Source organism: Diadema antillarum, unplaced genomic scaffold, assembly GCF_040938485.1.
Source record: "Diadema antillarum isolate AM-2024a unplaced genomic scaffold, OU_Dant_1.0 scf00000074, whole genome shotgun sequence".
NCBI lineage: Eukaryota > Metazoa > Echinodermata > Echinoidea > Diadematoida > Diadematidae > Diadema > Diadema antillarum.
The window spans coordinates 1,242,015-1,302,962 of record NW_027270963.1 but is presented as its reverse complement, the minus strand read 5'-3'; the positions used below and the strand labels follow the sequence as shown (position 1 = coordinate 1,302,962).

The 60,948-nt window shown below is 38.3% G+C and overlaps 1 protein-coding gene and 1 pseudogene across 1 annotated transcript; both read left to right on the top strand.

Moving 5' to 3' along the window:
* The first annotated feature begins 1,565 nt into the window (after positions 1-1,565).
* LOC139717341 (serum response factor-like) lies at positions 1,566-35,705 on the top strand. Its single transcript, XM_071628846.1, has 9 exons — positions 1,566-1,969; positions 4,924-5,190; positions 26,276-26,357; positions 27,446-27,613; positions 28,354-28,486; positions 29,981-30,135; positions 31,087-31,227; positions 32,613-32,695; positions 35,547-35,705. The coding sequence occupies exons 1-9, from the start codon at positions 1,664-1,666 to the stop codon at positions 35,703-35,705; spliced, it is 1,494 nt and encodes a 497-aa protein (XP_071484947.1). The 5' UTR covers positions 1,566-1,663.
* A 12,945-nt stretch (positions 35,706-48,650) lies between these two features.
* LOC139717280 (sushi domain-containing protein 4-like) overlaps positions 48,651-60,948 on the top strand; it is a 460,844-nt pseudogene continuing 448,546 nt past the window's right edge.

Genomic DNA, 60,948 nt, shown 5'->3' with positions numbered 1-60,948 from the left:
TAATCCGCCTAATTCTTATACGATTCTAATTTCTAACTGGTCACTAGTTTCCCTTAATCCTGACATTGCATTTAAAGCCAAGGTGCCCTATAGTTGGCACAACAGATCTTGTTGTTGTTGTTGTTTTCTTTTCAACTTACGTGACACGTTATACGTGACCAACGCGGGAGCTTGGTCTATAATCTCAATTAGAGCCAATAATGTTCTGACGATTTTGTCTTTAATCATCGATAAAGGGTGAATATCTGAAAATCAAAGATGTAAAAGTGCAACTCCGCCACAAATGCAAAGCACTTCGATCATGTTAGCACAAATAGCAGGTAGAGAAAACAGAACAAAAGCAAAAACTTGGTGTCATGTGGCATCGGGATTTGATTCCAAATTGAGTGAATTACTAGAAAGTTTCTCATGAGGTATCACTTACGAAACGGAAATGTCAGTCGAGCGCAATCTTTTATGAAGTGTACAGTCATGTTGTGAGAGGATGACGTCATCGCCTCATTATTAAAGCTCCCTTATGATATGTCTTATTGAAATGTAAGAAAAACATCTTTGACATCACATTATTCTGGGAATTAATAGGCCTATACTATGCAGTGGTTACTTCAAAGCACAGGATATGTTCTTATGTGCTAAATAATTTCGATGAAATGATTTTGTACAAATAGGGAGTGAGTTGTGAGAAGGTGATGCCCTCAGCCTAGTGCACGCAGTTGCGACCGAAACAAAGAGTCTAGGTCGCTAAAAGTGTTACACGATATTATAATTGGGAACTTAAACATTGTAACTTCCCTCTGCGAAAAAAAAAAGCTATCCCTGCTATTCGCCGACCTGATTCTAACTGGACAAGTCCGCTATAAAGCAGCGACGCGATCTACAGTTTTGAGTGTTTGTGTACCGCATGAAATGCACATACGATGTACAAAAATAGACTGACGTATGCCGAAGTCTGTGTGTGATATATGTACTAGCACCCATACTCTCCATATTGATATAAATGCATTGACGATTTGTGTGCAATCCGTTCGTGAAGAGCTTCAAACCCTATATGAATTAAATGCAAATCATCCTTATATACCGGGTATGTATTCCACATTTGTATTGCCTCGAGCTTGGTCTGTATTTTGAACTGACAAACAAACGCACATGGACTTTGTGTTGTCATATGTGCATACATTACAGAAGTCACCACCCCTTCTGTACAAATGCAGCGCACTTTCGTTACCAAAGAAGGAAACCGCTCCCCTTATTTGGAGGCCATCGGAGGCCATATCCGCCATATTTGGTAGACCCATTTCCTTTACGGTGACATGGGTCGTTCTACATATCTCTCCGCGTAATATTAATACGCAGAACATGTAATCATGAGTTTTGCTCCCAAATCTAAGCACTGACATTAATTAAATAGTTTGAGTCATCATTCTCGTATCCTCAAATAGAGTGAGTTTGAATAAAATTATTAGGAAGATCAATAAATTTTCTGCACTATTTTATTTTGGCGTACGTTTCTTCAGCTGGAAAGGCATCCTGTTTCCTTATGAGGAAGACATCATACTCTGCTTTTGGGCATAGGATTCGTACCGCGAAATAAAAATCGTGAAGATCATTTAATGTTTGAAAATTGATTGGACTTGTATTGCTGGTCGATTAGGAAGAAGTAGCAATGACTACGATTTCGTTTTCGCCACTTCAAAAACTGAAAAATGGCAGCGGCGATCATGGAGCGTGCCTGGCTGACAGTGATAGTAGCTCCGTTGGAACAGGCTCCGAACTGGCCGAGCGGGATCATGACTTGGATGAGCCCGGATTGGGCCCGGGCTTGACTCATCTCACCCCCGCTGATCTGGAAAAGGCAGCAGGGAAGCACAAGAAGACCAAAGGGAGGGTAAAAATTAAAATGGAATTTATTGACAATAAGTTGAGACGATACACAACTTTCAGCAAAAGGAAGACGGGCATCATGAAAAAGGTACGTATTACATCCACAGTGAACATCACATTCACAAACAAATTTGTCACTCTCTTAAAAGGCACTTTTTTCTGACCATTTATTCTAACAATAACAGTTTAACTTTGTTAGTGGGTAGACCTTCTATTGATTTTTGTGCTTATCATGTGGATGTGATTGTGACTGTGAGCATGGTGTGACACACAACTCAAAAGTTTGTGATTATTATTAGATTACATTGTCTTTGGTAACAGGTTTGTGAGTCTTTAAATTGTGAGTGGTTATGTGAGTCATTCATATTTACATTTTAATATGTCAAGGTCACAAGTAACTATACGCAGGCCCTACAGCCCAGTCGCTGTACGTAGGTACGTCGCGACAGCCTCTGGTCGGGCTAGGTCACAAGGAGAATATCCTGCTTATATTAAAATGAAAGATTAATTTACATTTTTTAACAGACCCACTGCACTAGACAAGATATTCAAATGTTATAAGATGGGTAGCAAAAATCCTGCAATCTCTTTGGTTGAGAGCTGTACGTAAACCTGATTTTTACTGGCAGCATGCTACCTCACAGCAGAGGACAGCCAGCGCGGCGCCAGCCGCTATAAACATGTTGTCAGAAACTTGCAGCAAGAGTTTGCACTTTTGTAGCAAAGGTTTGTGCAGTAAGCAAGCCTTTGCGCACTCAAACTCAGTAAGTTAAGAGATGCTTATTGGCTAGAAAACCATGCGACCAGTAATTACTGGATGCATGGTTTGAAGTACTGGATATGGATGCATGGTTTTCGTTCATGGCAAGCCAAAAGGAAATGCATCCAGTTAATTTGCCTTCAGCTTCAGGTGAACATGATCAAGAAATGGATTTCTGGCAAGTGCAATCCATGTGCTGTCATCACTGCATAGGAAAATTACAACAATGATACAACAATGATGAAAAGACAATGCACAGAGAATTCCACAAATATAATATCATATGTATTTTTGAAATGAAAAGTACATGTACACATTCTTTAGACTTATTACTGACATATCATATTAAGAGTAATATTATTCCCCAGCATTCTGAAAGAGGTAAGTCTAGTTCTTCTTCGTCATGCTAGAAATTTGAATAATACTACGTTGAACTCATATCTTTTTTTAACTCTATTTTTTTTAGATATATTGTTGCCATGTACATTGTACTTTGATTCCACAATTTGTTGTGGATAGTCTTCGTATTAAGCAATGAGAGCACATGGATTTACATGTAACTAAAGAATTCACAACTTTTAAACTGATTTTCCAATTTTCCTCAAGCTTCACCAATGTGTACTACTAGTGTTTTTGCATTCACTGAATCCATGTATGTATCACTTTGAATCAAGGTAAAGTCAAGGAATAAACTGATTTTGTTTTTAAATGCACTTTTCTTTTGTATCCAACAATGACAGTTACATTTGTATTTTCCTTAAACTGTGTTTCGAGTTAACGTTTTGTAATTGTATGTCCTGGATATAAATAGTAAGCAGATTTGTACAATTCTAGCTGTACATTATTTATCTAATTATTTATTTATTTATTTATTCCTTATTTATTCCTTCATTTTCTTTAAAGGAAACAAGTGAGTGATAAGGCTCTATAATATTTTATTTTTATTGTATTTTATTTGTTTATTTGTTACAAAGCAAAGCAGGCATTGATCATGCAAGTACAATTGTAATATCACAAAGGATGTCATGGCACAGTCTTCAGGTAATTGTGACTGTACAATACATCTGCTTCTCAAAGTATGTGTAGTATATTGCAATACCCAAATGGTTTTCCAATCTCTTTATTTTGTTGCATGTTACCCCACCCCCAAGTGATTAGTTTTACAGTGATGCTCCTCCTTTCAATATGAAAACAACAGGAAATGGCAAGTAGAGTTGCTGAGTACATGTACACGTATGTAGCTCTTAACAATTTTACATTTCACTCAATGTACACAATGTATTGTATTCGACACTTTTATGATTTACCCAGAAGATGTGTATTACTACCCTACCTCCCACATACGTCTATGATGAATGAACTGACATTTGATATTGTGGCTTGATAGTTTGCCTTTAGAATACAAAATGAAGATGTAGTATTTATCATAAAGAAAATGTTGTGATGCAGACTAACTTCAAATTACTCTTTTTTTAATGTTTCTGATTAGTTTTGTGTCATATACCTCTCTGTACTGGCTATATTTTTTATGCATTCCCTGTAAGCTGCCAGTTCACCTTCACAGACATGTGAATTGAGTGAATGCAGCAATATTAGTAGAATACATCAGTGAGTGTTTGAGGAAAATCGGACAATATGTTCAAAAGTTATGATATTTTAAAGTTTATGCTCAGTCACTGCTGGATGAGAAGACTACTACAACTTGCATAATTAAAGAATACTCAACTTCCCTCTTTCAGAAGGCAGGGGGAATGATATTATCCTTAACGTACATCAGTGACAAGTCGAGGAAGTGTGCACTTTTTTCAAAAAATAAAATTTTGTGAAATTCTCTGTTTATTTGAAAATCCTGATATCGCTCTACGTATGTGACATCACACACTGTAGTAGTCTTCTCATCCAGCAGTGACTGTGCAGATACTGTAAAAATTCATAACTTTTGAACGGATTGTCTGATTTTCCCCAAACTTTCACTGATGTGGCAGTTTTACTAATATTGACTGCATTCTCTCAATCCACATGTATGTGAAGGGTGGACTTGTCCTTTAATCTTAAGACCCTTTTCATTTCCACCCATGCATTGTACTGTAGGCACTGCTAGCAGGCTGACTTCAGTCTCACACTCTGCTTTAGAAAGATTAATTAATCACCAGTCACACTGATTTCATTCCTGTAATGACACTGGTACATTGTATCATCTCCTGCCATGTCACAAGTAAAAACCTGGCTGCTCCGGAGAGATTGATTACGTATGAAACCGGGCTGTTCACTTGTTCTTATAGGCATATGAACTCTCCACGCTGACTGGTACCCAAGTAATGCTCCTAGTGGCCAGTGAAACAGGGCATGTCTACACGTTTGCCACACGCAAGCTGCAGCCGATGATCACGAGCGAGAGCGGGAAAGCGTTGATTCAAACCTGCCTGAACTCTCCCGACATCCCTTCGGATAATCACCACCACAACCCAGACCAACGCATGAGTGCGACAGGCTTCGAGGAGACAGAGCTTTCCTATCAAGTCAGTGACGAAGAAGCCTTAAATGCAAAGGTTTGTTCTGTTTCAATATGACCCAGTACAGTCATTTATGCTCTATGCAAAACCGGCAAGTAAAAACAAACCAATATGTATGATGTATCCAGTGGTTTCTATGATGCAGACGAGGTATATGTTATGACTTTTATTTTCAGTATCAGAATTACTTAAGTATAATTATTATCATTATATCTTCATCATCATTGTTACTTTGATTATCATACATGTATTATTAATGCATCTGTCATGCAATTGTAAGACAAATCTTTTTGTTGTTTCGGTGATGAGTTGATTTTAAGTTCAACATGACCCACTTGGTTGCATTCTGTCACTTTTGTGGGAGTTTGAATGCCCAGCAAATGTGTCCTATGAATATTTCCAGACTCTTAATCCTTGATTCATCTTCTCTAAATGGGGGGAATCTCATCCTGTACAGAAGAACAGTTACAGAGAAAAATGTTGAAAAACAGGCAAAGCATTTCTCGGACATTTGATGGGATAACTTCCCTTAAATTGGTCCAATCTGCAGATATTATTGCTGCCCATCGCAGTGTAAAACCCATAATTAGCGCAGGCCTGTTAGATTTGCCAATCTGCAAATACAGTATGTGCACCAAAACATATTACAATATGAATCCTACTGTACATGTTGTATTGTTAATGAGGAGGTTAGGTCAAAAGAAGTCTGTAAGTGTAACCCTTTTTTGATTGTTAACTAATGAAATTCGCTTTTTATCAGAGATTTACCAGTCAGATGAACCTCTTCAAAGATTTATTGAAGTCTGTAACCCTTCGATAGTTCTTCTGTGAATTGGGCAGCTTACAAGAGCCTGCTGTGAGTGCGTTTCCCCAAACTTTACAGATACCTGAATATGTCCTGAGTTTGGCTAACCTTCACAATACAATCATATTGTAACCTCCCCACAAAGCAGTCCCTCAAAGTTGCTTAGCAACTGTCCATATGCTCCACAAAAACCAAGATGAAAGTCCCATCTCAGAAGTGCTTCTCTTTCAAACTTAACCAGTCTTTTGCCCCCCCCCCTTTTTTTTCTTTTTGATTTGTAAATTGAAATGCCAGCTTACTGTGCACAGGTGAAAATCCTGTATTCTTGATTGATTGCTTGTTAGTTTTCATGTAACTCCGCCTACTTTGTGTATGTGGGCAAGCATCTATTGTTTGTTCATAAAACTGTTGTCTGAAAATAAGTAAAAGAGAATAAGGGAAAACAAAGCAAAGTTCTAGTATATTTTAAAAGAGATTTATCATTTTTGTTTCAGGCAGCTGGAGAATACACGTGCCATGAATGCTTAGGGATTTTTTTTCCCCAGTATTTGTTGATAAAAACTGAAAATCTCCTCTATGAACCACAACAGTGAATATCACTCAGTGAATGGTGGCTGTTGAGATTTACAACATGAATGCTGTTCACCTTTGTCAGGGGGGTCAGTTAACTCCATTCATTTTGTCAACTGTTACAAGCAGGCAAGACTAACTGTCAAAGCTGGGCAGGCATATCAGTGTAACCCAAACAGGCACTCACTGTGGGGTAGACTGTAGTCTGCTAATTCAGGCCCAAAGCGCTTTTTTTTGAAACCTCACCTACTGCAACTCGGCTTTTGTGTATGTGTGTGTGTGTGTGGGGGGGGGGGTGGTGAGGGAATAGCATAGCATGGATTGAAATATTCATTTTTTTGTGTGTGTGGATGTAAGATATAAAAACAAATTTACTGACTTATAATTGATTCCTTCATGATGGCAGTGCTGACTGCTGAGAAGGGATACTACTATGTCAAAGGGGATTTTCAAGGGACTGTACAGTACTTGTTGAGGTGAGGATTCAGGTTTATAACATTATTTGGTGAGATATTGAGAAACCTCTTATGAAATATGAAAGAGCATGTAATTTCAAGAAGGATTCAACGTTTATTTGATGAAAATTTGCCTTGAGTTGAAATGGCTGAGATATCCTAAAAAGCGATCCTAATAAAATTGATTAGGCCACGACTTTTATTGGGATCTCTTTGTTTTACCTTGTTTTTAGATATCTCGGTCATTTCAAAACTGATTTTTATCAAATAAACTTTTGATTCCCCTTAGAATTGTATGCTCTTTAATATTTCATAGAGTGGTTTCTAAATATCTCGCAGAACGTTACAAGCTGAATCGTCACCTCGATCATGTGTGTACATGTATACAAGACTTTTTTTTTTAGAAATGTTCATGCATGTGTACAAATATGTGGCTTGTTCTTTCCCTTGTGCACTTCCTGATCATAGGCTTCCATTTTTTTTCTCTTCTTCCCCCAAGTGGAAAGAATGGACATAGACTAATTGAAACAAGGATCTCACTTTTTGCTCGACGCCATCCTGTCTCAGTCTCACAGAGAATACAGCAACAATTTTAACAGATCGAATGGGTGACCCATCCTTCACCTGTCATAACAGAATAATTAGAAGAAATTATGAGTAGCAAAGAAATCATCAACAGAGTGGGCGAAGCTCACCCATAATGCTCAGGTTACCACATAATGCTTTAACCCAGGTAGTTCTCATACCGTGGATAAAGTCATGTAGAAAATAATAATTATCTTTTAGCAATACAATGGATATGTGCATTTCTAATTATTTGAATAGTGTACATTACTTAAAGACGCACAAAATGCAGAGTTTAACAATGAAAATGAGGATGTTTTGAGGTTCCCTTAGAAATTTGAGAGAAATGCTGATTAATAGGGTTCAAATGTGATGAGTTCCACCATAGATAGCCCTGTGCTCCCTAGAGAGCTCTACTTCCTTATATTAGTATTTACTTTTGTTATTAATTTTTTTTACTGATCCTCAAAATTCCTTTTTTTAAAATTGGTGTTCAGTCCATTCTGTAATGTGTTATTCAAAAAGAGTACAAGCTATTTCTCGTCCAAACACTCCTTATTACTAAAATTTTGCTGTGTTATAATCCCAGCCCAATCTTTACAAAAGCTATCTGTTATATTCATGGACTGTACAGTTGTAGTTCCATGGATCTCCTATCAGCAGAATCCTCAATGTACATGTAGGCCTACATGTAGGAATCTTCATTGAAACCAAGATATAATGATAGACGGAAACATGTGACCTTTTTGCTGTATTACATGCTTTGATGACAAGAATCGAACGATGAAACAGAATGTTATACTTGCAAAGTGAATATAACAGAATTAAAATTGTTCCTGGCACAATGGATACACTGTTGAGGAAGTGCACCAGTTCAAGACTGCCTGCCAAGCCAAGACTAGATGATAGACACTAGGCCCGCCCTTAGCCAGCCCTGAGATTCACTCCTCCAAGACCCATTGAGAGGGATGTGCTTGCCTGGCGTGTGCCATAAAAGGGCCATGGCCTCTTGACCCCGCCTGGCCTTGTTTGGGTAGCCCCATGCCTTATAGGCCTGCTCCCCCAATTATGGCAGCCCTGGCATGTGCCTGGCAGCAGGTCATGTCCATCACCCTGCTGTAGGCACAAGCCTTCTCTGCCATATTTGGCATAATGGCATGCAGGCACGTTGCATATGTAATTGAGAACACATGACCCTAGAGTAGCTGTATTTTTGCCCTCTTTTTATAGCATTTTTTTTTCTTCTTCTTCTTGTGGGAGATTCAGCTTCTGTTTTTTGTCTTCTTTTGATGGCATTTTTTGAAAAGTGAACTTGAGGGAGCCATGTCTCGCATAGCTCCAGTGTTCCATAGGATGGTTGTCAGGTGATGATTTATTTTTCTGCACTTTTCTTTTGTTATTTCTTCATATTTGCTATGAAGTCATGAACTTCCTTCTCTTACCTTACCTGTTTTTTTTTTCCTCCTAAGTCCTAGTGAATTACATGTACATGTGTAGATATCTCTTCTTTTCTTTAAAGGGAATGCAAACCCAAAGAGCAATGTGGATTGACTAAAAGCATTAACATTAGTAGAACACATCAGTGAAAGTTTGAGAAAAATCGGACAATCGATGCAAAAGTTATGAATTTTTAAAGTTTTGGTGTTGGAACCGCTGGATGATGAGACTGCTAGAGGTTATGACTAATGAGTGGACAACAATATAAAGAAAATATAAAAGGAATTCCACAAGTACGAGTACTTGACTAACCGCTTTCAGAAAGCAGGGGGAATAAGTGCTACCCCTAACATATGTCAGTATCAAGTTAATGGAATGTGCCATTTTCATGAATAATGAATTTTCGTTGAATTCCCTTTATATTTTCTTTATATTGTAGTCCACTCATACGTCATAACCTCCAGTAGTCTCCTTACCCAGCAGTTCCAACACCAAAACTTTAAAAATTCATAACTTTCGCATCGACTGCCCGATGTTCCTCAAATTTTCACTGATGTGTTCTACTAATGTTACTGCTTTCACTCAATTCACATTGCTCTTTGGGTTTGCGTTCCCTTTAAGTAGAAGTCTCATTAAAAGCCCCAGTATGAAAGAAAGAGAAGACATGAGTGTAATAATGCTTCTCGTAATGATGTCATACTTCAAAATTCATGGTATTATGTCTGGTATAAAGTGTTGCTAGGGTAGGCCTGTGTTGGTAGAACCAGTATCACAGAAGCATGATAATCAACCTGGGGGGCATTTCATGAAGGAACTTGTCAGATAAAATGTCCGACAAGTCAATTATATCCGACAAGTTTAGAGAAATCAGCCAATCAGGGGGGCATTTCATGAAGCATTTTGGTCAGATATTTTTCTTACAAACTGTTACAAGCTATTGAAATCCCTGCATCTGATTGGCTGAGAGCCCAATTTGTCCGACAACTTGTCAGACAAAATGCTTCATGAAATGCCCCCCAGACTAAAGAATTTCTAAAAACTTGTCGGATATAATTGACTTGTCAGATATTTTATCCGACAAGTTCCTTCATGAAACGCCCCCCTGAATTTGTCTTTAAAAAGTGTATGCAAGGGTACATGTAAAAATGTGTGCAAGTAATTCCCATCGGTATTAATTTTTTTTTCTCTCCGTTCATTTGCTGAAAATTTCTAGGTGCTCACAGGGTCAGGCTTAAAGTGAGCTTGATGACAACTGCTATTTGATAGGCTGTTAAAACTATGATGCTGAGTGCATCCCTCATTGGCTTATCATGAGGCATCCATGATATAGCTGCAAGAAATCTTGTGGTCAAGAGCATTGAGTAAACTTTAAGATTAGAATATTAAAGGTAAACTCTGAGAGTAGGCCTATTAGGCGTGTCTTCATCAGCCTGAAGTTTCAAAATAACGCGCTATCTTGCGGTTACCAAACTAGTCCGATGTCAAAATAGCGCGCTATCTGTGTAGTGAAGACGCAGATAGCGCGCTATTTGATCGGGAAAATTTCCCCCAAAATCTTGGTCTAGTTCGTCAACTAGAGCGCTAATTCGTGAAATAGCGCGGTATCTTGAGTGCGTCTCCATCAGCCCGAAATTTTCTCGGTCCCCCCACGCTTCTGGTTAGCCAGCTGGCAATGGAAAGCGCATGTACAAGCAGCTAGTGATTGTGTATAGTACATTACACGCACGGTGTATTCAAGGATCACATGTGTGTACTATAGGCCTACTGTTGTTGTCATCTTTAAAACCAGGGAGGTGATTCTCTCACCTCCCTATTAAAACTCAGTGCCGTGCATGCTAGCTGTTCTTTTGTAAACTTCTTCTTCTGGTCCACTCTACCTTAGCTGAAGATTCTTGCAGATTGTGTGCATTTTGGATTTGTTTAAACATTGCAATTCGTTAATTTCATATAAGATGCCTCACTGGACAGAAGAAAGAGCAGCGTTATTAATATCCCTTTGGAGAGAATTTGCTGTACTGCTCACCTCCCTGGTTGTAGAATCGTACATACGGTGATATAGGAGATTTTGAGCGGGGAAATCCACTTTCGAACCGCGAGCCAGGCAGAGTAATATTGCAAAGTGCGCATGCGTCAATTTTCGGACTAATTTCCCGAAGCAGGCTGTTCGAGCTGATGAAGACGCACATTCGCTGTATCGGGCTATTTTCTAAGACCGCAAAATGTCCCGCTAGTTTGAACTTCGGGCTGATGAAGACACGCCTATTCACACATTCTCCAGTGTTTTTAATCTCCCTGGGGTTGCGCTATCACAAAGTTTATGTAGATAACTTGAAGTTATGTCAGTGAATGTCACTGTAACTTGTAAGTAGTTATTGTTGATATCAACCCTGTCACAACTAGTTTCCCTGACCGTGACCTATATTTTGATAGACCATTAGGTTCATGCAGCCACACTCCTTTTGCCCATCCAACTGCAAGAGCTTGCTTTACTGGACTGCCAAAGTGTATGACACCTCTGCTAATAATTTTTATACTGTATGAATTGAAAACCAGTACTGCTAGTACTCTCTGGTCTTCTGGTATGGTGTGTAGTAGAAGAGAATAGTGCTCAAGTGTAATTTATAGCTCCATGGGACACACAGTGCCAAACTGACGAGATCAGTAGTGGATGATAGCTACAAAGGAGGTGGGGTAACCAACATCTTTCCAGTTGCCCCATAGGCATAAAGGCTAGACTATTCTGTAACGGATTTTGTAGTCACTACCACACATGTGTAGTTGAAATTCAAATAAACAACCTAAATAAATAACTGTTTAAAAACAAACAACAACACAGACTGCAGGCTGGGTGTGTGCAAGAAAGCCGTACTACAATTGTATGTGTATTTGTACATTGTATATTGCCTTAACGGTGATTTTACTTTCTCAACAACTCATTCCAAAGGATCACAAAGGGAGAGAGTGTTGCTTTGCACTTGACGCCAGAGAAGAAAAGGAACCTTGGCCCAATTTTATCATTTCTAATTTCCTGCTCTCTATCGTAATATTACCCAAGAAGGCGCTGAAAAATATGAGTAAAGTACCCTCAGACAGCACTTTGACACTTATCTGCATATGATTTTAGCAGCTATTTTTACTCTTCTCCATCCATGTTCATCCTGTCACCTTCTTTGGTCATCTTAATGAGTTTAATTAAGCACAGAACACATACAAATCTCTTGAGAAATTCGTGGTACAATATGGTGTCTCATAGTAGTAAAATTCAAAACAAAAACAAAACAAGCGAATGACGGGGAAAAAAAGTGTCACAATACATGTCACTGTGCCAGCATTTTTACCAAGCTTGCAGTTGCTCAGAAGCACATATATGAAGCACCCTAGTCTAATAGTCAGACCAATATTTCTTGTTTCAGCAAGCTTGAAAAGTGTTCATTTATCCACAGTGTGATATACACAGTGACAGTACTTCCTGCTGCCCCATAAATGATTTTAAAAATGCTAATGTACTATACTGCACATATGCACATGCAACATGTGAATCGATATCGAACGTATTCAATGTCAGGATTTCCCCATTTGCTGATCTTTTCTTCTGGTTGTAATCAGAACTACTTGTGTTTATTTTCTCCGTACCAAGCCGTTGTCGTCATAAAAGGAGGGATTCCCCCCCCCCCCCCCTTACCTCCTGATAATGCGTCCACTCTGTGCGTAGGTGTGCGTAGCATTTCCTCGCTCTTGTCAAAATGTCAATGACAGGAAAACCAGTATGAATTGGAATTGAGAGGAAGGAACAAGGAGGGTGCAATCCTGACAGAGACATCCGCCATGACTCATGTCCCATTCACAAGTACGCCGGAAGAAAAGTGAATGAAAAAAAATGGGAAAGAATAGAATTGATAGATGGATAGATGGATAGATAGATAGATAGATAGATAGACAGACTCTATAGAGAAGGATAGGAGAAGAGGGAGAAAAAGAAGAAGAAGAGAGAGAGAGAGATTTACATAATAGAAATATCTCAAGAGGAGAGGGAGAAGAGAGAGACAGGGTGAGAGAGAAAGGGAGAGATAGTGAGATACATTACAGAAAGAGAAGAGATAGAGAAGGCCTATCCCATCACCATATTCTGTTTCTCGATTATGCAGAAGTGCATGTTATGTTTCGTTAGAATGAAAACAGCAGCATCCCCGTGCTTGAAGAGACCACTTAAAAGAAAAAGAAAATAGCCACTTCCTTGTTGCCTTAGTAGTCTCATTCAGAGGATATTCAGTTGTTGGTATTGTATTCTGGGAATTTCCTCATTTGCAGACTTTTACTAGCCACAATCTCACACAAGTGGATTACGAATGTAAACTTGAATGATTTACTGTGCAGCCAAAAATAGTTTTTGATTTTTGTGGCTACACCAACAAAGAGGAAAACTAGATATTTCAGTAAAAGCTTTGATTTTTCACTATCCCTAATGAAGTGAGATTGGTGTAGAATATCTATGCAAAATGCTGCGTCAGTATCAATAATCGCAACCGAGTTCCGAGATTTTGCGTATGGTAACCCAACCAACAGCTATTTTACTTGATTCTATTGGACCAATGTGCTAGGGGTCAATGAAGGTCAATTAAAGAAAAAAGGTCTGTGGGCAATATCATAAAACTTTTAAGTTGCAATCGCAAGGGAACAATGATACAATGTTTGACCAGTGTAGAAAATTTTTTAAGGAATTGAAATGATAACTGAACCTCATCCACTGACAAAAAAAAAGAACAATTTATTGGCTTCAAGCAAAATGTTCACAATACAGGATGTGTTATGTACATGTATCATTCCCAAGTCTAGTGAAAAAGTTGGAAAGTTACTATTTTTGTAATTTTAAGCATAAGATAGAAATAGAGGAGAATTTATTTGCCTTTTTGTGGCGTTATATTCCCAATGTTTTTCCTGTATGCACTGATTTAGTTATTTCTCTTTTAAAGTGACATCGCGCATGAAGAGGTATGAGCGACAGGATGACTCTTAGTTTTAAACTTCCATGTAATTTGCTGCAGATTGACTCATTAAAAGCTCTCATGCAGATTATTTTCCAAAATATATGTTGGCATACACTGCCTGTAAGTTCAGACCAAGTAAATTGTTTTTTAAAAAAAAGGGAGGAATTCAGTAGGACCAGGATGAATGTGTAAATGCCTATACCAAAACTTACAGCACTTTAATACTGCTCTATTTATAGTTCTGTAATAATTACAGTTTGGTACAGTACATTGTTGCTTGAAGATGAACTTCTTACATGACATGTTTTGCCTTCAATTAGGTAGTGCATTCACTCTAGGTTATTCACACACTTTACAATAGATAAAGAGATCTTGAAGCAAGATGACAGATAAGCTTGACCAGTGATTAAAGGGACTGTACAGTACTGGTTGAGGTGAGGATTTAGGTATATAACATTTTTTTTTTTGGGTGAGATAATGAGAAACCTCTTATGAAAAATGAAAGACCATGTAATTTCAAGAAGGATTCAGCATTTATTTGATGAAAATTGGCCTTGAAATGGTTGAGATATATATCCAAAAATGCAATCAGAATAAAATTGACTTGCCACAACTTTTATCAGGATCTCATTGTTTTTAGATACTATATCTCAGCCATTTCAAAACCGATTTTCATCAAATAAACTTTTGATTCCCCTTAGAATTGTAAGATTTTTAACATTGCATAGAGTGGTTTCTAAATATCTCACAAAACGTTGCAAGTTGAATTCTCACCTCAACCAGTACTGTACAGTCCCTTTAATAGCCTGTTTGAAGGTGTAGGAAAAATATAGTTTGAAGATTTAGGAAGGTGATAGTTTTACCAAGGAGGTTCAAGTAATGGACCCCGTTTACAGTGCGAGGCTCGGCCGTGGCCAAGCCGCGGCCGAGCCCATCAGTGTAAACGCGCAAAAGGCCAAATGCGAGGCCAAAATTGGCCTCGCATTTGGCCACGCTCTGGAGGTGGTCGCGGCCGAGCCGCCGAGCTCGGCCTTTTCTCAGTTTAAACGCAAACTAGGCCAAATGCGCGGCCAATTTTAGTCTGGCTTCCAAACCCTCTGCCTGTACTATTTCGCTGTTCAGGATATTAACCCCCTCAACGTCGAAAACGAGTATAGTTTAAGGTGGTTTTGTCCTGCAAAGGATTTTTTCCTTTGGCAAAGGCCTTTGCCCGAACGGCGACTTCGTCGCCATGGAATTCATTTGGCAAAGGGTCTGAAAACTAGACAATACCAAATAGCATTTGTTTACAAGCAGAGCGCCGCTACGACAACATATTGAAAGGTTTGAATCAAAAGCACGGCCGAGCCCGGTAGGGTAAACGGACAAAATTGCGGGGCCTGGCCTCGGCTCGGCCGCGGCTCGGCCCAGCCCCGCCCCGCACTGTAAACGGGGTCATGGAGTCACAACAGTCGTATTCGCTTTGATCCCATGCTCGAAGCTGCCACTCAAAAATATTTGAAGTATGTGTCAAACAGGATCTGCCGCTCAGATGCGAAGACAATTGAATTGACTCATGTCTCATTGCATAATCACCAGCCACTTTCCAAGGAAGATATGTCTTTGTGATGGTACAATGTGTAATTACTTTTCACTATCTCTACTTACAAATGATGGGCAGTAGACAATGGTAAAGGCACGGGGGTGCACGAATAGAAATTGCTCAAATATTGCTGAAATAGATATCAAAATTACTCGACTGTACGTGTCTGGACGCTAATCTGACATATTAATTTATAAAGAACTATGCTTGAAGATGATACCATATTAGTTTCATTTGGCAGAAATAATCAGAAAAGTGATAAAACCGGTTTTCCATGAGGGTAAAATTTTAAACACTTTCACAAAATACAGCTCAGATTTACACTTTTGCACATATTTTCGAACAGAATTGACTTTTGTTTTATATGCTCTATCATCAGGTGAAATTTCATTGCATTTGATTAAAACGAGCAGCATATTCCCGATATTATGTTAGCGTTAAAAATGAATCTTCAGATTGCTCAGAGAGATGGCAGCTTCAAGCATGGCACATCAAAGGCACAAATGAACCTGTGGAATTCTTTTGTCCATCCATAGAAAACTGACAGCTGATTGAATAATTATAGTCAGTTGTATTGTAACTCCATCTTTCGAACCTCCTTGGCTTTACATATCTGCTTTTGTTAGCATTTTCTATACAAAATGGGGTAGTCCCTGTAAAGTCACTCAGCCTGATGTGCTTGTGGCAGCCTGTACAGTGTGTGTGACATTATTACATGAGAGATGCAAACTTTTTTGAGCATGGCTCATATGAGCGATGCTCTAAGCATGACCATGTAGTGAACATGTTCATTGAATCTTCTTGGGAGAAGGAAAGGACCAGGAATGCTAGTTATGAGGGAATGTGCTCGTAAACATGTACAGAAAATGCCATTCCAACGTGTGGATTCTTGAGACCTGTCTGATGGGGGCAGTTGCACGTAGGCTTCTTCCAGTCCTCAACTTTTATTCCCCGGAGGAACGGACCTGCCTAGTGTTTATAAACAAGAGGAGTATCTATATATGTGGCCCTCTTCCACGTGCTGTGGGTGTGATGACGTCTTTATCTTAAAATAGTTCGGCGCCGTACTCGTGGTGGTCGCAAGAAAGAGTATAGTGATGATAGTATCATGCCAGAGATGACTTTACGCATCTTGGAATGCCTGGCGCTCTTTCATGTGCGGACTATACAATTGGGTGTCTGCGTCCTTCCCCCACTCGGTTTGACGTCACAAGTGAATGCAGAGGGGGCGCTGCACATGTCCCATGTGTGGCCGTGCTAGCGAGGTTCAGATTGCTTGGATTGCGAGGGGCGGCGCCTGGGCCCGGGATGGGGCGTGGCTACGTGTGTGTGTGGGGGGGTTGCTGCACGCTGTACGCTAAAGTGAGCCGTACTGAAAGGGACCCAGCCGCGGCGGATTTCGTGATGGATTGCGCAAGGGGTTGTGGCCGATTAAAAAGCCACTCAGCGAGTCAATCAGATTGGTATCAGCCGAATAGGTCGTGATTAGTGCAGTGTTTACTATGCCACACTCATTTGCAGTCATTAGCTGACCTAGAAATTATGGAGAGAGACTGGGCGGTCTAATCCTTCCCTCTCAGCAGATAGTAGATTAATTATACCTCATGTTGACCTCAGTAAGAGTACTTTTCACCTACCACTCATTGCTTTCTTTGGCAGTTACAACAACAGTACCGGTATTGTGGAATGTCCTCGTTTGACATTGAGTTACATTGTGTTTCCCCCAATTGAGAACTGTTGTAACCTGCAATTCACATTAGAATTGAAATAATTGCAACCATTATTGTTCTAATACAATACAAAGATGTGTTAGCATTGTCTCAGTGTTGTAGTGGGATTTAACAGAAGAATAAATGTGTACACTGAATGAATACCTTGGAATTAATTTGCTCTTTGTTCATGTGTGATATGTATATCAATGCATGCTATTACAACATAATGATGTGCTCCTTTCCAGCATTCATAAAAAGTGTTTGCTTTTGTATTTTTTTAAATATACATGCATTTTTTAAGATTTAAAAATGGGGATTTCAGAAAGTTATGAGGTGTATCCCATTTGATTTGTCAAAGTTTGATGAAAAGAAGCATACAGAAGAGAGAGATATCCTTTTGTCTTGTATTTGAATTAAAAAAAAAAAAAACCCAACAACAACTCTGCGGGATCCTTCCCCCCCCCCCCCCCCCCCCCCACCCCTTCCAGCTTGGTGCGTCACTAACTGCCTTGGAACAGTCTCCCCTTGACAAGCTTCTCACTTCTTGGGAAGCCCCTGTTTATCATCAGCTGCCTTCACTGATTAATGAGCTTACCATGTTTGAGAACACATTTTCCTTATATGGTCATGGGTCCTGGGTTGCGCCCACATCTCAGATGGGGAAGAATGCAAGGGGGGTTGTGGGGCGGAGATGCCTTGGTTCCAGCCCTGCTCTCTCTCTCTCTGTATGTACTCTCTAAATATTTATGATGGAATATATTTGTGAATTTAGGTAAAACAAAGCTGTGAAACAACCCCCTCCCCCCTTTTGTGGACTTCTGCCTCATGTAGTGTGTGTGTTTGTGTGTTTGGTTTTCTTGAAGAGTTTATTTGTATGAGGGCAAGCTCCTTGTATTGAATAGCTCTTCCCTTCCCTTGTATTTCCCTCCATCTTATCTTCTGGGCATTAAATATCTCCCCCCACCCCCTCCCCTCCCCCTCCCCTCCCCCTTCCCTCCCCCTTCCCTCCCCCTTCCCCTCCCCCTTCCCCTCCCCCTCCCCCTCCCCTCCTCTCTTATCTCTCCCAATTCATATCATTATCAGCTCATTCAGAGCCAAGTTGTGTATTTGCACACTCTGTTCAGATGTTGTAAATCACTGTTGCATGTCATGCTATTGCATGTTACCTGTGTTTGCAGGTACTGTTAACTTTCAGTGAGTTTCTGATGAAATGCTTTGTTCAACATGACTGTGCAAAATAGCGTGATCCAATCCCTTCATCCACAAATCATCCAACGTACGTTCAGTGACTCGAGTGTACCATACAGATGATGATTTTTAGAATCAAAGCACTTTTGATAAATCACAGCTATGTTGTGTACAATTTGATTGTGCATCAAATATGATTATGATGATGATGATGATTCACAGCATTTGTATGAGGCTGTCTAAAAACATTCCATATGGCACATTTCAAGAATTGCCCCATCTGAGAAGATAGATTTCCCTGAGAGATTCAGTGTGATGTCAAGTCTGCAGAAAAACAAAATTAACAAAGAAGAGAGAGAGAAAAAAAGCTTACACTTTCTTGAGACAGGTATATTTCACCTCACTCGTTTGTGCTTTCACATTTTTCTTCCTTCAGCCATAGTTGTGCCACAGAATACGGCATAAAAACTCATTTCCAGTGAAAAGAATCAACCCGTTTGTATGAGCATCTAATTGGCTGAATGAAATCTGCATACAACTGCCATCATGATTGGTGTACAAATTGTATTGCATTGTGAAGTTTGGCATTGTTGTTTTGGTTGTTATGACTTTCCTTCAGAAAAAATAAGGCGTGTCTTCATCAGCCCGAAGTTCAAACTAGCGGGACATTTTGCGGTCTTAGAAAATAGCCCGATACAGCGAATGTGCGTCTTCATCAGCTCGAACAGCCTGCTTCGAGAAATTAGTCCGAAAATTGACGCATGCGCACTTTGCAATATTACTCTGCCTGGCTCGCGGTTCGATAGTGGATTTCCCCGCTCAAAATCTCCTATATAACCGTATGTACGATTCTACAACCAGTACAGCAAATTCTCTCCAAAGGGATATTAATAACGCTACTCTTTCTTCTGTCCAGTGAGGCATCTTATATGAAATTAACGAATTGCAGTGTTTAAACAAATCCAAAATGCACACAATCTGCGAGAATCTTCAGCTAAGGTAGAGTGGACCAGAAGAAGAAGTTTACAAAAAAAAAAAAAAAAAAAAAAACCAGCTAGCATGCACGGCACTGAGTTTTAATAGGGAGGTGAGAGAAATCACCTCCCTGGTTTTAAAGATGACAACAACAGTAGGCTTATAGTACACAATCCTTGAATACACCGTGCGTGTAATGTACTATACACACTTGTACATGCGCTTTCCATTACCAGCTGGCTAACCAGAAGCGGTGAGGGATCAAGAAAATTTCGGACTGATGGAGACGCACCCAAAATAGCGCGCTATTTCACGAATTAGCGCTCTAGTTGACGAACTAGACCAAGATTTTGGGGGAAATTTTCCCGATCAAATAGCGCGCTATTTGCGTCTTCACTACACAGATAGCGCGCTATTTTGACATCGGACTAGTTTGATAACCGCAAGATAGTGCGCTATTTTGAAACTTCGGGCTGATGAAGACACGCCTACAGAGAGAGAGAGAAAAAAAAGACATTCAACTTACTATCATTTTCTGTTTTTTACTGTGCATTGAGAAATACTGCGGGGTAATACATTTGTGTAAGAATGTAAATTGCGCACCTGCTGTAATTCTCAAAAGCATGCCATTATCTAAAGGTGTGAAATCAGAACATGGTGATGTAAAGTAGGCCTACTTAAAAGAAAAGAAAGAAGAATGATTGTGTCTTATTCAAGCTCTTGTTCCACCCATCCCGACTACTTAAAAGTAGAATTAGTCGCATGTATCTAATTACATGCTAGTCATCACACAAAAAAGTAGACAAGATTTGTACATGTATGTATGTGCACAAACAAAGAGAGAGTTGTGTGTTGATGTCATCAGCACCTCACTCAATTTGCAAATTTTGGTGCAATGAATATTCAATCACAACATGTGAGACTTTACAAATTCCACAACTTTCTTCTTGCATGTCCTCATGTATTTCAAAGACAAATTACCGCGAGAATGTGAAGGTATTGAAAGTGATGTGTGAAAGCAAAGATCAGTTCAAGTGTGGAGGGACACTGACATACGTATTCTGAAAGTAAGGACAGTTTTATTTGATGAGTAAATCAAACATGGCTCTCAAGGGGCACCTTAAAGTTATCATCTTGATATTCACCATGTTGTCACTTTAATATGTGATACTCTGTGTACAGAATGTTTTGAGAAAGGCATGTAACATGTATATTTTCCACCAAAGTTCTACTCAAGATCTAATACTGGAACATTTGTTTTGTTTTTGTTTTTGTTTTGTCCTCCAAGTAAGTGTTAGGTGATACTTGCCATTTATACTCAAAGATAAATGCTTCAATAGTTGATTTTATTTATGAATAAAACAAACAGATGTCCCTGCAAGCAAAGTCGGATCCATACAGCTACTGTAAGACAGCCATTGTAAATATTCAGTAGTATGCTAAGTTGGATGATTTACAAATGTTTAACTGTCTTAACTTTCCGTGAGTGTAACCCTTTAACCCTGGCATTACTATCTTATCAAATAGATTCTCTTGGATTGTTGCAAATAAGATTTTAAGAATTTCGGTACATAAAATTTTGTGCCCTTCTGTTTGTTTCTTAATCAATTTTTGTGCTATTCAGCAAAACAGCGACAATGGTCTCATGAACAAGCTGTTAAGTCATAAAGTACAGGAATATGTGGGCAAAGGTGAACTCATGTGATAACAACATATGGCAAATGATTCCCATCACTTGGGGGGGGGGGTATGAGAGGAATTGTGTTCTTTGACACTGACAATGAGAGTTAGTGCGCATGATATAGCCCGACACTCAATTCATGGTCAAAGTGTCACATTTGACTCATAAATTTGACTTAGAGCTTCGTGGAAACATAATGCTTTTGAGACGATGGATCAAATGAGGAGCTTATGTCTTTTCAACACCTGCTGTGACTGTAGTTAGCTGCACACTTGCTGCAAAACCAAAGCCTCTCTACAAAATACTGTATATTTTGCAGGAGTTTTATTTTCGCGAATTTTGCGAGTTTGATGCTATTTGCAAATTTAATAACACATGAAAACTTTTTGCTCTGATGCTCACATGAATGTGGCATGCATGAACACATTTCGAAGTCCAGTGCTGTTATCCATTATTATCGTGAAGTTAACCACTTTTGTGATTGTAAAGAAGGCCCTATTTGTGAAAAGTTACATTTGCTTAATATGCTGTATGGTGCATACAGTAAACAGTGTGGGAAAATAGAAAAAAGAAAAGATTGGATTGCATTAGAAAAAGAGGCTGTTGTTAAATGTTTATTGGAAATGATTCTGGTATACCAATTAAACTGGGGATTGCTCTTGAGAAACTATTACACACAGGAAGGCGTGCTATGTCGTGAACACTAAATTGAAGGTAATGAGTGGGAACATTTAAACATAAACCTCATTGAGCATCATTCAAGCTTCCTGCTTTCATGTTTACGTAGAACCCATTGATGTCATCTAAACGGGAAATTGGTACTACAGTAGTAGTAGCGCACATCCATCCTTTTCCCAGAATTATGAGTGCATTATTTTCTCCTTTGTGGCATTTCAGTGATATCAAACCTTGTAGAGACTGCATTTGCAGATTTAAAAATGTTCCCCCATACTGCCAGTGATGCTATTGATGCCAGTAAAGAAATTGGTCCAAACTCGATCCCTTTGATAATTGACCAAAATATTGTTACTGCGGTATTCAAGACTTTCTGCAAGAGGAATTTTGTCTCTCTGCTGGCCTCTCCCGAATTCAACATCAGATGTGTGATGCCAAATGAAGAAGCCGTTGGCAACTTTTGCCATATGCTAATTGAGCGGTCCAGCCAATTGCGGCTCTCGGGGAGCGCGGCCGGTCGCATATATGGCATTCCAGCATATATGGGACGGAATAGACCCACTGCATTGTTGGAAGTTAAAAGCTATTCTGGGCTGATGACGTTGATAGGGGACGGTTGCCAAGTTATCCGTGGTGATAAGGAGAAAGTTTGAGGTGGACAGAATAGTTGGAATATGTGGATAATTGCCATACCACGCATTTTTGGCAGGTCATAAATGTTGTAAACTGATGTTACAGCCACGTTTGTGTTCTTTTGTATGTCACTTTAATGGTTTTATTACCTGCTTGAGGCTGTTTTTAGTGGGAGGATCGTGACAGACCCTTGTTTCTGGATATCTTATTTGAATCTGTGTTTCTGAAATGAATGAAAAATAATTCAGTCATACATTTGATTTACATCTTAGTACCTGTAAATGTTGATAGTTATCATTCTAAAAATTACAGTGTAGTTTTAAAGGGATTGATGAGTTCATTAACAGACTTCATGCAGTATCACTTCTGGAGTTAGCAATGAATCCCAAAAATTCATCATATGAACAACTCAGTAGTCATACAATGTACATGTATGAATACGCCGGATTTATGAGACCTGTTTTCATTGGCCTTTTTGGGTTGGATATGTTTTAACATTTCACTTTTACTTGTAAAATTCAACATTCTCTTCAAGAGATATTTTCTTTTACATTATTCCCAAATATTATGTTTCAATCATTTGAAGAAATTTGCATCTTTAGGCAGTGATACATATTGCATGCCAATGGTAGTACCTGTTTCTCATACTTTTTTTTTTTTTTTTTTAGTCTGATCACCAAGTATTACTTTTTGCAAAGGGAAAATATGTCCCAAGGAAAACTTGATATCATTTCATAAACCCAAGTCATCAAAAACCACATATCAGTTGAAAATGAATGAAAATGTCAATCACCTAAATATATTGGTACATTGTAATGCTCTTTGTGTGTTACAGCCCAAAGTTCAGGCTGCTTCGAACTGATTGAAAAAATGGTTGCTAGTCTGTTTATGCTGCATACTGTCTGTCTGATTATTTTCTATCCCACTTCTGCTGGGGTCCAACTATATCGCTTGTGCACTTTAGGTCAGTTCTGTAACATAAAATTTACGTGCATGCTGCGTACACGCGCACAACATTTATGATATAATTTCTACATCTTGAAGAGAGACCAAAAAAACAAACAAACACACCACCACCACCACCACCAACAACAAAACCTGCATTGTTTTGCAGGCTCTATGCTGAACCTGAAACAGAATTTCAAAAAAAAAATGGAGATCCAGCCTAGAAAACAGACTTTGGCTAGTGTGAATACAATTGAAGTCTTGTCACATTCCATTCACTTGGTGCGTCAGATGAGTTCAAGTTGTAGCTTGGTGGTGACATCGTAGGATGTCATTAATGTCAGAGTTTCAGCAAAGATGGCATAGTTTTGTTAATGATAAGGCTTTGATGAATGTATTCATGGTGGCTGGTTTTTTCTTTTCATATAAGTCCTCCAGTGCATAGTATGAAGTGACTCACATTGAAATTGTGGCTTATTTAAGTACTCTTTTGATTTTGCTGGAAAAACTGCATATCTGTTGCATATATTTATCAGCTTAGATTTTTTTTCAAAAATATTTTCTCTGAAAGGTAAGTTCCCTTCATACTAAGATGACAGAAGAAACAAAGCTGTCAATGAATTCAGTGAAAAAGAAAAAGTGCATTAACCCTCAAAGCACCACTATCTCAAACTTCCATTGATATTGTTCGTGAGCCAGTGCTGCTGGTAGTGACAGGACTTTTACTGTACACTGGATCAATGTATTTTATCCACTGGACAACAACCACGATATGACAGTGTCATTGCATATATTTCTTGAAAAAAGATATTAGTGTCTGCATGCAGTAATTAGGTGATACGCTTTTAGCGTATCACCTATTGTGTTTGTCAAAATCTTCCTTTCTTTCTTTTTATTCTTCTTTCTTTCTGGCACATTTTGTGTCGTGAATATCTCAACATTGACATGACGAAATAACATGACATTTTCAGTCAACATGTCTCATGACAATATCTAGCCACAATAAGGTTTTCATGACAGTAACATATCTATGACGTCATCTAGGCGCCATTTTGTGAGTTTCGGACCATGTTACATGATCGATCATAACTTCATAACTAAAGGTCATTTCTGTATCATTTTCGTTGGACATAAAGTTCAGGTCACGCTCTATCTTACTTTTTAATGCTAATTACCTAGGACATCATTACGCGCGCATTAGCGCGCGTCAAAGTTTTTAAATGCTTAAAACGACTTCCCAATGGGAAATCTCGAAGTTTCAGACAATTTTAAGCGTTCCGCGCGTTCGCGTCCGTCCGCGCATTTCCGCGTAAGCAACATGAAAACGCACATTTTTTGACAGATTTGGATTCTTGATACATTAAGTAACAATATCCATTGATTTCCGATCAATTTTGACCTATAACAAAGGAATGCGCTGGCGTCAAAGTTGAAATTTCGTGTGCGCGTCTATGTGGAAATATAGCGAAAAACATGTCTTTGTTTATTTCGCCATAGCTCTTTAAAACGTCAGGTGACCCTATGTTTTTATTGCATATTACAAAAGCATATGAATTGAAAATAACGTTTCAAGTATCAATATTTCCCTAAATACATTATGACGTCATCATATCATCATCTGAAATCAAAAAAGTGGAATCAATTTTTTTGAGGTACTGTTTCTGACATTCGTTTGCTCGTATCTCCGTTGTTTAAGCTCAATATTATCCCAAATTCATATATGTTGTACTTTGAACATTTGCCTTTTAAGTCCAAGTCATGGTTTTGAAATTTGATGACGTCACCATACCTTAAATTGTGATTAAAGGTAAAGATGCCAAATCGGACAAGTTTACGTGTTATGTCTATGGGAGGTGATTTTTTTTTTAAACCATGCATTGACTTGACAACGTTTAAGCACCTTTATCTCAGCTGATTTTGCTTCATTTCCTCTGAAACTTAAGTATGTTGTAGCTGTGACAATAAGCTTCAGTAATCATGCATTTTATTTTTTGAAATCTCATCATCAGGTTGACAATTTTGCAGTTTAAAACTGAAAATGAGAATGGAATGTGGACAAAACAATTCCCGATTCATCTTTCACATACATAAGTTTACGTTCCTCATAATTTCTCGCCGAGACGTATGGCCGAGTGGTTAAAGGCGACGTCTCAGAAACGTGAGGTTGCGGGTTCGAACCCCACAAGATCACGAAACAAAATACTTAGCTATTTTACTTTTTTTCTTCAATTTTGTATTACATATTCGTCCATGTAGAAATCACGTTCGTATATAAACGTACCTATACACACACACAGACACACACCATATCCCTCTTTTTTGTGTTGGAGACCACATTGCTTCGACTGCTGCAAAATTTTGCAGGCTGACTTTGTCAAACCGATCATAGTATGTAATGACGACGACGGAGGTGTTGTACTTTGAACAATTGTCTTTCAAGACCATGTCATTGTTTTGTACTTTGATGACGTCATCACACTGAAAATTGTGGTTAAAGGCAAGGTATCAAAACCAGCCGATTATAGGCTTTATGTCTACGGCGCGTATTTTTCCCAAGTTGCCAGAAATGGCATAGCGACATCAGTCGTTACAAGGCCGCATTTCCGTCTAGCAATGCAATACATGTTCACGCGGCCACGATTGTAGAGTGGGCATTGACTGTTTCCGGGGATGTCCCGTGGCCGAGTGGTTAGAAAAACGGTTTTGCATGCACGCTCAATATAACTTCAAGGTGCCTATATCACATTCTTTTCTTTGTCGATCACAGATGACCGACACCTGATGACCCCAAGCGTATCACCTAACTCGTCAGCGTGACGAGTTTCATATCTCGTTGCTATTGTTGTTTCTTTGAATCTCCAATTTCAACTTTTATTTGAATTATTATCTTTTTTCTCTTTTTTTTTCATTTCAGGAGGGGAAAGCAGCTCTCTTCACAGCGACCAACATACCAGGAGCTGGAGCAGATGCCAACATCAACACAAGTGCATCCACAAGTATGTAGAAGGCATTTGCATCGGTAGAGAAAAAACTTAAAGCTTTTTTCACATTTATGGATTTTCGCTGGAAATTTTGAGACAAGTACTTGTGCATATACTGAGGGAAAAGTCAAAATGAAAATTTCACCTCCTATATGCCTCCTGTTTTTTGATAGTCCTTTGGCCTTGCCGTTCTTCATTTTTCAAAAAAAAAAAAGAATGGCTGTTGGAGTAAAAATTCGGTTACCTGACTATTCTCATCTTAGCACATGTGACCATGTGGGAATTGTAACTTTCAAACATGTCATTAACCTTTCTTGGGGAGATTCTTCAAACCCTACCACAGCAGTGACGTGCCGTGCATGCCCCCTAACTCACTAGAAATGACAGCTACTATTGCTAGCAGACTTTAAGGGATTTGTAATACTTGTATCAGCTTTTCCAGCCATTATTACTGACTGTAAATCATTTTATTGATAGCAAATTATGTTTTTTTCCCCCACAAGTTCAGTAATTGCTCTCATCCAACAGTTGCCTTGGATTTGATGTACAAGTACATGTAGACTGTCTTCTGTTGGTTGACATTTCAAATGTATGACATTCCCTCGCTTCCTAGCCAATTTCTCTGAGTCAAAGACCTGTAGTGACCCTAATGTTTTCTTTGAAATGTCATGTGAATCTTGTCTGACAGATGAATAAGCTTCAGTTGCTGTGAGCTTTCTCTTTCATTAGTTTCAAACTTCTTAGAATACATTTGAGAGCTAAACAGGCTGTAATATCAAGAGGACCCTTTGGATCCTGTTGTGTTTCAGTATCAATGAATTTTGCTGCTCGGATGTAATTGTATCGTGCAAAACTGACCTTTGACCCATGTGAATTGTGATGATGAAAGATGTTTGGATGTAATACCAGTGAATAGTGTGTGTGGCTTGAACTTGGAAACCTGTCGCACAGATATAATGAGTAGTCAAGAAACCTTCAGTAATGGTATATGGGAATATATTATTTTGTCTGTTTCTGCTGCTGTTCCAGGTCTCTCAGTGAGCTGTTTTACAAGGAGACCACTTTCTCAAGTTTCTGGCTCTCATTTTCTTCCATTTCTCCAGGCCTTCAACTGACCGGGGCTGGCCACACGTTTCCCATGACGACATATCTGCCCACATCCTCCGCCGCACAGATTGCCAATGCCGCGAAGGTGAACTCCAGCTTAGCGGGAAGCGTGTCCACAGCAGTGCCGCAGGTGGCCAGTTTTACCACCCTCATCTCCCCGACAGGTACCCAATCGATGCCTTTCCCAGTCCCCAACCCCGATTTCATCTAACCTCAACCACCCTTTTGTGCTCGAACAAGACCTACTCAGTAATGTTGTGGACTTTAATTTGTGTGCGTAGCTGGTGATATGCATCACATCTTTATGCAAAGAAAAGAAAGAAGGAAAGATGAAGAAACAAAGATACTTTACATGTGGTGCTTGCATTCAAATACCAATAGATTTAGGTTCCTTATAGTATATTCTGTGATGCAGCAACACCATTTCGGAGTTTGTACATGTAGTTACAGGCTGTAAGGTAGAGAGGGTCTGCTTCCCCACCCTCCCGCAATGAATTTGATGTGGAGTTACAGACCTTTTTTTCCCTGTCTTTAAAAAAAAATATTTTGGGTGTGAGCGGAATAGAGATCACACATATTGTAATAGCTGTGGACATATCAGCCCTCCCTTGTGTGCATGAAATCCTGTAAAATACACAATAGCACAAAGTATACATTTCACACAATGCCGATGGATGTAAACTTGAATTACAGATAAACAGATATGTGAGACCAGCATGCGATATTGTGTGTATTTGTCTCATGGACAGACAGTGTAGATATTAGATAGTGGGGAAGGTGGATTCATGTCTTGTAAACAAAATAGAGTGTGCAACTGAAATGTCAATTTGGAAAGCGATGCCAGGGTGAGAACAAACTTTGGTTTAAAGTCTCACATGTTCCTATCTGTGTTTGTACATGTTAGGTCAAGCCTTGACACCGGGCCAGGCTCTACAGACCACCGGTGTGCTCCAAGTCCAGCCCCAGGGACAGCCCCAGGTCCAAATCCAAGCTAACGCCCAGAGCCACACCCCTGCTGCAGCACCCACCCTCTACAGGTAATTGCCATGCAAATAATGTGTGTAGAGTATCTTTTACCTGAAAAACTGAGTTTGGGAATAAAGATGATTCAGTGAAAGTAGAAGAGCACTTGGAGAATGCATACCTCCACCAAGCAGCTCATTTCCACCCATTAACACATATCTCTATATGCTGAGAATGGCCCAATATCCCACTGATTAAGAATCCGTTCTCATGTCTCTACCTTAGCTTCCTGCTGCACCTCGAGTGCATGCTTAGTGCGCACATATGCAAACCTCAAATATGTGCAGCTTGAATGCCCCGGTTTGTATGCCATATTTGCCAGTGATGAAGAATCCTTAAAAAAAAATGAAAATAAAGAAAGTTTGAGCCAGACGGTTATCTGGATCACTAACAGAATTTAATCATCTGTTCCTTGTGTCATTAACTTTTCTTGTGAGTTTAATCCAAAGCCGTTCATAACTTTTCAAGTTATTTTGCAAAAAGACAGACAAACCAACACTGTCAAAACCATAACCTTGGCAGAAGTAAATAATGTCTCCCCTACTTTCCAACAATATTTATAATATCAGGCAAACTAACAATAGGTACTTGTGGGAGTACCCCATTGTTTTCTCCCATAGACAAATACTCCCACGATGTCATTTTTACCCCCACTGTGCCTGACTAAATAAAATGAAACATAAGATGGAACCCCCACAATGTATCTCTTGTTCGTCCATGCCCACAAACACCAACAGGGTCCGTTATGGAAACACTCTTGTTCGGTAGCCTTTCACATTGTGTTTGTCATTATGCCCATGTTTGTGGAACCATGATGGTAGTGTTGATTGTTTGTGTGTATTCAGATTTATAATACAGAATTCAGCATCACTGCAGTTGATATGTCGTGTATCAGTTTGAGCACTGGATAGGAATGTAGCTGTGTTACAGTTACCACTATTACATGGTTCATTCCTGGCAGGTTTGAGAAATGATGTGGACTGAGGTTTTTTGAAGGTTTTGGTCAGATTGAAGTGGGTTAACCTGAGAGGAACATACATAGGTTAAGCTTTCACCTTGTGAAAGAGGAAACCCATGATATTCCCCCTAAACTGTCCTCACAAATTGTGTGCTTTAGTCGTGTATCCAGTATCAAACTGACAACTACCCCCCCCTATTTTTTCACCTATTTCAAATTTCTTTACATTTCCCAAGCTAAGTAGCCTATCTATATTTCTGCAAATTTGATATTAAAGTTAAGTCTAACCTCGCCAATTTTCTGTCTTCTTTCTTGTGATGTTTTCACCTCTCTAAATGTACACAACAAGCTTCTAGTGCAAAGTATGCCTGACAACAAATTCTTGCAATATAAGATCATTGATGAAACTCTGATGGATATGAAGTGACTTGTGTGAGTGAAGTTTCTTGATAGGTGGCCAAAGAAGTAGTCAATGTATCACATTTTCTCATTGAATGTTATGAATAAGACAAAAATGAGTCATTATGTATGGTTCCCCTGACAATTTCAGGTTACCACAGGGAGCCTCCCTTACTGGCCCTGCCAGTCAGGTTGTCACCGCACTGGTCCCGTCAATTCCCGCTGCCTCCACGGCGACAACGACACAGCCGTCGCAGAATGCCAACAGTGTAGCAATGCTGGCTGCTCCACAGACATCCATCAGTCGTGAGTAGAACACAAAATATTGCCCGTCAAGAAACACATTTTTTGATTCATTGTTTTATCACATCACAGTATGTGGATGTAGAGGATATAGTTAGGAGTCATTCTTTCATTTTAAGGGAGCTTTAGATTTGCTGCGTGGATGTTTGAGGCGACGCTTGGGCTGGACGTTCTCCTCTTCCCTACATCGTGTTGAAAAGTAGCTTTAGATTACGCTGGGACGCAACGTATAAAAAATAAAATGGCGCCCCCATGTGATCGGTACATGAAGTAGCTCTCTATGTCGTGAACTGAGCGGACGTAAAAATAGCCCAGAACACGCAGTGAAAACTCAGCCGCGTGAGTTATAAATAGATCGACTTTGATACGCGATTCTGCGCTTGCTCAGACCAGGTTTTTTTCCCTCTGTGCGCCCCCATCGTGAAAATCTAAAGCTCCCTAATGTCGGTCAAAAAGGAACTGAGGCAAACTGGACCACAGAAAATCACACTTACTTTGCCTATATGCAGAAAAAAGGATGGCCACAGTCGTTTTGATTCAGGTGGGATTGTGTGCCAGTTATTTTGAATGTGCAGTGATGCCTAGAGCAGTAGAAACTAAATCAGTATGAACATATTTCACATCTTACATGATATTCTGTGCGGTTCTGAAAGGTGACTTAGTATATATGGCGAAGTTTTGAGTAAGGAAAAAAATATGAAATGATATTACAGTGGCATCATGTTGATGTCTGACTTCTTGAACTTGTATACATTGGAGTTTTTTTACATTTTAATCTCGAAATTTGAGAAGTTGTATAATATGATATGCTTGTTGATTGAGTTTACACGCAAACATTAGTTTATGTGTAAGCACTGGACAGTCCTGAGGGGGTATAACTTTTGTGGCAGCCGTCATAACCATTTCTACATATTGATCTGAAAGACAAATCATACTGTGTTTCCTCTTTCATAGACGCAGGCAGCACCAATGCCATTGCTGCCCCGCTCATGTACCACGCCCCCCAGGGTCTGGTCTACGCTGCCTCACCAGGCTCAGATGGCTTCGTCTTCAACTACCAGACAGCTACGGCCCACCTGGCGCAAGTTAGCCAAGGTAAATAGTGTCCGATGAACCGCAGTCACACAACAGGCTTTTTCACTCAAATGACGACTGTCAAACAGGAAGTTTGATTTCCCCATAGACTACCATAAAAAACACCACACACACACACACACAGAAGAGAGGAAAGATGCATGCTTATCTGCAAAGTCCAGTATTGACACTTTTTTTCCCCCTTTTGACACGGAAAGCTTCTCGCCGTCTTTCCTGGTTGAGACAAAAATTACTTTAGTGTTATAAGAGGGAATTGGAATTATATATGCCGAGGGTGAGATGGATACAACCAAAGCAGAAAAGTAAGACCTTTACAAAAGTGTAGAATTGAGGTTTTTGGAGTTTGCAGAAGAATTGGCACTCTTGTATACCCCACAATGGACATAAAACAAGCATTGATTATCAGTGATAACTGATCACAGATATTTTATGCAATTTTGACATGAAGGACAAATATGTTTCCTTCTGCACAGGCTGTGTGAATGATTAGGTTGTACACCAAAATTTCAGTGCATGAGAATAATGTATTTAGTGACATACTAACCAACTTGCCTGCTCATACCACATTTACTCATTTACTAATCAAGATAACATAGCATGCAAGCCTGAGCATCATTATGCCATAAATATGAGGAAGAAAAACTGTAGCTTAGTCAGTCCAAAAATCCAGATGTTTCACATATGGCAAGCTTTCTTAGTCTTCGTAACACTGCATTGTTGATGATCTTATCAACATTTTCTTTAATGGTCAGTAGCTTTTAGAATGTGATGACACCTTTTTCTTTTTCTAATAATAGTCTATAGTGAACTTCTTTTTTGTTATGGTGACTATGTACACATGTATGTACTATCTGGAAAGATTTTCATCAGAAATGCACAAGTTTTTCAGCAACTTGTGAAAGCATTAGTCAATTACTGTCAAACTTGGGAATTATGATCAAATGGCAAACAGCGTTTCATTTATGATTCATTTTGAAGAGAAGGAGCATATGAGACTGGCAATTTATGAGATAGAAGAAAGTTTAGGCAGGCAATTTGACTGTACATCAGTGCAGCTTTGCACACTTTCTATTGCAATAGGACAAGCATGCCTACAGCAGGTCTCAAACTGTTTGCATCAGCTGTATGAGTGTTCACAAGACCTCTTGTAATTCTTAGTGGTCTAGACATGTGCACCAGTTCTATTTTATAGAGGACCACTGCACATAACCATGATATGCTAGTTTTGAGGGCTGCTGTAGCTTAAAAACAACAACAAAAATCACTAAACAAAAAAAAAGAAAGAAAAAGAAAGAAAAGCTAGAGAATGCAGGTGAATGAGTAAGAGAGGTGATGCAAAGTGGCATTAACTGCATGTTTGTATGTGATCCTCCTTGACCACTTAGCCAACGTGGAAGGGAGCAGCAGCTCGGCATTCACGGGAACGGTTCCGGCGATTCCCATTCAAGTCCATGTAGCATGTCAGCAGGTGGGCAAGATGTCATCCCCTTTCACACCAGACCTTTACACCAACCCATCGTTCCAAACCTCTCACTCAGACTTTTAACACCAAATCCCCCTTTCAACCTCCATCTCTAATTCCTTTACACAGGCTCATAGCACCTGACCTGTAACACCAAACTATCTGTGTAGTCCCTGCACTCAAAACCCTTTGCTTGTAACCCTTCTCTTCATCCCATCTTCTCGATCCCTGTGCTCAAAACTCCTTACACCAAACTTGTGACACTTACTCGTCTTTCTAATCCTTTCACTCCAACCCTTAACACCTTCACAAGTCATGGCACCAATCTCTCTGTCCAGTCCAATCCTTTGGCATGATACTTAGCACTACTAGACTTTCTACATGAACCAATCATTACAGTCCCTTCAATCAAACTCTTCTGAACCAGTGCATCACATTAACCCTTGTATTACAGTCCCTTAACCCAAATCCTTTACCCCAAGTATTTGAGACCCACCTGTCCTCCCATGCCCCTCATTCAAACCTTTAAAGGACAAGTTCACCTTCATAAACATAAGGATTGAGAAAATGCAACAATATTAGTAGAACACATCAGTGAAAGTTTGAGGAAAATTGGACAATCGATGCAAAAGTTATGAATTTTTTAAATTTTTGTGTTGGAACCGCTGGATGAGGAGACTACGACAACTTGTGAGTCATATGCGTACAACAGTATAAAGAAAATGTAAAAGAAAATTCAACATATTTTCACTTTTTTCGCATAATAAAAGAGCACTTGACTTGCCTCTTTCTAAAGGCAGGGGGAATAATATTACCCATAACATGTGTCGGTAAGGAGTCAGGGGAATGTGTACTTTTTTCAAAAGATGGAATTTTGTGAAATTCTCTTTATATTTTCCTTATATTGTTGTACGCATGTGACATCTAAGTTATTCATACACAGCAGTAGTCTTCTCATCCAGCGGGTACTGCACAAAAACTTCAAAAATTCATAACTTTTGAACGGATCGTCTGATTTTCCTCAAACTTTCAATGATGTGTTCTACTAATATTGCTACATTTTCTCAATCCTTATGTTTATGAAGGTGAACTTGTCCTTTAATACACTACATATGTGGCACCATTCCACTATTTGGGTAATTATACTCACCCATCCTTTCGTGCCCTTTACTCAAATCTTTTGCGCCGAAATGGTCACACCAACCTGTTTTAATGTAGTCTCTGACTAAAATATTTTTACACAGGGTGTGTGGCATTAATGTGTTCTCCAATCCCTTCATTTGATTTTTTATTTATTTATTTATGTATGTATGTATGTATGTATGTATGTATGTATGTATGTATGTATGTATGTATGTATGTATTTATGTATTTATGTATTTATTTATTTGTTTATCTATTTATGTATTTATGTATTTATTTATTTGTTTGTTTATTTATTTATTTTATTTTTATTATTTTTTATTTTATTTTATCTATTTTTTTTACCAAACCCTGTTTGAATTCAGTCAACCATTCAGTGACTTGCTGTCCACATTTACCTGCCCCTATTATTTCATTACCTGAAAATCCCACATAACCTGTCAGTGTCAAAGAACTTCACTGAAATGATGAAGATTATTTATGACTTGTCACCACCATACCCTGACATAGTTGCAGACATCAAAGCTGAAAAAACTGCAGAGTAAGGCAAGTTAACTGAAAATAACACATATTAGAGTTCTTTTTTTTTAAACTCAAAATCCTAAAAGCTCAATATTCCCTGCCTGCATTTTAAAATAAAAGAATGTTTGAAAGTTTGAAATCCATCCTTATGATGTTTGGTTCTTTGGTGCTTTGAATTAACTAAAAAAAAAAAAAAAAAAAAAAAAAAATTTAATGACATGGCATTTGTAATTTATTTGGTATCACCAAGTGCAAATGATGGTGTGTAACTGGAATCGCTCTAATATTGTGTTGACAGAATGAGTCACAGAGTATGAGCATTTACCAAAAATTTTCAAATTGTATTCAGTCTGTAATAAAGTGCATGGTTCAAACAAAAATTGTGTCATGGCCACTAAAACTATAATTATTTTTGTGACTAATATTGTAGCATTTTGTTGCAAAAGAATAGAGCACTATGTTGCAGTTTTGATGAAAGTCAGGATTTAGAAGTTCATACCAACCCCCCCCCCCCCCAACCTGAACTCCTCTCTCTTGTTTGCCTCGACCTACTACTTTACCAAGCATGCACCAGCAGAAAATGATATCCTCAACATTTGCAAGCAGCTCCAATCAGAAAATTATTGCTTGAACTTCTTTCACACGCTATCACAATTGTCATGTTGTTTTCATATGACAATTTTCAGAAAAAAAAAAAATAGTTTCTGGTATTGAATTATTGCAAGTAAAAATTAGCCCAGCTGAACACACAACTGTTCTAACGTGGAATATAAATTAACATGTGGGCTTCCTATGGCTTGCATTTTCCTGTTGACTAGAGTTAAAACCAAACCCTCTTTTGGAGCAATCTGATATGTATGTATTGTTTTGCCAAGTAGTGTCAGTGAAACAACAGTGGTAGACATATGGTTTTAATGTCCAAGCACAAATTGAGTGAACCTTGTGAGATTCCCCCACTTCCTGTTACATGTATAACACATTTGATTGGCACATTGGATTTCACATGTCTTGGCAAGAGTAAGTTATGTTTGACCCATGGCGATGCATTCTTTATTGATTATTGGGTTGCATATGAGAAGATAACACAGTGAAATGGGAAACAACTCCCGGTGTATGATACTTGTATGGAAATTGACTTTGATGTTGCCTGTATGTAATGTAGAATCTTTTCATGTTCACGTCGTTGTTGCAGGGGACCACCACAACACAGGCAAGTAACTCGGCCATAGCAGCAGCACTCCCTCTATCGACACCTCCCCAGGTTTCCGGCCAGATAGCGGGAGCCGCGCTCAGAACAGCAAGCCCCGCTGCCGTACAAGTCAAGGCCCCAGCGCAGTCCAAAGCACTGTGATCGTCCGAGTGTGTGTCATTGTTGCTGTTAACGTGTGTCTATATCATCTCCAGAGAATGAGACCTGTAATACCAACACAAATACAAGGAGTCCTAATGTATGGTCACTTATGCAGACCTCCCAACCTTTCTGACTGAAAAATAGGAATGATTTGGCTTTAACGTAGTAAAGAAAGAGCAGTTCCCATAGGAGTGTTTATATTCCACATACTAAAAATGTTGCAATATGATTGGTCCAGAGCTGATCACATGATGAAGCGTAGTTTTGCCCATCACATCACCTGAGAAGAAAAGTTTGTTACACTCTATGTTGATAGTCCCTTTTGTTTCGCTGATCTCCACACAGTCCACACAGTCCTGACGCAAGATGAGTACGCGCGAAATAAAAGTGCGTTGCACTGTGGACTATCATGTGACCTAGGTCACTTGATAGTACACAGTGCAACGCGCTTTCACGTCGGTGCCGCGCAGTGCACACAGCAAATTCATTGTAAGTTGTCATCTACGCGCATAAGTAGCCTAAGCCATAAGGATACCTAAAGACAGCTAAAATGGTTTCAGATGTGGAATAAAATGGGAATTTCTAGGGCCCTAGATGTGGAATATAAAGCAAATAATCAACTTTTAGTTTCAGGCAATGAGACAAACTATCACTTCCTCGGCAATCTGAATGTGTATGCTATCTTTCCTCAGCTGTGCTTCGGAAAGATAGCTACATCCAGATCGCCTCGGAAGTGATAGTTTGTCCCATCACCTTCACCAACGTTGATTATTTGCTTACTATCATGATTATCAAGAAAATAGGAAACTCGTGTTGAAACATGAGATTGGAATGGTCAGAATTTAGATTTTTCCTTCCAAATTCAGAATGGTTGGGAGGTCTACATATGGTTATGAATAGTGAATGAATAACAATACCCCCTAGCAATGGATGAGAAGAAAGAAATCTTTGGTCCCTTTCATTAAGTCATCACATGAAAATCTTTACAATAATCTCAGAATGGCGAAATGGCCGTTGGAATGAATATTCCTGAATCTGCAGAAGATTTTGGTTTTGTTTTGTTTTCAATGGCATAGTCTTCTGTGATGCACAGAGAGTTCTGTCAACAGCAAATCGGATGATGCTGAAATATCGGTCTCATAATCTCTTTGTGCAAACTTAAAGGGACCGTACAGTACTGGTTTAGGTGGGGATTCATGTTTTGAACATTCTTAAGTGAGATAATGAGAAACCTCTTATGAAATATGAAAGAGCACGTAATTTTAAGAAGGATTCAACGTTTATTTGATGAAAATTGGTTTTCAAATGGCTGAAATATCCAAAAAAGTGATAATAATAAAAGGCGACAGGCCACAACTTTATTAGGATCTCTTTGTTTCACCTTGTTTTCGGATATCTCAGCCATTTCAAAACCGATTTTCATCAAATAAACTTTTGATACCCCTTAGAATTGCATGCTCTTTGACATCTCATATAGTGGTTTCTGAATATCTCGCAAAACGTTAAAAAAGCTAAATCCTCACCTCGACCAGAACTGTACACACCCTTTAAAGCAGCTTTGATTTCAGAAGTCTGTGGTGTTTTATTGGCACACACATTTGCAGGCAGTGGTGTGATTGCTGTGAGTGATCGCATGCAGCTGTGCACATGCACCAGGCATGGGATGAATACTTGTCAGTTAGTTCTGTGACAAGACTTGTTACATTTAGTGAACCCTAATTTCTGTCCAGACATCAGTTGTATGAATAGTGAATGTCAAAGTCAAAGGCTGTGAGAAGCTCTGATATCTTACACATCTCCTTTGCTCACCTTATAAACTCTCTTGGCCCACTATTGTGCGCCTGTCCAAGGAAAGTGGTGAATTCATTCATCACATTATCTCATCCTTTTTCTGTGTACCCTTCCGGAATGCTCTGAAGTAAGAACATGCCATCTTTAATTCCACCCTATTGAGATAGAGTTGGCAACTACTATGACTTTCCTGGAGGGAAGATAGATCATTATTTTAGCATGTCAAAATCTGTCCAATTTGTATATTTGTAGGGGATATCTTTTGGGAGAAATGTGTGTAAGTACATGTTGGAAATGTCCATGCCTTGGTCCCAACAGTTGTCATTATAGTGCTCTGAATGCTTAACTTTCCTTTTCCTCTCATTGCTACATAGATCTATTCGGAAAAGACTTTTGTCTTTAAATGTAATAGCAAACATGGCTAATTCCATTATCAGCATGTCCAATATGAAAGGAAGCAGCGTGTCTGTCCTAGGCAATCACAGATGTTCACGTCGTAGGGAAATTGGTGGTTTGATATTAATACATTGTAAGCATACATCTTGACATTTGATTCCTTGTCATATGATGACATGAGCGCGGACAGATCAGAGTGTCGTTTAGGAGGAAATTGAGAGACACCTTTTCTGTTTCAGAGAAATGAGAAGGAAATTGACTTAATTAAAGGCACTGTTCATCATTTGTGGTTTAGTTTCAAAAAGCGTTGAACTCTACTCACTGACCTCTGTGATGCTATTCAAATGCATGAAGAGTCACTCAATACTAGAACTGAACATTGTGCTATCACTATGAAGATATCTCTTAACTAAAATTACCATGCCAATAAAATATTTTCAAAATTGTTTTGCTCCAACACTGGTTGACTGCACTATTTTTTTATTTTATTTATTTATTTGTTTTACATATTGTACTAAGCAGTTTGCATTTATTCAGAGGCTCTGATGCCATGTGGGACCTTGCAGCTCAGAATTTTCAAAGTGAAAATACTGTAAAACGTTACCTTATATGTTTTTGCTTTTGGTTTCGGCACAGAAAGGCAGTTGATCTCAGATTGCAAACACTATATCACATTACCCAATGACAATTTCAGAGGAAGGTAGAGGGATTTTAAAGAAGGAAATCCAAAAAGAGCATCAATCAAAACTGTATCCCTGTGTTGACCTTTTCATGTTGTGTGTTGTATGTCGGGACTGCTCCCTTGTAGATGAATTTCTAAGCAAATTTGTGCCTTTAAATGTTCAGATTCATTGGCCCAGGAGTTGCTTGCCAATGCAACGCATGTGTCAGATAATCAATGACATCATTTTTGTCATGCAATTTACCTACACAATACAAGTGCATGGTTTCTGTCCATTGCCACTCTGTATCTCATATGCCAAACATGCGCCATATTAGCAGCATCCAATGGCCGATTGCCATGGCTAAATGGTGAAACATCGGCTACTGGTTTTTGGTAGGGATGAATTGTTTGATTTATGAATTATGATCATTGTATTAGCAGGTTTGTTTGTTACGGAACGCTGGAAAGTACTGTCTTGGTTTATAGGCCTATACATAGCAGTCATCTGTGAGTGGGACGACATGTGGCTATAACTCATACAATATTTTCTTGTGTCCCTTTCAATGCTACCCAATATATTCTCACTGTATAATATGCTTTGTTGGCGCCAGAAGGACGCATATGTTTTAAGTGCAGAAATGTGTGTGGTAGCAGCCTTCCCAGAAAGATTTGTGATTCTTCTTGTAAGAGGCTGCCCCCAAAGATGAAATCTTTTGTGGACGTGTGGGAGAGAATGCATACCAAAGAAATGGCTGAAGTGGTGGTGCAAGTGTAACAAATAAAAACTCAGTGATTGGTGTCAGCCATCATGGAGTGAAAAAAAAAAATGTGCAAGAATTGTGTGATTATACAATGCATTGATACATGGATGTCTTTTTTGAAATTACCATCCATGCGAAGGTGTGAATATTCTTTCAAATATCTTAAACAAGACACTTTTCTCTTTTTCTTATTTTATAAATCAGTAAGTTCAGTGAATAGGTGTATTTTCAATTAGATATTGTGGTAAAGTTGAATTTCAGCAGAGCAGTTGTGAACTATTTGTGCATTTTTCCAATCAATGCATGCCTATATTTCTTATATTCAAGAATGTATACTTATTGTAAGATGCTACTTTTCAAACCATTTTCAAGTAGCTGTAGAACTTTCCTTGAGTATAGCTGATCTAATATCATCATTCCAGAGGTAGTAAGTGCATGGTAATACAGTACTTATTATTGAAGATAATTTTTGGTTATGTCTCACATTTTGCTCATGTCAGCAATCTAAGCAGAGGAAAAGAAAAAAAAAAGAAAGAAGAAAAGTCATATTGTAATAATATGATGGATTTTATTACTGACAGTTGCAGAGAGCTGTGAATAACAATTTTTACATTATTTTTACAGTGTTGATTTCTCTTTTTATACATATTTGATCTTTCTTATAATTCAAATGTGAATGGGAATATTTTCTTGGTCTCACGGAATCTTGTTGTAGTCTTACAGGCACTGTGAACATATATTTTGAAATGCTGTTCTCTTAAGAGTTACATCCTCATCTAATACGAACATTTTGCATTTAATGTGATATTTTGTTGATGATGATATAAATTTATGTTTCAATGGTCATGGCAACATACTTGATTCCAAGCAACTGGAAAAAGAATGAAATACAGTGTGCTCATTTTGAGTTGCACGAGTTGTAGCCTCGTAGCCATGCTGTCACTTGGGGGCGCACTACATGTTGAAATGCCATCTGACTGTGTTTTTGTTGAAATGTCTTGGAAATTGCTGATTGTCACACAACTTTTGAATTTGATTGAAGCTTTGCAGAAAATTTCACTTTGAATGTTTTTATTGATTGAATGCATGATTCCACATGTCTCCTATATGAAGGATATCCTGTAATGGATTTTGTACTGTAGACATGTACATGCTATTTCTGACAAGTTTTGCACAGGGTCTCTTGTGCATTGGAGTGTCACATGTGCTGCTACAGGTACACTGGCAAATGTAATACCTGAAAGATGAATGAGAAAGTTTGATTGCCTGTGACAACACCAAGAATTGCCAATTTTGTTCTCCTTGATATATACATATAATTTTTTTAATTGGGCATATTTCTTGTTGGAATTTGAAAGATTCTAATCTAGAATCAACATGTAATGGGTTACAGTGCCAAGGTGACTGGAACTTCTGTATGCTAAAGGTCCAAGAGTTTGCAAGACTGACATGAATTAAGTGTGCCATCTTAATTAGCTATTGCACGCTTGCATGATAGAAAGGATCAAAGGTCACAGAAAGTGATGATAAACTATTCATGTTCAACTTAAATGTAGCCTCGCCTCGATGAAAGTGGAACATCTTACTGCTTATTAAAATTTCATTGCTTAGGCTGACCGAGTTTACACACACACCTCAAAAAGATGAAAATAATGCTTTATTTTCTGCTGTACAATATGCTTCCAATGAACTCGAAACATGCCTAAATTCTAAAATAATCATGAAAGCAAATCCCCCTATGCTAAAAGAAAGACCTGCTTTTCTTCTAAATTTCAAATTTTGCCTTTAAGCAGGGAAATAGCCTCAAGCGCATCTCTCCGTATGCTAAAAAATAAGACTCTTTTCAAATGATGCCTTTAAAGGAGAGCTCTGGGTGATTTTCAGACTTCTACATATGAACAACTATAAATTAGTTATACTGGGTAAAGAGTTACAGAATTTATAGTGATTTGGATAAAGAATAAGAATATTTTCAAAATTTATAAGAAACCAGTGAACAAGGATGATGACATAGCAGTTTTACCATAAGAATGCATAAGTGGGGGCACAAGGAAGCAGAACATAACTAGAAAGCATGCATGAATTCTAACAGGTGGACTTGTTAAACAAGCAGTGTTGTCATGGAATTATATTGCTACATTTCTGAAATAATGTGAACCTCCTTCATCATCATCTTTGTTCAGGGCAATATGTTATGGGGTTTTCAGAGTATTTTCTTTTTTTCTGTTTAAGGACCGGCAGTGAATTCCACAGATATATAGAGCTGGCGATTTATCAACTACTTGATGTGAAATCATGGAAATTGTCTGAACATCCCCTTTAAGCAGAGAGACAGAGCTTTGTTCCTGTTACAGGAAGTTCCAGATGTTAAAATGGCAAAACACCCTGCTGACTAGGTGTGTAATGTTATGCAGTGTATTTATACTACACTGAATTATCATTGCTTTGTCAGTGGACAATTTTGAAGTTGTAATAATGGCTTGTGCTGAAGAATAAAAATGCAATGTTGACATTTGTTTCTGTATGGTAGCCAGGATACAGGACTCCAAGTTTAACAATACTGGTATGACTTTAATTTTAACTTTTAGAGTTGTGCTGTAGTTGTCAATGTCTTAGCAGTATTTTAACCTGATTATCATCTATTTCCTATTCATACTAAACCCTGTCTTGAAAAGAATTTCCTGTGATAGCAAAGCATCCAAAAAGGTTGATCGCATTTTAAAATCGACTTGGGTACTCTTGTGGTCGGGAATAAGTCTGTCTCAAGAGCTTTTGAGAATCAACTGTTTTTAAAGCCCCATGACAGTTTTGCTGTAAAGGTTCATTTTGAAAGAAAATTCGAAACTGTTGCTTACTGATTAAGAAGTGTTTATTTTGTAATTTCTAGTCTAAATAATATAGACTAGCAAAATTTACAAGATATGGAAAGAAAAGACCAAAAGCAACAAATGCTTAGCCTGACACAATTTTGCTCAAAAAGGAGGGGCACAGACATGATCATGCAGGACTATTATGATTATGTTTGTTTTTATGTCCAAAGTGACTTGCCCGTAATAGGCAAAATCTTGGTCTTACATGCAAATTTCTTGTCTAAACCTTACATGGAATGCATGTCACATGTATCTTCCTTTAATTTTGTTTGAGGCAAAGTGAAGTTATGAGCAGCAAATCGATTGGGATGGTTTTCCAAAACTGTGCTTGGGCTTGGAATGACGGTAACCATTAATTCAGTGTAACAGTGTGTCACCATATGATACATGGCCATCCCTCTGATTTATTTCATTCTCTCATAGTTAGACAAGAGGTGGTCTCACTGCTCTTCTGATGCAAGTGGAACTTGGGTCTAACTTATGAGAGAGAGAGAGAGAGAGAGAGTGAGCGCCATAAATGTATTTGATGCCATTTACAACTTTGATTTTCTGAAAACTGTTTCTATTGAAATGGAGGCTACTTCCAGCCACCACTTTTATTGATGTAGTTTAAGTGATCTTGTCTGAGTTTTGTTTCCTCTCCAAACATTCTGTTCACTTGCTTCTCACTTTTGTATCTATATATGACACAAGATACCAAGGTTGTACAGTGCCTGCCTTATATTCCCCTATAAGAGGTAAAATATTTTCTTGCAATAGACCTGTATATACTGTACAGAGAGATGAAGCAAATTTTTTTGTAATGGTTGTTCCAAATATCTCGAGTGCATGGTAATTATGGAGCATCGTGTATATAAAGTCTTGAGAGGATCTATGAAACTGCCAATGTTTTATTATTTATGGAACAATCATATAAAATGTGTACAAACTGTAACATGCAATTCTGGAACGTTCTGATAGCAACCTATATGTTGCCTGATGGCTCAAATGTTGTATTCTGTGTAACAAAAGCAGGTAAACATTTTGATGATCTAAAAAGTTGATGTTTAAACCTGCTTCTCTTGTCTATTCCCTTCTGTTCCAGCTTCAGTAAAAAGTGCAAGTACATGTCATGAATTTGTTGTTGAAAGTAAAGTTGTCTTTAATATTTGTTGACTATTTCTAAGTGCCTAAATATTTTTGAGCTGCTGTATAAATCAATTCAAGTGAAACCATACATATAGTTCCTGGCTGCTGAAACTTGGTAGTCTTTTGTTGCAAATCATAATGTTTCTTTTCCAGAGGAAGTGGGACCCATATATAAGCTAAAATATTTACTTAGACTTGATTAGGCAAACATTTCACTTTTGATACATGTAATAGATACATAATTTTTGTTACTGGTTTCCTCAAGTTTGGTTAAGGTGCCTTAAGGTCTCTCAAATGTAAAAAAAAAAAAGAGATCAAATTATTAACTCAATCAACAGTTATTTTGCAATATCACTTACAAAGATGTGTATTGACATTTACATTGGAATGCCCTTTTTAATGCAGTGCTTTTACCTTTCATTCAGCAGAAAATGAAAAGAATCGAAAGAGAAAGGTCACGTCGGACCATTGGAACTAAAAAAAAAAGTTACTATCTTCCTCTGCTTTGAATTGGAGATCATGAACTCATCAATCTGACCAATCTGAAGTGAAACAATTCTCAGCATCCTTCCCCAAGGGGAAATGGAAACAAAAAAGTTCTCAAATTAAGATTGAATCTGGTAATAATTCTGATAAGTTTGCCCGTAGTCACAAGATAATACTTTTTCAGTTTGAAAAAGGAAGAGGAAAGATACATAATATACCTTATATGTTTGGATTTGATGGTCACACAACAGAGTTAGATTGAGATATGGTCCTCCCTAGCTAAAGCTTGGTGCAATGCGCAAGTGATTAGAAACTCAGACAGCTAAGGGAAAAATGTCCGTTTTATTTCTGTTCTTTAGTGTTGCCCACTGTTTGAATGTCACAGATGAAGTCACCGTGGCTGAAAAAATGTGTAAAAATGATTTGAATTAGTGGACATAAAGAGTGCAAATGTAATCATAAGTTGACACCTGCATTATTTCACTTTCCTCTTTGTTAATTTTGCTGAAGGAAATTCATTTTTACTTACCATTTTGCTTGAAAGCTGCTTAATGTCGAAGAAGAGTTGAAATGCGGACAAATGTAAGATTTATAAGAACATAGTTGTGAGAGTTAAATTTTGTTAATTAGTGTCCCACACAATGTAAGCCTTACATTCACTTTGTCACTGCTTGTATGCTCGTTGTCTATGCTCGTAAATAAGAATATGCAAATATTAATTTATTCCTTGTATCTCATTTGAAATAAAGAAGACTCTATTTTCAATGTCATTAGTCCTTTTGTCAGAAGGAATCATCATTTTTTATGTTCTGAGGATTGGAAAAATGATATAGATCTGTGCATACAAATTCTTATGCAAATGACATTTGTTGGGTAGAGGAAGTGAGAGAGAGAGAGAGAGAGAGAGAGGGAGAGAGAGAGAGAGAGAGAGTGAGGGAGGGAGAGGGAGAGGGAGAGAGATAGCTGCAGAAGGGATTAGAGGCCAAGAAAAGGACAAATTTACAAATAAAATGTTTTGTGTGAAATTATTTAGGATGATTTCTATCACAAATCTATTTATCTGTCTATCTATCTATCTATCTATCTGTGTCTGTCTATCTATTCATCTCTGAATAAATAAATGAATAAATACATGAATAAATGAATATACATATATATATATATATATATATATATGTATTATATATATATATACATATATATATATATATATATATATATATATATATATATATATACATATATATGTACTGAAAGAAATTAGACTGAGGTGGACGTTGCTCTCGATCTTGAGTCTCCCTTTTATTCAGTCAAGCTTTCGGCCAGTCATCAGGCCTTCATCAGGATCTACCAACAGAATAGTTATTATCTGAATAACCTGATGTGTCATATAATGTAATGCAATTTTATATATTTCCAATTTTCTGAATTATTTCCTTTATAAACACAAATCAATCATTCATATATGCAACCAACAATGAGGCACCGCACACATTTGGAAAGGGAACTATCTCTTGCACTATATATATATATTATATATATAGTGCATGAGGCTGAATGCACTATAACAATATAAGCACCGACAAATTCTGAATTTGCCCCGAAGGCCAGTTATATTCAATGAGGCCGCAGGCCAAATTGAATATAATTGCCTGAGGGCAAATTCAGAATTTGGAGGTGCTTGGTACTTGTTATAGTGCATTAAGATGTCATGCACTATGTGTTATATAAAATAGCATACATACCCAGGCAAGATAAATTGAAAAAATACGAAAGCCTAGATCATTTAAGACTCTAACGCTACACATGTCTAGACAAGCAATAATACCAGTTTTTTTTTTTTAACAGGTGTGGACAAAATCCTGAAGATCCAAATTCAAATATAGAGTCTAGGGTCAACGATTTCTAGGCCCTACGATAGATTAGGTCTAGGGGCCCTGGCCTAACGTTACACTACTAGACCTACGTCACTTACGAGCGACAGAGCTAACGTATAGTTAACACTTGACCCTACAATAGGTCTACCATGGATCTAACACTAGCAGTAACACGTTAGACGCCTAAGTTTACTTACTGTACTGTGGGTCCAGGACCAGGACTAGATGATGTTTTGTAGGATAAGGGATCTACTGGATTTAAACACAAGGCTTGTGCCAGGCATCATTGAAGTCACCATTGCTGCACAAGTGGATTCCGAGAGTGTGTTGTAAATGTCGTAGTAAAAGTTCAATAGCGTAGCGTGATCAAAGGGCGCTTAGCGTATACTGTACACACGCTACCCATTTCCACGGCGCACTTCCGCGTAGAATGTACGGAGAAAGCGGCACAAATCTTGGGTTGACTTGCTCAATATCCGTCGGATTGATTCCTTTTTCAGAACAGTAGGGCGTATTTGATGGCATCCTTTATGTCCTTATTGTCTAAGATACTGTTTATATAGATCAGTCTCTGTAAAAGTAGCGAACCTGTTCATTTCAGCTTCCTTGGCATGTTTAAATCTACCGCTGAAAGTCTAGTCCCACACAGATAAGTTGCTGGCATAGCCAGCGAGAATCGAGAATAACGATAATATCGAGCATATCGCGGTTGTGGCGCAATCGCGTCGATGAGGTGCGGGATTCAGTACTCGATGATTAAAATGAGGGAGCAAAAACCGATATCAAATCAATAGTGGGTTATCGTCTGCAATCGTTATATTTTGCATGCACTATAACTTTTGTCGTGCACTGCCGGCCTGTATCATAAGTATGTATGCTATTCTATATATATATATATATATATATATATATATATATATATATATATATATACATATATACATATATATACATGTATACATATATATATACATATATATATATATATGTATATATGAATATGATATATATGTATAATGACTCTGTTTGTGATTATCATGCTAAGACAATATGATTATTATATGGCAGCATTATGATATAAGAATTTATTTATATATATTTTTGGACATATGATGTTATTCTGATGATGATTTGAGGTTAGATTGGATATTTGTATTGAATTGAATGATTGATTTGTGTATATAAAGGAAATAATTCAAAAGATTGGTAATATGTGAAATTGCATTATATATTATATGACACATCAGGCTATTCATATAATAATCGTTCTGTTGGTAGGTCCTGACGAAGGCCCAATGACGGGCCGAAAGCTTGACAAATAAAAGGGAGACTAAGATCGAGAGCAACGTCCCGCCTCAGTTCAATTTCTTTCAACTATATATATATATACATATATATGATGTGTGTGAGTTCATGTGTGCAAATGCATGGAATTAGTAATGCACATATTATATGTCCATTTGCAAACTCAAAGCGAGATAAAAAGAGGGGTATCAATAGATGTGACTTGACATGGTTAGTGAGCCATGTGTCTGAAAGAGCCAAAGTTTGAAAGAGAAATAGTGAACTAAGTGAACATGAGTGCGTAAACGGCAGGGGTATGTGCCAGTTTTTTAATTTACTTGTGCATTTACTAGGCATTGCTGAACTCGGATGGTTGAGGGGGCTGCAGCCCCTCCCCCCCCCCATACACACACGTCTGGCTTTAAATAAAGAAATTGAAAAAAACAGGGGGAAAATGAAGCCCATGACTTCCCTAGAGTTCTGCACTGAGAAGTTTGTTTGTTTGTTCATTTCCATCTGAGAAGATGGCTGGATAGCCCATATTCAGCTCCATTAAGCTGGTCTTCCATGGGGTCCAGTTGGATGTGAGGTGGGACCACTTCACCGGGTTAAACACCCTGCATGCTCTTTGTGATGAATGAATGAAGTGGGATCTTTAACGTGCATGAGTTATTACTCTCTCATACACGGGACCTCCATTTTATGTCCTATCTGAGGGACAGAGTGCTTTGCCTCTTGCTAGTTTGAGGGTTGTGTATTATACACAACATTGCTCAGTTAGCATTGACCCTTGACCCAACAACAAACAGGTGCTACCCTGTCCCTCATGCCAGAGCCCCCCCCCCCCATAAAGTTCAGCAGCCCCTGTGTATCTTCTTGCCCTAATTTCCCATGAGACAGAGCCAAATATGTGGGGCTTAGTATTGTTGTGTATATTAGAGGCTCACACAACATGACAATTTTAGATTTTAGAAATATAAATACATTTTGCTGTTATGAATGTGGTCCAGGAATGTTATATAGTATAGTGACCATATTGAAACTCCCGGGGTTCAAATAGACTTTTATAATGGAAAATTGGGCTGAAATGAGGAAACTATGGAATTAGAAACATTGCTGTTTGTCTCTTAAATTTCAAACTGTCAAACTGTGTCAAGTGTCAACTAACATTCTACCAAGATGAGACTGAGTCCACAACTAAACGACTCTTTTAAACATAGTTTACTAGTATTTCAGTGTTATTCCTTCGTGGATCGGAAGACAGCAACAAAGGAAGAGATAAAAAGAAAAACAAACCAACAAACAAAAAGCCCACCAATCACAATGATCATATCGAACCGTTCGTACAATGTGGGGGTGCACGTGCACGGGATGTTTACGTTGGGAATTCCCCTACGTGGGATCCTGCCATGACGAAAGACCCCTACAGTATTGACTCCAGTAAGTCAATGGTCTCTGACGACTCACTCAGTCACTGTTTTCGTTTCGCCCTTGAAGTAAGTTATTTATATCCATTCCTTTATCCTAGTAACGTTACTTCTGTTTTGCTTCGTACGGAGTTTAGAAATTAGAAATCATCATCCAGTCATCTATCCTTTGGAAACAGTAACAGAGCCTTGAATAAAGGTTATTGAGTCTGGTAAACAACTTGTTTATGGTCATGTTTACTGTACGTGCTTGGAAAAAACAGCAAAAATTATCGGTAAATTCAAGGTGTTCCAAAGCTGTGATATCTATGCCATCATGTTTCCTATCGGCACCACAAAACACATGCAATACTGGTATGTTCATCGACACATTCATGTGCTTACGCATATAGATCTACTCATCTACTGTACCGTTCCGTTTTGTCTTCTGCACATGTATTCTTCACTATGACTGAGATAGACCACCATCGCGAAATAGTAGTCCCACACCTTAGGGTTTGCGTAGCAGTGCAGTGGCACCATGCACCAGGCATATCCGTTTATAAAATGTGACCTAGTGTTTTCTTGTACTTACGAAATTTCGTCATCGACGGTCGTATGCATTAGGACTATGGACTAGCAGAATGTAATTACTGTATATTGGATTAAAATACATGCAATAAAAGATAATATAAACTAGAATCTTGACGTGCTGAAAGATTGGTCTGTATCTGGCTAGCTGGTCGCCGGGGATATGTTCCGCGGAGACTGCGTCTGGCTTCATGGATGAGGAGAGCCAATAAAGTATTAAAAAAAAAAATGATAAAAGACTCCTCTGGACAGAAGGATTTTTCTATCTAACACACGTTAAATCTTATCCGGCACCCATAGCAGTACTGCTAATAATCTACTTACGTTACCGGTAATACTACAAAAACAGGCTTGGATGCATTATTATTATCTTTATTTATTTATTTATTTATTATTTTTTTGTATTCTGCCTCTTATTGACAATCATTGCACTTTGCAGGATTATTTATTGCTGACGATAATGGTGTTACCCCAAAACCAAGTGAACTACTTGTCCATGAGTGGATTTAGATAATTTGAGCTATGTGTAGTCTGTTTAGATCTACATTGACTGTAACTTGACATTCATTTAGCATCATAAAACCAGCTCATGTTTGACAATCAATCTTTGATTCTAATGTTAAATATACCAAGGAGGTTCAAGAGATTGGAGTCACAACTAGTTAACACCACCAGAAATTGAAAAGTGAAGTTCTGTAGCAAAAGAAGATTAATTATGCCCCAAAATGTATAATTACGTGCCTTATAATAGACATTCAATACTTTTTTTAAAAAAAATCGGCTATTATTCGTGCAAAGTACTGTAAATGTGGAAATTTTTGCGGTACATTAATTTTCGCGGATTTCGCGCTACGTTCGGCTAGCGCGAATTCAAAAACGCGCGAATATATCTTCGCAATTTTCTATGCACATTTTGAACGGGCTGAATTGTGTGCGCTTCGTCGATGATACTGCTACGTAGTACAGACATGTTTACGCATATAGCAGTATCATCGCATGCACCGCACGCACCAAGCCCACGGCCGATTGGTGTGCTACATCCCCGCGACTACAGTACTAGTACTACAGTATACGTATCGAGTAAAATACATGTACAGTACTACGTAGTTGAGCGCTTGTACTCGCACTCGCGCCGCTCGCTACGTCGCTTATTGTACGCTGGCATAGCAAGCTGTAGTAGCAGAGGCTCTGGATGAAAACAGCGACTGTGTATTAACCTGCTGCTGAGCGCGAATTTAAGAACCCGCGAATATGTTTTCGAGCCGCGCAGCGCGAAAAATTAATCGCGCGAAAATATTGACGTTTACAGTACCTGGCACAGCATTTGGAACCCCCTGATTTTGTCCCGATTTTCCTCATTTACTGAGCTGAGTGGCATAGATTGACATGCTTGATGCTGCTTACATGTGTTATGCAGTCAAGCACGCGCACAGCTGCTCTAACACGATACGATTGGTAAAACGCTGCTGCAGACTTGGGAAATTTGCCAAAGTCTCATCAGACATGCTCCCATTTGTGTGCAGATTTTGAATTGCGTGCCTGACTCTGGTAGAAAATTGTCGGTTTGAAATGCTTGGAAAAGAACTTGAATTTCAGAAAAATCACATTTCAAGACTGCTCTCTCCTGCTGATTGTGAAATAAATTTCCCAAAATTGATATGTAAACAAGTTGCATAGATTGGCTTGGCGACAATAAAAACCAATTTTATGATGTTTCCCTTCTAGTGGAACCACTGCCAGCAATATTAGTTCAGGCACATATATCTCTATCATGGATAAAAATCCACTGTTAGAGTGATGTGACTGGATTACATTATGGAAAAAAAGGATATCAATCCACCCTTGTCATAGTAGTGCAATACAGAGCCAGATTTCTGGCAAGCCATGTGTGCAAAGTAATGGACATGCATGCAAGCCCCAGATAGAGCCACTGGCAATGACTATCACAACTGTGTTCCTTTGAACCCATTTTTGATACTGCCACTCAAAAATATTTGAAGCATGCGCCAAAATGGATCTACTTTACAGATAGGAAAACAATTGATTCATATCATGTTCCATAATGCCTAGCCACTCTTCAAGGAAGATATGTCTTTTTGATAGTAATTACTGGTACTCTTTGCTATCCCTATTAATAAAAGATGAGTGATACATAACTGCAAAGACATGGGAATTAATGACTGGAAATTGTGCAAGTATTAATGAAATAAATATCAAAGTTACTCCACTGGGCATGTATGGGAACTAGTCTTAGTATCAATTCATAGAGAGCTATACATGGAGATTATACCATATCAGTTTAATTTGTTTGAATTTAGAAGAAAGTGAAAAAAAATCGGCTTTCCAGGAGGCTCTTTTTCAAACACTTTTACAACATACAGGTCTGATTTATACTTTTGCAACTATTTCTGGATGGGATTGAATTTAGTTTATGACATGTTTGTAATATCCTCAGGAAAATTGAACTTCCTTTACTGAATTAACAAGCAAAACATACCTGATATTAAGTAAGAATTCAAAATGACTCTTCAGATTGTTAAGAAAGATAGTGCTTCCAACACCAAACATTAAAGGCACAAATGCACCTGCAGAATTCGTTCGTGCATCCATAGAAAACTGAGCTGTTTGAATAATTGTAACCACTTAGAACTCCAGCTCTTGAACCTCTTTGGGTATATACACAAATCAGCATTGTTACACCTGCCTTATATTTTCTTTCAACATTCCCAGGATCAATATGATGACCAAGGTTTCATTGATTGTTGTGACATGGATGCTGTGTGGTAAGCGAGTAAATTCAAAACTCTGAATGTATGATTTAAATGAAATTGATGATTAGACAGTAAAATAGATTTTATCTTTATGCATTAACTAGATGTCAGATTAGTAGTATGAACACATGAGTTGTGCTAGGAACATATTTATTGCATTTGGAATATTTCATCGACCCCATGATTATCCTTGGTTTGGTCACAAATGCTCTCTGCACATGCACTCATAATACTTTGGTATTCTGTATTGATTCATTAATTGTAACTGAGGAAATATTTGTATGATTGATTTGCAAGATAACTTGCAGTTTTTTTTTCTTGTCTTTTGAATTTGTAAAAACGTAACTGGTATTAGGATAGATAATAATTTAATAAGTAAAATGTTTGATTTTGTTTTCCTTTTGTAAGGTATCACATTATACACGGCTTGCGAATATTTTCCCTGTGTGAAATATCTCACTTATACAGTAGCTTTTGTTTATTTGATTGTTTGAATATTGATGGATTTTTATGTTTTCCTGTTAGGAAAGTGTGAGCAATATTCATTGCCATTGTTTGTCATTCATCTAGCACTTTTCCCTGCTTTCCTTAAAACAGGTGCCCTCGGGTGTCCTGATCCGGGCACCCCTAGGAATGGTGCCCGGCATCCGCCCGAGACTGCGACACCCACAGAATTCGCAGTCCACGCTGTCCTCCGCTTCACCTGCGATGACGGCTACCTTCTCGACGGCCCCCCAAAGATTATATGCACAAAGAGCGGCGCCTGGCTTCCCCCTCACCAGCCATCGTGTGTGGGTAAGTCAAGCCATCGTCATCATTGCAGAGCTGCCACGTCTCACCAGTTTTGCATGAGGCTCCCTGAAAACTAAAACATCTTCTTATAACGTCCCGACAAGGGAACGTATGGTAAAAGTGGATATTTTCTTGTGAGTAACTTTTCGTGCTCTGGCGGATAAGATGGATTTCACATGTTTTTAATTCCCGCAGAGTCAATACATGAACTACTGGAACATATAGCAAGCAAACATATCCACATGCTTTTATTTTTGAGCTAGTTTCTGGTTTGCCTGAATCGTGTTAAAATTTTGACCCTATGAAATTTATACTTTACACTAAATGCCTCCCTGATATTTGAGTCATTTGTGCTCATTGAGAGGCTTGTTACACTCAAGTTTCTCTCGTAACCTGTTTTATACTAAGTAAAAAAATCCTACTATAGCAGCCTTGAGCAGCCTTTCAGCTCAGACAGACAGAAGGTGATCTGATCAGGTCCGATCAGGTCGGGTTCTGAAACCACCTACGGGGGCTCGTTTCACAGCCCACTATAGCTGCCTCTGCTGCATTATAGAATATAAATGATCGAGAAGCCACTTCTTAGCCCACCCAAAGTTATCGTTGAAGGTCATCGCCCGCTAACATAAACAACCCAGTGCTGCGACCAATCCCAGCTAATCAAAACCTGTGCAACTTGCACACTTTCGCACAAAAGCCTGCGCCATGTATCGGAGGGGAGGAGCCAGTTTGGCCTGCTAGGGCCTGCTAGGGCTTGCTTTTCTTGAGCAGTATAAACAGACGAGAGGCTGCTTTTTCAGAGCAGGCTTTCGAACCTCCTCGAGGAAGCTCTGAAACCTGCTCACAGTATAAATGGGGTATCAGATTGCTCCCTTGAATCTTCCTGATTTTAACGTCTGAATGTTAACAGTCATGCCATTGTCATTAATTTTTCACACTCTAGGGGGCCGAACATTTCTATCCCCTTACGGCCTTTCTCGAGGCTGCCCAGTCTGTGATAGTCACCCCGAGTAAGACTAGGTATTTGGATGTGACCTCTGCTAGTGTCCCTTGCAGGGTCTGCCCTGTGGTCTTGAACCAGACACTGAGGGGTTTGTAGCCTTCTGTAGTCAGTGGTTTTGTCTTTGCCAGATGCCCTTGGAACGTATACTTCTAAATGACATTCCCAGCTACGTCTGCTCATGTGACCTCATGATCCATGGTACAAATCATATCATCATAATGCAGCCTTCTTCTGGTTCCAGTGTCCTGTAAGGAGCCATCCTTATTTTTACTTGCACGGGTTCAACCACCTTTATTGTAAATATGTGGGTTATGATTATGGCACCTCTGCACCCTTGTTGACACACAGCAGGGATTGTTCATCCCGGTATAGCTTCAACAGAGCTGCAGTTTTGGGATTATTTTAACAAGTAACAAAACTTGGAAGAAATTCACAGTTCATACAGCAGGTGTCACACTTCTTTGGAACAGAGGAGTTTTCCATCATAAGTCAAATGTGAGGCACAATCTTAGAACAAAAGATTTTCATAGGCAATTTGCCAGCTTGTCACACAAATATTTAATACAAATTGGTTCTGACTCAAATTCTATTAACAAAGAGGTCCACAAAAAGCTCCAAAGCTGTTGAGGAATTGGAAGTTGCTTATCAGTTTGACAAAACAACCAAAAGTTTACATTCGTTTTAAAACTTTAATCCCCAGCTTTAGTTCATATTGAGAGCAGTTCAGATAATTTCCATACATTAGTTGTTGCTATATTAGGCAAGCCTTCCACAAAGGTTTTTTTATTGTTAGCAACAGACGTTGACATAAAGGTGTACAGAGATTTTGATGGAAAAATTGGATTTCTGGAATACCTTTAGGTTTGTTGAAATGTCAACCCTTTATCAAGAGATTAAGCAGCATATATATATTTTATTCCTGTCATCATCATCATAATCACTATGATTATAATTGCTTGCATGTAATAACTAGAAGACATGATTCATAAACATATCTTTGCTTCTTGGGTTTGGAAAAAACAAACAAACTAAACAAAACAATCTCCCTCCCCGAATGATTGTGAACTGCAGATTATTTTTCCCAAATGCCACTTTATAAAATGTTATGTGTATTTAGAAGATACACAGTAGGGCTTAATGGATTATTGGATATATCTCTTCTAAGCATAGCCAGAGAAAATGATCCTCTTCTACGCTCGGTATTACTCTTGGCATTAAACATGCATTCCACAGACTGTGGCGCTAAAAGTGCAGACTGCCCTCTAGTGGCAGTGTGGCACACACAGAGACAGTATATGTTTGACAGGCAGCACTTCTAAAGGTATTTCTTTGCGCATTTTCTGCTACCATAAAAATGTTGATGCTCTGTGTATGTGTGTGTGTGCATGTGTGTGTGTGTGTGTGTGTGTGTGTGTGTGTTTGTGTATCTGTATGTATGTTTGTGGAATGTAGTGAGCAAATTTCTGCTTCATTTGACTATCACTGAAGTGAGATTGCTGTGGAATAATGTGATTTGTAAGAGATGTTTTGATGGAGACACAGTAAGATATTTTTAGGCCGTTTTTTCACATTGTCTTTTTAAATTATATAATGATGAAAATCTCAAGAAAATGTCTTTGTTTCATCGTTCAATAATGATGTGGATTCTTTTTAAATCTTTTGTTAAAGGTGATAGACCTATTTGTTCATTCATGTTCATGAAACAGTGGACTACCATGCTACCCACTGTCAACATCGTACATAGTCAAATTTAAAGAAAATGGTCGTTTTCACAGACATTTCTTCTCACGAACTTGTGTGTTCTCATGTGCAGTAAATAATTATTTTTACATGAATTACAGTGTAGTTATCATTCATTTCTTGCTCTCTTTATCAATCAAAACTTGGTCCTCTTATTCCAAGTTAACAGAGCATTGTGAAGTTCCTAATGTGTTTAAACATGACGATTATTCAGATTTTGCTTAACCCGTTGAGGACGAGTCCCGAGTATACTCAGGCAGGTATCTATGGGAAATGCGTGTTGTAGCAAAATCAGTCTGTCCTCAATGGGTTAAATTGTTTGATGCCAATGAGTGAGATGCTTTGATCTGTGTTTATACTTGTTACTTTTGACATGAGTCAGTCACATTAATTGTCTGTGCAGCGTTCAAGAAACTAATCCTTCCGAGGTTTAAAAATTGGAATCCATATGAGAACTTGTTTTCGTAATCAAAATGAAATGTCAAGAGAAAAAACCTTGGAACGTGATGTTTTCAAGAAGAAAATTTAGGACTCTTTGACATTTCAGGAAAGTCAAAATTCATAATCAGATATCCACTGAATGACTATAAAAGGGGAATTAAAGACCAGTTAAAAGTTTGTCTGATACGGAAAATAAGATTTTATAAGCACAACAGTGACAATGTGATCAAAATCAGAGTAAAACTAGGATTTGCTAATTTTGGCAAAATATTTCTCAAACAGTTGAAACAAATAGTCAAATGAGTGAGCTGATGATGTCATTACATCACAATTTTCCATCTTGATCATACGGTGTATGTAAAAATATGATGAAAATTCAATTCTTCTGCTATGAAAGTGTAAAGCATGTTATTCCTGGCTGAAGAGTGTCACAATAATCAACTGTCAAATATGTTCATAAGATTTGAGACTGGGACAAAAAAAAAAAAAAAAAAACCCGGATATTGAAATCTGAAGATTTGATGTACAAAATATATGACAAGTTGTGAGGCAATGACATTGACTCATTATTTACATAATTGACAGTTCAAGGTCTGTTTTGTGTATAGATAGAAGGAGAGTGAGAGAGAAAGTGATAGAGCTTTAGAGTGACATTAGGAATCAAATGTATACCACTTAGACATTCATTTACTGTAAAACGAGGAATTTTCGCGTGCACTTTAATTTCGCGAATTTCGCGAGCGCCAAAATTCGCGAAATTAAAATGCACGCGAAAGCTTTTGTCTACACTACATGCATTGAATGCCAGTAGCAATTCGCGAAAATTTCATGCCACGAAAAAGGCTGTCGGCTCCAATTCGCGAAAATTTCATGCCGCGAATATTTCATGTTTTACAGTATAGCACACACATATAGACTGTACTATGGCGTGAGAACACTGTTATTGCAATCCCTTGTGTATTTGTATCGAGTGGTTGGAACATTAGGAGAATACACATGCACAGCATTAAAAGTCTGTTAGGTATTTTCTAAATTTCTCTCACAAATTTAGGCAATCTCATTATTTTTTTTTCTCCTCAGTTCATTAGTTATTCCCGCCATTATTTTGAAGGAAAAATGTGAACCCCAAGAATGATTTGTGATACAGATATTTATCTCTGCACATTATGTAAAAAGAAAGAAAGAAAGAGACATCAAAGTTTTGCTAGGGGGAGAGTTTCAGTAAAAGATTTGCCATTTCATCAATTAGAGCTTTCTTAAAGAAACATGGTATAAATAAATATGCATAAAAATACAACTTCAACTATCACAAACTATCATAAACTATCGCATATGGAAGAGTAGCTCTCGGAAAAGAAAAGAAAACAGAATTGCTCGATATGTGGCAAAATACATCAGGCAGAGAAAAAAAAAAACCCAACCCAAAACAGGCTAAATCTGGCAGGGCAAATTCACCTCAGTCCAAATAATGCAGAGTGAAACTTGAAACGTGACGCTTTTGGCGTGGAAGTTTGGAGGGGAAAAGATATTCCTCCGTTGCCCGAGGTGATCTCAGGAACCAATCACAGGTGTTGTGGGGCATCAATGAGGGTGACGCAAGCATTCCATTGTCGGCATTGCCGGGGCAAAAATTCCTTGCTAGATTTGTTGCTGTTGTTGAACATATCACTGCTAAATGGTAGTGCAAATTCATGGAAAATGCTCATTCAGATAATCAAACTATCTTCAGCAAGCCTCATTGTTACCTGCTGGCTGTCAGAGGGATAGCTGAAAGACATTTTCTCTACAGTTAGGCAAGATTGCTCCTGGAGGTTTACTTACTGTCCCTGCATTGAAATTAATTTGTAGCACAGGGAAAAAAGATGAAAATGATTCTCCTCATTGGATTTCAAAATGAATAGGGACTATTTCTATAAGTGCACTATATGAACTAAAAATAATGTGTTGTAATAGAATGTGTTGTATAATAAAATATTTGATAGTAATAATAATGATATACGACTACTACTGCCACTACCACTAATGATGATGATGGTGATAATAATAATGATGATGGTAATAATGATGATAATGATAGTGATAATAGTAATAATGATAATAGCAATAATAATGATAATAATGATCATAATAATAATAATAACAACAACAATAGCAGTCATAATTATTTTCATTAATACCATTATTATTCAAATTCATGAATTTCTTCCGTCGAGATGTTTTCATTGCAACTGATTGACAAATTGCCCTACATCAACGTAAATAAATAAGCACTGAATTGATCAGTGTTTAGTAGTAGCCATGATAAAAAATCATGGGCGTACATACTCGAGCAGGATTCGAACCTACGACCTCCTGATCACCGGACAGGCGTCATCTCCACTAGACCACCGAGCTTTCGCCCGAAAGCAAGTGTTGGTTCTAATCCTTATAGCATGCAGCGGGTACTGCTTTGTTATTCAAATTCATGAATTTCTTCCGTCGAGATGTTTTCATTGCAACTGATTGACAAATTGCCCTACATCGACGTAAATAAATAAGCACTGAATTGATCAGTGTTTAGTAGTAGCCATGATAACAAAGCAGTACCCGCTGCATGCTATAAGGATTAGAACCAACACTTGCTTTCGGGCGAAAGCTCGGTGGTCTAGTGGAGATGACGCCTGTCCGGTGATCAGGAGGTCGTAGGTTCGAATCCTGCTCGAGTATGTACGCCCATGATTTTTTATCATGGCTACTACTAAACACTGATCAATTCAGTGCTTATTTATTTACGTCGATGTAGGGCAATTTGTCAATCATTTGCAACCATTATTATTACTGTTACTGTTATTATTATTATTATTATTATTGTTATTATCATTGATATTATAATTATTATTATTATTGTTATTATTATCATTATTGATATTATTATTATTATTATTATTATTATTATTATTATTATTAGTAGTAGTAGTAGTAGTAATAGTAGCAGTAATAGTAGTAGTAGTAGTAGTAGTAGTAGTAATAGTAGCAGTAATAGTAGTAGTAGTAGTAGTAGTAAGATGAGAATACGCTGAAATAATGTTTCGTTGGCCAGTTTGAGCCCCTTTTGCACTGAAGCAAACACAACATCAGGTGACCAAAATAACAGACCTTCTAAAGGACAATCTTGCCTTCAATCAGTTCGAGTGAAGTCAGATACCATGACAGTATTTGTTATCATGTATCAAAGTAGAACAATTTTCAATGATAAGTTTTTGAATTGTTAGTGATGGGCTTGTAGACAACTTATAATATATGCAAGTCTTATTGCTAGGTTTCTGCCATTGACTAATCGCAAAATTGAAACATGTGCATTCAAAGGTGAAAAAAAAGAAGATACAGTTATATGTGGTCTTAACCAGGAACGTTTGTCAAGATTAGAGGGTAATATCATTGTTTAAAGCTAGGTTAACAGTTGATGGGTCTTCAGGGACGACATTTTAACAAAATTGTTTTACACCTGTGGTCTGATACAAACAGCCTGCCTATTTCTTGTATCTTATTTGCTATAACTGTTGAAATGTAGCTGTTCTTTGCCAAGATACGTGAGAAATTGATCATTTATAGATGAATTATTAAATTGATCAGTGTCATCACTACTGCTAGTACTACTGCTATTACTTATAATGAGTGATCATGATAATGGTGATTAGGCATAACAGTGACGTTGACGATGAGAGAAGTTACATTTTATTTGATTGATTATATTGACTATTAGGGTAGAATATATGTCACTCATGAAAATTATTAAAATAATGTCACAATAATGTTGGTGAAATCATTATGGAGGGGAAATACTTGTAGCAGTGACAGAATGATCTTTTGTGCTGTTAGTGCGAGGACAAGTTTTTGTGCTTGGTGAATTTTTTGCCCACAGTTGTCATTTCAAACTATTGAATTGAATGCGTAGAATTTTCCCTCCTCTTTCTCTTGTAACCTTTTTTTTTTTTTTTTTTCAACAGTAAGGTGATCCTGTACATGACAAAAGTGATGCATTGCTAAGGAGTCTCATGTTATTTTTCACCGTGTTATGATTCTTGTGGGAATGATAAGGCTGGACCTACAAGGTCAGTCATATTTTACATTGGCCATGTTTGTCATTTTGCCGTGATTCAGCTGTAAGTCAAGAGAAAAGAAGGTTGTTGCTTTTTTTAAAACACTTAACTGTCAACAGAGATATTTTCCCCACCACCTCCCTGCCACATTGTAATCTTAGCCTGTAATAAAACCTATGCCTTTGAAGTATTTGTGAGAGAAATCAATACTCAAGAAAAGGGGAGCTGTCAGGAGAATTAGTTAAGATGTGCCTGTTTCATAGTACTTGCTTTGATGGAGCTTATCTCGATTTCAAGCAGCCAGAATGTTATGTGCATCAAACTTTGATGACATAGAAATAGATATGGCTGATGCAAAGATTTGTGTGGAAATAGTAATAATTGCTATGTGATACCGAATCACTATTATGCATTTCTGTGCACCGTTTGTCAAGTATTCTTCAAAGATTATGTTTGATACCCCCGTGCCAGAGAGATTTTTCCTCATCGGTCACTCATCGGAAGCAAAGCAAAGCTTTTTTTTTGCCTCCAGCCACTCACCAAAGTGTATAGTCTGATGAATTCAACCTGTGTTGGTCGACTGTTAGGTCAGTGTCTGACATGTTTGGTGTGATCCAATGAGGCAAGATCGTCCGATGTAGGAACTAGGCTTAGAGCTTAGTTCGCCATCGAAAGCCATATTGAGTCGCAAGTCCAGTCAGTGTCACTTACGTGTTGAGCCAGTTTGATAAGTGTCAAATTAATCCGATGTGTGTTAGGCTTGTGTTGTGCCACTATCGGGCGTGTCCAGCCGATGTCCTGTGAGTCTGTTGATATTCCGATGGTTAAACAGTTATTGGACAGGTAAACGTGAGTTTTGGTTCAGAGGCTCTTCTAGCATTGGCATCACTATTGATGACCCTCGGTGCGAGTCTCTGAAGCTTGTTGGATCAGATTTCATGGGAACTCATCAAAATGCTGAAAATTTTTGCATTTTGGGGATCAGATTAGCCTCCGGTGGTCGGTGGAATGGGGGCCTAAGGTGCAACTCCAGACCAGGTTCAAATTGGCATTAATTGATATTGGATGATCAATGGAAGTAGAGCTTCAGCTTTTTTTGTGGATGGAAATAAATGAAAATCAAATTGAATTGAACTGAATATTTGTCACAACAAGAGATGCAA

Excerpts from the sequence above, each read along its gene's own strand:
- LOC139717341 (XM_071628846.1), top strand. The coding sequence starts at position 1,664 with ATGACTACGATTTCGTTTTCGCCACTTCAAAAACTGAAAAATGGCAGC. Across the intron at positions 1,970-4,923 it reads AGACGGGCATCATGAAAAAG|GCATATGAACTCTCCACGCT; the intron begins GTACGTATTACA and ends TTGTTCTTATAG. Across the intron at positions 27,614-28,353 it reads CACCCTCATCTCCCCGACAG|GTCAAGCCTTGACACCGGGC; the intron begins GTACCCAATCGA and ends TGTACATGTTAG.